The 72,089-nt window shown below is 41.3% G+C and overlaps 1 protein-coding gene across 2 annotated transcripts; it reads right to left on the reverse strand.

Annotated features, from left to right (window-relative positions):
* Positions 1–23,495: 23,495 nt before the first annotated feature.
* Positions 23,496–57,605, reverse strand: NME5 (NME/NM23 family member 5). 2 transcript variants are annotated; one of them, XM_075209797.1, is made up of 6 exons: positions 57,513–57,605; positions 53,812–53,974; positions 50,750–50,955; positions 47,332–47,432; positions 39,029–39,147; positions 23,496–23,724 (listed from the first exon to the last, which is right to left on the reverse strand). In XM_075209797.1, exons 2-6 carry the CDS (start codon positions 53,962–53,964, stop codon positions 23,647–23,649), a joined length of 657 nt encoding a protein of 218 aa, XP_075065898.1. In that variant the 5' UTR covers positions 53,965–53,974; positions 57,513–57,605; the 3' UTR covers positions 23,496–23,646. The 2 variants fall into 2 exon arrangements, with proteins under 2 accessions (XP_075065898.1, XP_075065897.1); XM_075209796.1 differs by lacking the exon at positions 57,513–57,605 and adding an exon at positions 56,616–57,160.
* Between the last annotated feature and the right edge of the window lie 14,484 nt (positions 57,606–72,089).

Genomic DNA, 72,089 nt, shown 5'->3' on the forward strand with positions numbered 1-72,089 from the left:
CTCCTTTTCACCACGGTCGAGAAAGTGAGATCAGAGTGGTGGGCTGAGTGAAAACCCCATTTTGCTGTTATTGTTGTCACTACTCCTCTTCTCTCTCCCTGGGGAGCAGCAACACATCTGTGCGGTGTGCCTGCTTGTGAACAGAGCTGTTTAGCAGTGGCTGCTTCTTTAGACAATGAAAAAGATATCTTCCCAGTGTGAGTGCGACCGCACTGGGCTATGTGCATACTACACGAATGTTTCACCTGCCTACTGGCTATTAGCATCTGCCCCTATAGTGACACAAAGCAGTGCCCGGTTATGAGTATTCAAGCACAGCGTGCAGGGGAAGTGCATGACGTTACTTTCGTCTTTTCATCTCCTTGAATGGTTTTAACTAGGGATGTGCACCGGCGACTTTTGAGGTCTCGTGTTTTGTGTTTTGGATCCGGATTTTCGTTATTTTTGAGGTTCGGATTTGTCTCGCAAAACACTTGACGAAAGGTCTCGGTTCGGATTTAAGGTATTGGATTCGGTTTTTTTTTGAAAAAAACATAAAAAGTTTAAAAATCAAGTTTTTGGGCTTATTTTCACTCCTAGGCTATTATTAACCTCAATAACATTCAATAACAAGCATTTCCACTAATTTACAGTGTATTCTGAACACCTCACAATATAGTTATTAGTCCAAAACGTTGCAACAAGGTATCTTTCTGGACTGCGTAGAGGAGTGGGTCACCACAATATATATTAAAAACCCTGAACTTTTATGAATCGCACCAATAAATGTACCTGGACTGCGTAGAGGAGTGGGTCACCACAATATCTTAAAAACCCTGAACTTTTATGATTCGCACCAATAAATGTACCTGGACTGCGTAGAGGAGTGGGTCACCACAATATCTTAAAAACCCTGAACTTTTCTGATTCGCACCAATAATTGTACCTGGACTGCGTAGAGGAGTGGGTCACCACAATATCTTAAAAACCCTGAACTTTTATGATTCGCACCAATAATTGTACCTGGACTGCGTAGAGGAGTGGGTCACCACAATATCTTAAAAACCCTGAACTTTTCTGATTCGCACCAATAATTGTAGCTGGACTGCGTAGAGGAGTGGGTCACCACAATATCTTAAAAACCCTGAACTTTTATGATTCGCACCAATAATTGTACCTGGACTGCGTAGAGGAGTGGGTCACCACAATATCTTAAAAACCCTGAACTTTTATGATTCGCACCAATAATTGTACCTGGACTGCGTAGAGGAGTGGGTCACCACAATATATTAAAAACCCTGAACTTTTATGATTCGCACCAATAATTGTACCTGGACTGCGTAGAGGAGTGGGTCACCACAATATATTAAAAACCCTGAACTTTTATGATTCACACCAATAATTGTACCTGGACTGCGTAGAGGAGTGGGTCACCACAATATATTAAAAACCCTGAACTTTTATGATTCGCACCAATAATTGTACCTGGACTGCGTAGAGGAGTGGGTCACCACAATATCTTAAAAACCCTGAACTTTTATGATTCGCACCAATAATTGTACCTGGACTGCGTAGAGGAGTGGGTCACCACAATATCTTAAAAACCCTGAACTTTTATGATTCGCACCAATAATTGTACCTGGACTGCGTAGAGGAGTGGGTCACCACAATATCTTAAAAACCCTGAACTTTTATGATTCGCACCAATAAATGTACCTGGACTGCGTAGAGGAGTGGGTCACCACAATATCTATTAAAAACCCTGAACTTTTATGAATCGCACCAATAAATGTACCTGGACTGCGTAGAGGAGTGGGTCACCACAATATATATTAAAAACCCTGAACTTTTATGATTCGCACCAATAAATGTATCTGGACTGCGTAGAGGAGTGGGCACTGGGCACCACAATAAAATATATAAAAAACCTTCAACAGATCTGCATTACACTACACATACGGCTGCTCCTCCATCCTCTCCATCATATACATGTTGGAGTTTTAGCGTGTGACAACCTCTTGTTTTTGATAATGTCAGTGCATTTGGAATATTTTTCAATTTGCCCCACACCACTGAATGTACTTTATCTATGATACGCAATACGCATCTATCTATCTTGACTGCGTAGTGTGGTGGCCCCGGTACACAATTTGGTACCGAGGCCACAATATAATTAAAAAACCCTCCACGTGTCGGAATTCCACCAAACAAGTATCTGGACTGCATAGTGGGGTGGCCCCGGTACCCAATTTGATACCGGGGCCACAATACCTCCTCCAAACATGCTACAGACAATTCGTCATTGAGAGACCCCAGACAGACAGGGTCGAAGTGTTATTGTTTGACTTTGTAAACCCAAAAAAATGTCCCTGTTGCACATAGTCGTGCAATGAAGACTGACTTTTTCATTTAAAGGCACGATCTTTAAAGTGTAGTGTTTGTAAGTCTAAGTCATATTATACTTTTGGTAAAATTGGTTTTTTTTGTTCCTCTTTATGGTAATTAATTAGTAATAGAATTAAAGTAGGAAATAGAATTAAATAGAATTAAAGTAGGAAATAGAGTGGTATAGAGTTGTAGTGTGGTATAGATAGAGTGGTCCACACAATATAATAATAAAACCCTCAACTGGTCTGAATTCCACCAAACAAGTATCTTGACTGCGTAGTGTGGTGGCCCCGGTACACAATTTGGTACCGGGGCCACAATACCTCCTCCAAACATGCTACAGACAATTCGTCATTGAGAGACCCCAGACAGACAGGGTCGAAGTGTTATTGTTTGACTTTGTAAACCCAAAAAAATGTCCCTGTTGCACTTGCACATAGTCGTGCAATGAAGACTGACTTTTTCATTTAAAGGCACGATCTTTAAAGTGTCAGAAAGAGAGAGAAGACACAGGAGAGGAGAGTTGTAGCTGGGGACCTGGGGTGGAAGCTCCCAGGCTCCCCCAGCATTGCCTGGAAGTCTGAGCGTGGTGACTGAGCCAGGGCAAGGAATGTGTGCCCTGGATGAGGGGGAGAACTCCATGCCACTATAGTGAACCCAAGAGAGAGGGGGACACTGCACATGGAAGAGGCCCTGGAGTGAGGGCTGCTACAAGAGGCATGGTAGCTGTAGTGTCAGATCCTGAGGCTGAGAGTACACAGAGTGACGTGTCAGAGCACAGGAGACATTATCCCCGCAGAGGAGGGATGAGCTGCAGTTGAGAGGTATGTTGTTGAAATAGGACATGCACACTTTAACAAACCAATCATTTCAGCGACAGGGCCTACCAAACAACTTTGACTGAAATGATTGGTTTGTTTGGGCCCCCACACCAAAAAAGCTATTCATCTCTCCCTGTACAGACTAAACAGGCTCTACTGAGGCAAGATGTTGTCCTCATCCTCAACCTCTGATTCCTCTCCCCCTACAGTGTCTACTTCCTCCTCATCACACATTATCAATTCGTCCCCGCTGGACTCCACAACCACAGGTCCCTCTGTAGTATCTGGAGGGCAGTGCTGTACTTCATTGAGGAATTGATTATTCATTTTTATAAACATCATTTTTTCAACGTTGTGAGGAAGCAACCTCCTTCGCCGCTCACTGACCAGGTTCCCCGCTGCACTAAAAACTCTTTCCGAGTACACACTGGAGGGGGGACAACTCAGGTAAAATAGAGCCAGTTTGTACAGGGGCTTCCAAACTGCCTTTTTTTCCTGCCAGTAACAATATGGACTGTCTGACATGTCTACTTGGATGGTGTCAGCAAAGTAATCATCCACAATTTTTTCTATTGTGACAGCATCCAAAGCAGCGAGAGTAGACATGTCTGCAATGGTTGGCAGGTCCTTCAGTCCGGACCAGATGTTATCAGCATCCCCGCCAGTGCCTCTTTTGGGAAAACTGAGCTTTTTCCTCGCAGCCATAGATGTGGAAGAAAATGAGGGTGGAGCTGTTGGCATGTCACGGTCCTCTTCAGAGGACAATCTCCTGACCAGCAGGTCTTTGCACCGCTGTAGACTTGTGTCCGCCGGAAACAGAGACACAACATACGCTTTAAACCGAGGATCGAGCACGGTGGCCAGAATGTATTCCTCTGACTTTAAAAGAGTGACCACCCTCGGATCCTGGCAAAGCGTACGAAGGGCTACATCCACAAGAGCTACATGCTTGCTGTAATCGCAATGGCTTACCAGCTCCTCCCTCACTTTCTCCAGCTGCTTCTGCAACAGCCTGATCAGGGGAATGACCTGACTCAAGCTGGCAGTGTCGGAACTGACTTCTCGTGTGGCAAGTTCAAATGGCTGCAGAACCTTGCACAACACGGAAATCAGTCTCCACTGCGCTTGACTCAGGCGCATCCCCACTCCTTTGCCTATGTCGTAGGTGGCTGTGTAGGCCTGAATGGCCTTTTGCTGCTCCTCCATCCTCTGCAGCATATAGAGGGTGGAGTTCCAGCGCGTCATAACCTCTTGTTTGAGGTGATGGCAGGGCAGGTTCAAGCTTTTTTGATGTGCCTCTAGTCTGCGGTAGGCACTGGCTGAATGCCGAAAGTGTCCAGCAATTTTGCGGGCCACCGCAAGCATCTCCTGCACACCCCTGTCACTCTTGAGGTAATGCTGCACCACCAAATTAATGGTGTGGGCAAAACATGGGACGTGCTGGAAATTGCCCATATTTAATGCCCGCACAATGTTACTGGCATTGTCTGACACCACAAATCCCCATGAGAGTCTAAGTGGGGTAAGCCACTGGGAGATAATTTCCCTCATTTTCTCTAATATGTTGTAGGGATGAGCGCGCTCGGATTTCTGAAATCCGAGCCCACCCGAACGTTGCGGATCCGAGTCGGATCCGAGACAGATCCGGGTATTGGCGCCAAATTCAAAAGTGAAACTGAGGCTCTGACTCATAATCCCGTTGTCGGATCTCGCGATACTCGGATCCTATAAATTCCCCGCTAGTCGCCGCCATCTTCACTCGGGCATTGATCAGGGTAGAGGGAGGGTGTGTTAGGTGGTCCTCTGTGCTGTTTAGTTCTGTGCTGTTTAGTTCTGTGCTGTTTAGTTCTGTGCTGTTTAGTTCTGTGCTGTTTAGTTCTGTGCTGTTTAGTGCTGTGCTGTGCTGTGCTGTGCTGTGCTGTTTAGTGCTGTGCTGTGCTGTGCTGTGCTGTGCTGTGTTCTGCAGTATCAGTCCAGTGGTGCTGTGTGCTGTGCTCTGTCCTTCTGAGGTCAGTGGTGCTGCTGGGTCCTGTGCTGTGTCCTGTTCAGTCCAGTGGTGCTGTGTCCTGTGCTCTGTGCTTCTAAGGGCATAGTTATTTCCCCAATATTCCCCTGTGTTTAAAAAAATAAAAAAAGTTTTTTTTATAAAATACCAAAAACTACTTTAATATTTTTTAATTACCACAAAATTTTCACAACCAATCCTGCAGTATAAGCCCATTGGTACTGCAATATTACCAAGTTCACACATTCAGCAGTAAAAGTCCAGTGGTACTGCAATATTACAAAGTTTACACATTCTGCAGTATCAGTCCAGTGGTGCTGTGTCCTGTGCTCTGTCCTGCTGAGTTCCGTAGTGCTGCTGGGTCCTGTGCCGTGTCCTGTTCAGTCCAGTGGTGCTGTGTCCTGTGCTCTGTGCTTCTAAGGGCATAGTTATTTCCCCATTATTCCCAAGTTTGTAAAAAATAAAAAAAAAGTAAAAAAAAATAAAAAATTAAAAAAAAAAAAAAATATATAATAATTATAACCAAATTTGCAAAACCAATCCAGCATTATAAGTCCATTGGTACTGCAATATTACCAAGTTCACACATTCTGCAGTATCAGTCCAGTGGTGCTGTGTCCTGTGCTCTGTCCTGCTGAGTTCCGTAGTGCTGCTGGGTCCTGTGCCGTGTCCTGTTCAGTCCAGTGGTGCTGTGTCCTGTGCTCTGTGCTTCTAAGGGCATAGTTATTTCCCCATTATTCCCAAGTTTGTAAAAAATAAAAAAAAAGTAAAAAAAAAAAAAAAAATTAAAAAAAAAAAAAATATATAATAATTATAACCAATTTTGCAAAACCAATCCAGCATTATAAGTCCATTGGTACTGCAATATTACCAAGTTCACACATTCTGCAGTATCTTGTGCTACATATAATGGAGAACAAAAATTTGGAGGATAAAGTAGGGAAAGATCAAGACCCACTTCCTCCTAATGCTGAAGCTGCTGCCACTAGTCATGACATAGACGATGAAATGCCATCAACGTCGTCTTCCAAGCCCGATGCCCAATCTCGTAGTACCGGGCATGTAAAATCCAAAAAGCCCAAGTTAAGAAAAAGTAGCAAAAAGAGAAACTTAAAATCATCTGAGGAGAAACGTAAAGTTGCCAATATGCCATTTACGACACGGAGTGGCAAGGAACGGCTTAGGCCCTGGCCCGTGTTCATGACTAGTGGTTCAGCTTCACCCACGGATCTTAGCCCTCCTCCTCCTCCCCCCCCTACAAAAAATTGAAGAGAGTTATGCTGTCAGCAACAAAACAGCAAACAACTCTGCCTTCTAAAGAGAAATTATCACAAATCCCCAAGGCGAGTCCAAGGGTGTTGGTGGTTGTCAAGCCTGACCTTCCCATCACTGTACGGGAAGAGGTGGCTCGGGAGGAGGCTATTGATGATGTAGCTGGCGCTGTGGAGGAACTTGATGATGAGGATGGTGATGTGGTTATTGTAAATGAGGCACCAGGGGGGGAAACAGCTGATGTCCATGGGATGAAAAAGCCCATCGTCATGCCTGGTCAGAAGACCAAAAAATGCACCTCTTCGGTCTGGAGTTATTTTTATCCAAATCCAGACAACCAATGTATGGCAATATGTAGCTTATGTAAAGCTCAAATAAGCAGGGGTAAGGATCTTGCCCACCTAGGAACATCCTCCCTTATACGTCACCTGAATAACCTTCATAGTTCAGTGGTTAGTTCAGGAACTGGGGCTAGGACCCTCATCGGTACAGGGACACCTAAATCCCGTGGTCCAGTTGGATACACACCTGCAACACCCTCCTCGTCAACTTCCTCCACAATCTCCATCAGATTCAGTCCTGCAGCCCAAGTCACCAGCCAGACTGAGTCCTCCTCAATACGGGATTCATCCGAGGAATCCTGCAGAGGTACGCCTACTACTGCCACTGCTGCTGTTGCTGCTGTTAGTCGGTCATCTTCCCAGAGGGGAAGTCGTAAGACCGCTAAGTCTTTCACCAAACAATTGACCGTCCAACAGTCGTTTGCCATGACCACCAAATACGATAGTAGTCACCCTATTGCAAAGCGTATAACTGCGGCTGTAACTGCAATGTTGGTGTTAGACGTGCGCCCGGTGTCCGCCATCAGTGGAGTGGGATTTAGAGGGTTGATGGAGGTATTGTGTCCCCGGTACCAAATCCCCTCGAGATTCCACTTCACTAGGCAGGCGATACCAAAAATGTACAGAGAAGTACGATCAAGTGTCCTCAGTGCTCTTAAAAATGCGGTTGTACCCACTGTCCACTTAACCACGGACATGTGGACAAGTGGTTCTGGGCAAACGAAGGACTATATGACTGTGACAGCCCACTGGGTAGATGCATCCCCTTCCGCAGCAACAGCAACAGCTGCATCAGTAGCAGCATCTACAAAATGGCTGCTCATGCAAAGGCAGGCAACATTGTGCATTACAGGCTTTAATAAGAGGCACAACGCTGCCAACATATTAGAGAAAATGAGGGAAATTATCTCCCAGTGGCTTACCCCACTTAGACTCTCATGGGGATTTGTGGTGTCAGACAATGCCAGTAACATTGTGCGGGCATTAAATATGGGCAATTTCCAGCACGTCCCATGTTTTGCCCACACCATTAATTTGGTGGTGCAGCATTACCTGAAGAGTGACAGGGGTGTGCAGGAGATGCTTGCGGTGGCGCGCAAAATTGCTGGACACTTTCGGCATTCAGCCAGTGCCTACCGCAGACTAGAGGCACATCAAAAAAGCTTGAACCTGCCCTGCCATCACCTCAAACAAGAGGTTGTGACGCGCTGGAACTCCACCCTCTATATGCTGCAGAGGATGGAGGAGCAGCAAAAGGCCATTCAGGCCTACACAGCCACCTACGACATAGGCAAAGGAGTGGGGATGCGCCTGAGTCAAGCGCAGTGGAGACTGATTTCCGTGTTGTGCAAGGTTCTGCAGCCATTTGAACTTGCCACACGAGAAGTCAGTTCCGACACTGCCAGCTTGAGTCAGGTCATTCCCCTGATCAGGCTGTTGCAGAAGCAGCTGGAGAAAGTGAGGGAGGAGCTGGTAAGCCATTGCGATTACAGCAAGCATGTAGCTCTTGTGGATGTAGCCCTTCGTACGCTTTGCCAGGATCCGAGGGTGGTCACTCTTTTAAAGTCAGAGGAATACATTCTGGCCACCGTGCTCGATCCTCGGTTTAAAGCGTATGTTGTGTCTCTGTTTCCGGCGGACACAAATCTACAGCGGTGCAAAGACCTGCTGGTCAGGAGATTGTCCTCTGAAGAGGACCGTGACATGCCAACAGCTCCACCCTCATTTTCTTCCACATCTATGGCTGCGAGGAAAAAGCTCAGTTTTCCCAAAAGAGGCACTGGCGGGGATGCTGATAACATCTGGTCCGGACTGAAGGACCTGCCAACCATTGCAGACATGTCTACTCTCGCTGCATTGGATGCTGTCACAATAGAAAAAATTGTGGATGATTACTTTGCTGACACCATCCAAGTAGACATGTCAGACAGTCCATATTGTTACTGGCAGGAAAAAAAGGCAGTTTGGAAGCCCCTGTACAAACTGGCTCTATTTTACCTGAGTTGTCCCCCCTCCAGTGTGTACTCGGAAAGAGTTTTTAGTGCAGCGGGGAACCTGGTCAGTGAGCGGCGAAGGAGGTTGCTTCCTCACAACGTTGAAAAAATGATGTTTATAAAAATGAATAATCAATTCCTCAATGAAGTACAGCACTGCCCTCCAGATACTACAGAGGGACCTGTGGTTGTGGAGTCCAGCGGGGACGAATTGATAATGTGTGATGAGGAGGAAGTACACACTGTAGGGGGAGAGGAATCAGAGGTTGAGGATGAGGACGACATCTTGCCTCAGTAGAGCCTGTTTAGTCTGTACAGGGAGAGATGAATAGCTTTTTTGGTGTGGGGGCCCAAACAAACCAATCATTTCAGTCAAAGTTGTTTGGTAGGCCCTGTCGCTGAAATGATTGGTTTGTTAAAGTGTGCATGTCCTATTTCAACAACAGACCTCTCAACTGCAGCTCATCCCTCCTCTGCGGGGATAATGTCTCCTGTGCTCTGACACGTCACTCTGTGTACTCTCAGCCTCAGGATCTGACGCTACAGCTACCATGCCTCTTGTAGCAGCCCTCACTCCAGGGCCTCTTCCATGTGCAGTGTCCCCCTCTCTCTTGGGTTCACTATAGTGGCATGGAGTTCTCCCCCTCATCCAGGGCACACATTCCTTGCCCTGGCTCAGTCACCACGCTCAGACTTCCAGGCAATGCTGGGGGAGCCTGGGAGCTTCCACCCCAGGTCCCCAGCTACAACTCTCCTCTCCTGTGTCTTCTCTCTCTTTCTGACACTTTAAAGATCGTGCCTTTAAATGAAAAAGTCAGTCTTCATTGCACGACTATGTGCAAGTGCAACAGGGACATTTTTTTGGGTTTACAAAGTCAAACAATAACACTACGACCCTGTCTGTCTGGGGTCTGTCAATGACGAATTGTCTGGAGCATGTTTTGAGGAGGTATTGTGGCCCCGGTATCAAATTGGGTACCGGGGCCACCCCACTATGCAGTCCAGATACTTGTTTGGTGGAATTCCGACACGTGGAGGGTTTTTTAATTATATTGTGGCCTCGGTACCAAATTGTGTACCGGGGCCACCACACTACGCAGTCAAGATACTTGTTTGGTGGAATTCAGACCAGTTGAGGGTTTTATTATTATATTGTGTGGACCACTCTATCTATACCACACTACAACTCTATACCACTCTATTTCCTACATTAATTCTATTTAATTCTATTTCCTACTTTAATTCTATTACTAATTAATTAACATAAAGAGGAACAAAAAAAACCAATTTTACCAAAAGTATAATATGACTTAGACTTACAAACACTACACTTGAAAGATCGTGCCTTTAAATGAAAAAGTAAGTCTTCATTGCACGACTATGTGCAAGTGCAACAGGGACATTTTTTTGGGTTTACAAAGTCAAACAATAACACTACGACCCTGTCTGTCTGGGGTCTGTCAATGACGAATTGTATGGAGCATGTTTTGAGGAGGTATTGTGGCCCCGGTATCAAATTGGGTACCGGGGCCACCCCACTATGCAGTCCAGATACTTGTTTGGTGGAATTCCGACACGTGGAGGGTTTTTTAATTATATTGTGGCCTCGGTACCAAATTGTGTACCGGGGCCACCACACTACGCAGTCAAGATACTTGTTTGGTGGAATTCAGACCAGTTGAGGGTTTTATTATTATATTGTGTGGACAACTCTATCTATACCACACTACAACTCTATACCACTCTATTTCCTACTTTAATTCTATATAATTCTATTTCCTACTTTAATTCTATTACTAATTAATTAACATAAAGAGGAACAAAAAAAACCAATTTTACCAAAAGTATAATATGACTTAGACTTACAAACACTACACTTGAAAGATCGTGCCTTTAAATGAAAAAGTAAGTCTTCATTGCACGACTATGTGCAACAGGGACAGTTTTTTTCTTTACAAAGTCAACTAATAACACTTGGACCCTGTCTGTCTTTAACATACTTAATGGGATCTCAATGACGAATTGTCTGTAGCATGTTTGGAGGAGGTATTGTGGCCCCGGTATCAAGTTGGGTACCGGGGCCACCTCACTACGCAGTCCAGATACTTGTTTGGTGGAATTCTGACACGTGGAGGGTGTATTTATTTTATTGTGGCCCCGGTATCAAGTTGGGTACCGGGGCCACCCCACTACGCAGTCCAGATACTTGTTTGGTGGAATTCTGACACGTGGAGGGTTTTTTAATTATATTGTGGCCTCGGTACCAAATTGTGTACCGGGGCCACCACACTACGCAGTCAAGATAGATAGATGCGTATCATAGATAAAGTACATTCAGTGGTGTGGGGCAAATTGAAAAATATTCAAAATGCACTGACATTATCAAAAACAAGAGGTTGTCACACGCTAAAACTCCAACATGTATATGATGGAGAGGATGGAGGAGCAGCCGTATGTGTAGTGTAATGCAGACCTGTTGAAGGTTTTTTATATATTTTATTGTGGTGCCCAGTGCCCACTCCTCTACGCAGTCCAGGTACATTTATTGGTGCGATTCATAAAAGTTCAGGGTTTTTAATATATTGTGGTGACCCACTCCTCTACGCAGTCCAGGTACAATTATTGGTGCGAATCATAAAAGTTCAGGGTTTTTAATATATTGTGGTGACCCACTCCTCTACGCAGTCCAGGTACATTTATTGGTGCGATTCATAAAAGTTCAGGGTTTTTAATATATTGTGGTGACCCACTCCTCTACGCAGTCCAGGTACATTTATTGGTGCGAATCATAAAAGTTCAGGGTTTTTAATATATCTTGTGGTGACCCACTCCTCTACGCAGTCCAGGTACATTTATTGGTGCGATTCATAAAAGTTCAGGGTTTTTAATATATTGTGGTGACCCACTCCTCTACGCAGTCCAGGTACATTTATTGGTGCGAATCAAACAAGTTGATGGTTTTCTTATTATATATATTGTGGTGACCCACTCCTCTACGCAGTCCAGGTACATTTATTGGTGCGATTCATAAAAGTTCAGGGTTTTTAATATATTGTGGTGACCCACTCCTCTACGCAGTCCAGGTACATTTATTGGTGCGAATCAAACAAGTTGGTGGTTTTCTTATTATATATATTGTGGTGACCCACTCCTCTACGCAGTCCAGGTACATTTATTGGTGCGATTCATAAAAGTTCAGGGTTTTTAATATATTGTGGTGACCCACTCCTCTACGCAGTCCAGGTACATTTATTGGTGCGAATCAAACTAGTTGATGGTTTTCTTATTATATATATTGTGGTGACCCACTCCTCTACGCAGTCCAGGTACATTTATTGGTGCGATTCATAAAAGTTCAGGGTTTTTAATATATTGTGGTGACCCACTCCTCTACGCAGTCCAGGTACAATTATTGGTGCGAATCATAAAAGTTCAGGGTTTTTAAGATATTGTGGTGACCTACTCCTCTACGCAGTCCAGAAAGATACCTTTTTGCAACGTTTTGGACTAATAACTATATTGTGAGGTGTTCAGAATACACTGTAAATTAGTGGAAATGCTTGTTATTGAATGTTATTGAGGTTAATAATAGCCTAGGAGTGAAAATAAGCCCAAAAACTTGATTTTTAAACTTTTAATGTTTTTTTCAAAAAAAATCCGAATCCAATACCTTAAATCCGAACCGAGACCTTTCGTCAAGTGTTTTGCGAGACAAATCCGAACCTCAAAAATAACGAAAATCCGGATCCAAAACACAAAACACGAGACCATCAAAGTCGCCGGTGCACATCCCTAATATGTTGTCAGCGTTGTGCCTCTTATTAAAGCCCTGTAATGCACAATGTTGCCTGCCTTTGCATGAGCAGCCATTTTGTAGATGCTGCTACTGATGCAGCTGTTGCTGTTGCTGCGGAAGGGGATGCATCTACCCAGTGGGCTGTCACAGTCATATAGTCCTTCGTTTGCCCAGAACCACTTGTCCACATGTCCGTGGTTAAGTGGACAGTGGGTACAACCGCATTTTTAAGAGCAACTGAGGACACTTGATCGTACTTCTCTGTACATTTTTGGTATTGCCTGCCTAGTGAAGTGGAATCTCGAGGGGATTTGGTACCGGGGACACAATACCTCCATCAACCCTCTAAATCCCACTCCACTGATGGCGGACACCGGGCGCACGTCTAACACCAACATTGCAGTTACAGCCGCAGTTATACGTTGCAATAGGGTGACTACTATCGTATTTGGTGGTCATGGCAAACGACTGTTGGACGGTCAATTGTTTGGTGAAAGACTTAGCGGTCTTACGACTTCCCCTCTGGGAAGATGACCGACTAACAGCAGCAACAGCAGCAGTGGCAGTAGTAGGCGTACCGCTGCAGGATTCCTCGGATGAATCCCGTATTGAGGAGGACTCAGTCTGGCTGCTGACTTGGGCTGCAGGACTGAATCTGATGGAGATTGTGGAGGAAGTTGACGAGGAGGGTGTTGCTGGTGTGTATCCAACTGGACCACGGGATTTAGGTGTCCCTGTACCGATGAGGGTCCTAGCCCCAGTTCCTGAACTAACCACTGAACTATGAAGGTTATTCAGGTGACGTATAAGGGAGGATGTTCCTAGGTGGGCAAGATCCTTACCCCTGCTTATTTGAGCTTTACATAAGCTACATATTGCCATACATTGGTTGTCTGGATTTGGATAAAAATAACTCCAGACCGAAGAGGTGCATTTTTTGGTCTTCTGACCAGGCATGACGATGGGCTTTTTCATCCCATGGACATCAGCTGTTTCCCCCCCTGGTGCCTCATTTACAATAACCACATCACCATCCTCATCATCAAGTTCCTCCACAGCGCCAGCTACATCATCAATAGCCTCCTCCCGAGCCACCTCTTCCCGTACAGTGATGGGAAGGTCAGGCTTGACAACCACCAACACCCTTGGACTCGCCTTGGGGATTTGTGATAATTTCTCTTTAGAAGGCAGAGTTGTTTGCTGTTTTGTTGCTGACAGCATAACTCTCTTCAATTTTTTGTAGGGGGGGGGAGGAGGAGGAGGGCTAAGATCCGTGGGTGAAGCTGAACCACTAGTCATGAACACGGGCCAGGGCCTAAGCCGTTCCTTGCCACTCCGTGTCGTAAATGGCATATTGGCAACTTTACGTTTCTCCTCAGATGATTTTAAGTTTCTCTTTTTGCTACTTTTTCTTAACTTGGGCTTTTTGGATTTTACATGCCCGGTACTACGAGATTGGGCATCGGGCTTGGAAGACGACGTTGATGGCATTTCATCGTCTATGTCATGACTAGTGGCAGCAGCTTCAGCATTAGGAGGAAGTGGGTCTTGATCTTTCCCTACTTTATCCTCCAAATTTTGGTCTCCATTATATGTAGCACAAGATACTGCAGAATGTGTGAACTTGGTAATATTGCAGTACCAATGGACTTATACTGCTGGATTGGTTTTGCAAATTTGGTTATAATTATTATTTTTTATTTTTTTTTTAAATTTTTTATTTTTTTTTACTTTTTTCTTATTTCTAAAAAACTTGGGAATAGTGGGGAAATAACTATGCCCTTAGAAGCACAGAGCACAGGACACAGCACCACTGGACTGAACAGGACACGGCACAGGACCCAGCAGCACTACGGAACTCAGCAGGACAGAGCACAGGACACAGCACCACTGGACTGATACTGCAGAATGTGTGAACTTGGTAATATTGCAGTACCAATGGACTTATAATGCTGGATTGGTTTTGCAAATTTGGTTATAATTATTATATATTTTTATTTTTTTTAAATTTTTTATTTTTTTTTACTTTTTTTTTATTTTTTAAAAACTTGGGAATAATGGGGAAATAACTATGCCCTTAGAAGCACAGAGCACAGGACACAGCACCACTGGACTGAACAGGACACGGCACAGGACCCAGCAGCACTACGGAACTCAGCAGGACAGAGCACAGGACACAGCACCACTGGACTGATACTGCAGAATGTGTAAACTTTGTAATATTGCAGCACCACTGGACTGATACTGCAGAACACAGCACAGCACAGCACAGCACTAAACAGCACTAAACAGCACAGCACAGCACAGCACTAAACAGCACAGAACTAAACAGCACAGAACTAAACAGCACAGAACTAAACAGCACAGAACTAAACAGCACAGAACTAAACAGCACAGAACTAAACAGCACAGAGGACCACCTAACACACCCTCCCTCTACCCTGATCAATGCCCGAGTGAAGATTGCGGCGACTAGCGGGGAATTTATAGGATCCGAGTATCGCGAGATCCGACAACGGGATTATGAGTCAGAGCCTCAGTTTCACTTTTGAATTTGGCGCCAATACCCGGATCTGTCTCGGATCCGACTCGGATCCGCAACGTTCGGGTGGGCTCGGATTTCATAAATCCGAGTGCGCTCATCCCTAGTTTTAACTAGGTGCCGCCAAAGCAGTTTCACTTCAAAAATATATCTTTAATCAAAATTACACTACATTGCTTGTACATAGAACCACATTGATAGGCATATCTATGAATTATGTTCCCCGAAATATACTCTGGCCAGGAGAAACTTTGCAGGTGGAGAGATGAAACCAGAAATTGCCTCCAACAGTAAGAAATTCCTACACATTTCGTCACAACAGACTTCCTCAGGTGGTTTATGGGACTAATAGCAGTCTTGTTATAGTGAGATGATCAATTGATAAAAAGAGGGGAGGAGCCATAAAAACAAAACATGCATCATAAAAATATAATACTTGCAGGGAGATTATGTAAATTGTAGACTCTATACCATCTAATTTCTACCCCAAATCCAAATATATAATTCAATAATAACAAAGTTTAAACAAAATATATTCACCCTTATAAAATACATAACATAAGAAGGCAAACACCATCTTTGAAGAGAATTTTGCATATACCCATAGATAGGCACCATGTTAAAGAAATCCAGCGCCATGTTATCAAAGTGCCTTATTTGCAAAGTCCAAATATAAAGTTTAGAGAAGTTACATATACCCTTAGAAAATGGGCTCTATCTTTTTGAAGTCCCGCGTCTTATTTGCAAATACTTAATACAACATAAAAATGCAGGTGCCATCTTTGAAGAGTCTAATTTTGCATATATCTTAGGACTGGCACGATCATAAAAAAAAGTCCAGCACCATGTTATCAAAGTTCATAATAGGAAACAGGTGCAATATTTGCAAAACACAAATGGAAAGTGGATATAAGGTCATGGGCTGGAGCTTCCTAGTGATGTAACTTCCGGTCTAATATTGTGATTTCACTTTCTTTTGAAAAGGCTCTATTCACATAATTAAAGAAAGAGTAGTATTGCCAAGTTATTAACAACTAGGTAAAAAACATAACGTGAATATTATATATAAATGAGAAATACTTGTACATATGGCAAAGAACATGGTAAAAGGCAATAAAACCAATAAAAAAAGATTTTATTAAAAATATATATTAAAAAGATTTTGTCAGCGATCCTAAAAAAGGGAATCAAAGACAATAAGAATAGTACAATATTTATTCAATAAACGGAGCAATTTCAAAAGTTTTATTAAAGCCATTTGGCCTGGTTCATCAAGGCATGCTGATTTTGTGGGCATCATACGCAAAATCACTCTGCTCATGTTCAGAACTGGACCATACGGAAATAAATGCAGCAGAGTTCAATTCATCTTTGTAAGCAAAGCATGAAGCCTACGATTTCTAGGAGCCTTGTTGAAGTCGAGATTACGCAGAGCCAATTTACACACGTTTTAAAACAAACGCATGTTTCGCTCAGTATGCGTGTCTTGATGAGTCAGGCTCATTATGTGCAGTAGTGCACAACCTATATATCCAATATATTTTTCTGCGTACTAATTTATTTTGAATGTCACCCTCTCTCTCACTCCCCCTCAGGGTGACATCCTTTATGGCCTTAAAAGTTGATATCAGATCTGCATTATGTTTACTCCTAAAGTGTCTAGATATGGAGTGGATTTCATCTTTTGTTTTTGATGTTCCTTATCTGTTCTTGAAAACTTGGTTTCAAAGTCCTTTGTAATTTAACGGTGATATTTGACAATTCAAGAAATTTTTATAATGCTATTTTATTGGAATAATCTTAAAAAAATCTTATTCAGTGAGCTAGAAAATGTGTAACTGTCGTAGCGAGGACATTTGAAAAAAACTCATTGCAATCTTCTCAAGAAAGATTTTAGCCCGTATCTCCTTATTCTTCAACATACTATGCACTAACGTATCTTTAACACTTTTTGATTTTTTTTAATATAGTATCTGGCTTCTTTGAAAGAATGATGATGAGCATTTAATCCATTAAAAGGATGTTCCAGTGCTTATTGTCACAATCTGCCTCTGTCTGCAGTACATCATCTTCTCTTTGGATGCTGCTTTGACTGTATCAGATCCTGCCTGCAAGGGGTTAAGCCAGGGGTGGCCAACCCGCTACTCTGGAGCCACATGTGGCTCTTTGATCTCTGAAATGTGGCTTCTCATCACGATCATCATAAAACATAATGCAGTTCAGAGAAGATTCAGCTGTTCGAATGACAGCAGCATCAGGTGACCTCCTCTTCACAATGCAGGGAGGTCAGAGTGTCACAGCCAATCACGGAAGGAGGAGAGCATGTAATTTGCTCTCCCTCCTTCCTCTGCACGTGATCCAGAGGCTAAATGTGGGCGTTGTGAGAGGTAAGGGGTATGTGCGATCTGATGGCATGTGAAGTTATAATTGGCATGTATGGGGCATGTTGTGAGGTTGATTAGCATGTATCAGGCACATTGTGAGGCTGTTTGGTATGTATGGGGCATGTTGTGGGGCTGATTGGCATTTATGGGTATGTATAGGGCATGTGCAAAGGCTGTTTGGTATGTATGGGGCATGTGGTGAAGCTGTTTGCGCGGAAATGGGGCATATTGTTTGGGTGATTGGCATTTATGGGGCATGTGGTGGGGCTGGTTGGCATGTATGGGGCATGTGGTGAGGCTGTTTTTCATGTATGAGGCATGTTTTGGAGCTAATTGGCATGTATGGGGCGAGTGGTGAGACTGTTTGGCATGTATAGGGTATGTTGTGGGGCTGTTTGCCATGCATGGGACATTTGGGGATGTCTGATGGGCATTTCTGGGGCATGTGGGTAGATTTGATGGCATGTGGAGAGGTCTGATGATGTACATGTGGGAAGATCTGATGGGCATGTAAAAGGTCTGAAGTGCATGTTGGCCACTTATGTCTTTTCTTTGTAAATCCCCACTTCAACAGTTACCTCCACAGCGACTGTGGATACAGAAGCAGCGTGAGCTCCTGTGGATAGACTGTAAGTACCTTCTGAGCTCTCCTCTGCTGGATACAGCAGAGAGTTAAGCTGTGCTGATTTCATGATTATTATATTTTCCTTTTCACGGTATTGAAATTATTATATTTTCAATATGTGTGCATATACCGTGCATATGTATACGCACACATATATAAAAAGTAAAGTTGTCTCTTTGCGATATCTATAGATATTTTTTGGCTCTTGGTCTCTGACCGATTGGCCACCCCTGGGTTAAGCCCTCATAATTTGTCTTGGATTCTGAACACCTGTGGCTGGCCTTTATAGTCTGCCTTTTCCAGCTGACTGGCACCAGTACATCAATTGTTTGCTGTTCCTGGTCTCACTCTCTGTACTCCTGTGGTCTGTAACTGATTAATCTCCTTGTATGGGACTCCTGCTTAGCTTATCGTTTTGTATCTTTTTTTCTGTGACCCTGACTTTGGCTTTGTTGACTTTACTTCTGTTTGCTACTTGGTACCGTTGTGGAACTACGGGCTTCTGACCCTGGCTTGCTGACTATTCTCCTATGTACTCCTTCCATGGTGTCCCCTGCTACCTCCTGTGGATTATCCAGCGACTGATATAGCCGCTACTGATGCAGCATTCAGTTCCTGCTATATCCAGCTTCTGTTGCAGACAAAACATATGCAAAACCATCAGCTCATGTCATTTATGGTTTTATGAAAAAAACTAACAGGAAAATTGCTCACGGATAAAACCCTACTGACATAAATGCCCCAAGAAAAATGCTTACACCTAGAAACTGAAAAAAAACGATGTACTATAGTTTTAGAAAACTGTTTATTGCTGTAGATATATTGTGATTCGAGATTTACTAAAGTTTCTAAAAAGTGTGAAAGGACCTTTAGGTTCCCCAGCATTAAGTGGTAATAATGATATGTGAAGGAGTTAAAAATGTTGGTATTTGCCTTAAAAATACATTCAGCGTAATCACCAGCTCCAGCCTTGAACTATCTCAAAGACCCCGGATGGAGGCCTAGGGCATGGAATAATGGATGATGACATTAGGAGTACTGGCTCCAGTGAAAGTTGATAAGAATAACCCATAAAAGTGACATGAAGAGAACTAGCTTTGTCAGAAGATTTATATTTACTCAGGAAAATATCAATCATGTGTTTCTATCCTATAACCAGATCAAACACTTTTTCATGTATAAATGTAGCCCACTAATAAATGAGTACAGCTCAGTTCCATCTTGACAGTGGCATGTCTGTGTCTTGATTACTGATCTTCTGGTTAACCAGCATCGTATCTCACTGATATCTGAAGGGACTTGATAAAGGGGAGGTAAAATTACCCTAACAAAAGAAAAAGTGGAGGTGTTATCTATGCAAACCAATCAGATTATTGGTATCATTTATCTATTTTAGAAAATGATAGCTAGAATCTGATTGGTTGCTATGGAAAATACCTCCACTTTTTCCTTTTTAGAAGCTTTAGTAAATCTACACCATGGAGTTTTGGAAAACTGGGTGCAAAAATCATGCCCGTTGCTGTGCCCATTGTATGTTTGTGCCTATTCAAAACCCTTTCAGTTTTGTTTTGCCAGGTTGACTAACTTTGGCTCATTAATAACTCACAGGAGAGTTTGTTTGGCATTTAATATGAACTTTTGCAAGTGGGAAACATCTTGTAAGGTTTTGTATAACAGTGTGGGATGACCCCAGTGAAGCTAGGTACCAGGTACACAAAGAAAGATCTGAAAGATTACCTTAAACCCTATCTATAAACACAAACATGGATCACATGATGAGGCATCCACTATTTTCCATTCCATCTTATGGATAGACCCAGAGACACCACTGGAATTACATAGAGTATTATAAGATCCTGGAGACCTGTCAATGATTCTCCAGGAGACATCACCACTTAATCATAAAGGAAGAGATGATAATAAAAACTAAACCACAACCCAAAATTATTCAAGGACACATAACTACAAATATTTGAGGACCTCTTCTGGAACACATTATAACACCAGAGCATTTAAAACGTTTCCTAGGAGCCCTAAAAGATACAGAGGCTACACATATTATATTAACTCTGTTTGGTAATTTCCACTTTTTCTCACATGATATACCAGAACTGTAGCAACTGACAGATAAAATGCTTTGTAATGTCAAAAGAAACAACAAGTTAATGACAAATAAAAAGCCCCTTTAGTTGAAATTATAGTTGTCCAGTGCCGTAACTAGACATTTTAGTGCCCTGGGTGAGACAGGGCTCCGGCGCCCCCCATCTAAATGGGAGTGACATTTGCCGAGCCGGTGTGGCCAACCTAATGTGGGGGTGTGGTGGGCACTTTACTGAAAGAATTCTGTTATACATATTTACAAATGCACAATAAGCCAAATGCATGATTATATATATATATATATATATATATATATATATAGATAAATATATAATTATATAAATCTATATAATATAGTTAATAATATATAGATATAATATATTTGTACTTATATGTACCATACCTTATACTAAATGCCTAGCTCACTATTTCTTTAGCTATGTTGTAACAGTATACCTACAACAGGCTTGTGGACTATAGGAGGGCTACCTAAACTATTCTTCCTTGTAAAAAACATCTCCCTCTCAGTCTTATTGATACATACATTATAATTTAACTACCAAAATCCTCAATTTGCTTATTTGAAACGGGACGTGGCCTGCTTTCCAACAGCTGCCGAGTGTTAAACAGCGGTACAAGACAGGGAACATGAAGTGCAGGACATTGGCGCACAGACAGCCCTGGCGCCTCTGTGCCCGGACTAAAAGGATGTAACCGTCAACTTGAATGGATAGACGTGAAAGGCTACAGCGCTAACCAATCAGAACGCGCCTATCACACAGCTGAATGCGATCACCTCAGTGAGTTAGCTTAGAGCCTAGGTTCCAAAACTGCGTGCCGCAGCTCCCAGGGATGCCGCTGCGCTGTCACAGGGGTGTCGTGGCCAGGAACAAGAAAAATTTTTTTTTTTACCATACCGGCGGTGCCCGGGACCCAGCAATCTCCTCCCTCCTCGCTTCTCACTGAATGCCGGGTGTGACGTCATCACGCCCGACATATTCAGTGAGAAGCGGCAGGAGAGGATGCTGGGTCCCGGGCGCTGCTGGATTGGTAAGTTTTTATTTTTTTTTCATTTTCTTCCTGTCCACGGTGGGATACAGAGGGGGCAGAGCATGGGGGCACAGTATGGATGCAGAGGGGGCAGAGCGAGGGGGCACAGCGCGGATGCAGAGGGGGCAGAAAGGATACAGAGGGGGCAGAGCGAGGGGGCACAGCGTGGATGCAGAGGGGGCAGAAAGGATGCAGAAGGGGCACAGCAGAAATGCAGAGGGGGCAGAAAGGATGCAGAGGGGCAGAGCGAAGGGGCACAGCGCAGATGCAGAGGGGGCAGAAAGGATGCAGAGGGGGCAGAGCGCAGATGCAGAGGGGGCAGAAAGGATACAGAGCGGACAGAGCGAGGGGGCAGAGCGCGGATGCAGAGGGGGCAGAAAGGATGCAGAGCGCGGATGCAGTGGGGCACAGAGTGTGTGGATGCAGAGGGGCACAGAGTGTGTGGATGCAGAAGGGCACAGAGTGTGTGGATACAGAGGGGCACAGAGTGTGCGGATGCAGAGGTGGCACAGAGTGTGTGGATGCAGGGGGCACAGTGTGTATTAGCTGTAAATTATTCTTTGACAGAAATTTAATTGAAAAAAATATATATAAAAATATTCTTTTCCCTTGGATTTATGTGTATTATTTTTGCATACAACTAAATAAGTATCTCTGTCCTGACCTAAATACTTATTATGTTTTTTTGACTACTTATTATACGGGACTGCTCGATAATTATTTTGGAGGGGTGCCTTGAAAAAATTAGGGAGACTCTAAGGGTGCCACGAACTGCAAAAGTTTGGGAACTACTGGCTTAGAGTAATGTTCTTTACTTAATGATCAGGGTCAAAAAGTTGTATCCGGGAGGTTACAACTCATTCCCAGCATCAGAAGCACTGGAATGCATGTGCGTTCCACCGAAAGCAGGTAGTTCGGCATTTGGAACGCAAACTTGCGTTCTAAATGCCGAACTTCCTGCACATGCGTTCCACTGCTTCTGATGCTGGGAATGAGTTGATGCTTGTGGGGGAAGCTGGCGATATAGCTGGCGAGATTAGAGTTGTAGTTCACGTGTGAGGAGTGATTGAGCCTGGGCATAGAGGCAGGTATCGGGCAGCTGCATCCCCCTAGGCTTGCGCCCTGGGCGACGGCATCACCCGCACCTGCCTAGTTACAGCTCTGCAGGTTAATAGGAACTTCATATATAAAATAATTAATAATGCTAAGCATTACTATTCTTTATATACAATCTGTTGGTATACTCTTCGCTATTAGTTAGCAAAGAAACAAACTACAGAGACACACTATAGAAAGAAGTCACAGGTCAATTACAGAATAACCTGATATGTGACAGCTCCGCCTCTGCACTGTGCTGAGATCTGTATACCCTGTTACGTGGCAGTCAGGTCAGTGATAAAACGAAAGACTGTGAGCTTAAACTGCATAATAAAGGGAAACTTGGAAATCTCATGGTGCCTCGTTCCGGGGGGCACTGACCTTTACCATCTCTCTCTTTCTCTCTCTCCATGTACACACAACTGGTAACCAGGAAGAGACATGGAGAAAGCTGTCAATTTAACATAATAACTCCTGTAAATTTACAGACTTCTATGGTCTCCTTACAGACACCATATTTGTAGCGTTGCATTACGAGTCTCGTTGATCCTTTAAATTTGTGAAAATGAATTTGCGAAAAGAACTGGAAACAAACGATTAGTTAACAGTTCAATCTCTTGTGCGAAGATTGGTGTGTTCGTAGTTTAGACAAGAAGCTCTCTTGAGAATTCTGTGACGGAAAGTCCTATTTGCCAATCAGAGGTCTGCACAGCGCCATCTACAGGAGGAAGATGGGAATTAACGGGCCAGCTCTGAGCGGGAAATTGTAAGGATGGAGCGGGAAGAGGAGACTGTGGAGTTCCGCAAGGCGAGTAGAGGCAGTAATCGGGCGGCTGCTCCCCCCTGGGCTTGCGCCCTGGGCAACGGCACCGCCTGCACCTGCCTAGTTACGGCTCAGTAGCTGTCAGTCTATTTGGACAAGTCTCTACTAGACAAAGTTTGCAAACTAGGGTAGGTCATCATTTTAGAGCCATATTGACTAGGAAAGCAGAGAAGAACAAAAACAACCACCAAAGGATTATTGTTTCTTAGCATTCACAATGCAAATGTGGATTCCTTTACATATATGTGTCCTGAACATGCATAACAATGAGAAAAGGATGTGATAAAGTTTTATTACACAAATAGGTACACTGGATACTTAAAAGAGAGGCTATAAGCCCAAATGGGATAGAACACTCAATTTGTGTCATCAAATTATGTATTATGTTAGTATGGTTTTCCTTCTATTGCACAATGATTATTTTTCATTTATTCTTGTATAATGATTCCATCATGAACGTCAGGTCTATTAGGGTTATGCTGCAGAAGCCAGTCAGCAAGCCAGATCTGAAAACAAAAATACACAAAGTCATTAGTGAATTTGTTGCAATCATTTCAAGAGTGTAACTTGTTATTGCATGCAATTAAGGTCTGGTAAAATATCAGCATGTACAATTATTTAATTCTCTCCAATTCACATTTATGCTCCTTTCGGGCCTATCATTTTACTCATCTCTTTTGCACTCCATTCATATCCCCCCTTTACCACCTCTGATGATTCAATCCCTCCTACTCTAATCTTTAAACCCTCTTAATAAGATGTGTACAATACAATGTTATTGTTCCATTGTTATAGATGTATTTCTATAAAATATTCTTATAAAATGTAAACTCTCATGAGCAGAGCCATCTTTCCTCTAGTCTTCTCACTCCCCCCACCTTATTCACCAGTGCCTCACCTCTTGCAGTTCTCTAATTCTCAAATTCACCTCTTTGCTTTTTTTTTCCACCCTTTGCATTATACGCAAGGAGGTAGTGTAGGTGTCCTATTGTGTCCTGGCTACACCTTCAGTGTTATGCCCACTGAACCCTCCCTCTCCGTCTCCTCCTTTGAAGTTCACTCCATCTGCCTCTTCTCCCCTCTCCACCTCTGTCACTGGTGGTTGAGGAATATGATAAGCTTGTCTAAAGAGGTGGGTTTTTAGAGAAAGATTGAAGGTTTGAAAACTAGAGGAAAGTCTTATTGTGTGAGGGAGTGGCTCAGCAGAGGAAGAACAGTTTGCAGGGAAAATCAATCTAGCCGCTGCGTGCAAAATAGATTCAAGGCTGATTTTGGGAAGACCAGTAAGGAGGGAATTGCAATAGTCGATGAGGGAGATGATGAGTGCATGAATTAAGGTTTTTTCTTGTGTGTATGTATGTAACATGATTTAGATAAAGAGTCGATGTGGGGAACAAAGGATAGTTGTGAGTCAAGGATCACACCTAGGCAGCGAGCTTAAGGGGTGGGATTTATGGTCATGTTTTGAATAGAAATAGAAATGTCAGGCAGGAAGCTTCTGTTTTTGGGTGGGAATATTATTAATTCAGTTTTTGAAAGATTGAGTTTGAGTTGGCAAGAAAACATCCAAGATGAAATGGCAGAAAGACAGTCACTATCGCAAGATAACAAAGATGGTGAGAGATCAGGAGAGGATAGATATATTTTTGTATCATCCGTATAGAGATGATATTGAAATCCAAAGGAGCTTGGTAGTTTTCCAAGTGGTATAGATAGAGAATAGCAGAGTGTCACGAACACGTTCCCAGCTGCTGTGACTTTGAGGTTTTTGCTATCACACACGATTCCAGTCTCTTTCTACCTATCACACAGGTTATAGACCTACTGCGCTCTCACACCCCTATACACTTCAGGTTTGCCACCACCTATTGAATATGGGCAATAGGACCCCAATATACTGTACCACACTGGCACAAAAGGCTTCTAGCTACCACAGGCTAACAAGGCCCACACCAGCGAACAAAGGGTTGACTCTTTACACCTCCAGACTGTTACACAAATGTATGCAATCACACACTAAGCTAGTTAATCCAATGTATCAACAAATCACACACTGGCATTCAAAGGGTTATCTTGGTCAAGCTATATTCTTTTTAACAGGCTAATTGATTCGTTAGAGTATCAAGGACACCACATATTAAATTACAGATTTAATATACAAAAGTACAGGGCATTCAGATATAAAAAAAACAATTAATAAAAGTAATAAATTGATATAACATACACCAGCAAAACAGTTTAAAATAAAAAGGATTAGAGTCAGAGTATAACTTACATTGAAGTGGTATATTCTGAGCCAAGGGAAATTGGCTTGAAGATGGACAGCTTATCAATCAATGATTTCCCAAAAGACTTACAATTTTCTGTACCTGGTCTCAGCCTTTTAAAGACATTTCCGGGGCGTGGTTTGGACGCCATCGGCAGCGGACGCGTGACTAGTAGGCTCCGAGGAAACCGTGCCAAAACCCCTTTTATATCGGGACTCATGTGACCCAAAACTCTTCCTAGAGCTCCCCTCTGCGTGCCTATATACAAGGGTGCCAACTGTATACCCGGAGCGTGACCAGCGAGGCAGTAACTGTCGGCGGGAGGTGAGAGGCCTGTTGCACATCAGACCCTGCTGTGTTACATGGCGCCCGGCCGCGGTCCTGTCCTTCCCCTACAGTGAATAATAGAGCAGCACTAACCTGCTGGCATCAGCCACATCCCGGCAGTGTGATCGGCCAAGTCTGGGGGTCGGGGAGAGCTGCGGGGACTGAGTCAGCAGCGGAGACACAGGGGGAGCTGAGGAGGAGGGAGACGAGTAACTGTGTGCAGCAGTGAATGCACAGGAGGATATCTGTCTGCTCCACTGCCATCAGGGCTGCTGGCTGGCCGGCTGAGGTACTGTGCCCGTGTTTCCCCACAAATGACAGGCACTAGCAGGCTGGAGAGGCTTCCTGTAACTACAACACTAACACTTTATTGCCGTTTACAATCCACTCCAGTTTCTATCTAGACGGAGGCAAATATAAGGTTACACTGCCACCTGCTGGCTGCTTAAAATAAAGAAAGGGAAAAAAAAAAAAAGGAAGAATTTAACTCTTGATTGTAATAATCTACTGGAGTCTATTCATTTAGTGAAGTGCACTTCTCTGTTACACCACGCAGCTGGTCTGCTCAGCACCTAGTAGCTCTACAAGACAAGGTGTTAAGTCCTGACTCCATCTGTAAGTGGCCGCTTCCACAAGTCTTTTACACCTTTGAACTATGCCTAAGTTGTCTATGCCTATGGCGTGATCACAGGGAGTCCCTCTACCCATGTCGCCCTAAATATTAATCCCTGACCCAACCATCTTCAATGTCAACCGACCAGAGCTAACGCTACCTTATCAACATATCACTAATCGTACTACGTGCTCCTGTGTAACAGGTGTTTTGGATAGCTTTCTATCTTATTTTCAGCTCCTCTTGATTGACGCCGGAATGGCTCCGAAAAAAAATACGAAAAGTGCCACGTCTGCTTCTCCAGTTCAATTCTTCAAACCACAGGTTACCACTCCGGATGCAGGTACCCCTAAGAGGCTGGAGACACCCAAGACCAAGGCCTCCTCCGCCACACCAGCTTCTCAGATGGCTACCCATCAGATGGTCTCCACTGACAACTCGGATTCTGACGGTCCTATCACGATCAAGACCATGCAGAACATGTTCTCCATGTTTAAATCTGAAATATTATCAGAAATGAGATCGTCGATCAGGGAGATACAGCGGGAGGTAGCGGAGTTAGGCGGTCGTACTGGCCAAATTGAAGATATACTGGAAGAGCTGACGGCCTCGCATAATAATCTAATAACGGAGAATGCAACCTTGAAAGCAGAAGTGAGCACATTTCGGGACAAATTTGCGGATATGGAGGATAGATCCAGAAGGAATAACATCAAGATACGGGGTATTCCAGATTCAGTTACCTCAGCTGAGCTACTCCCCTACGTAACGGATCTTTTCCGCAAACTATTGCCTGGAGCGACTGAACAGGACTTGATGATTGACCGCATACATAGGCTTCCTAGACCAAGATCAGTGTCGGATGACCTACCTAAAGATACACTTATGAGAATCCACTTCTTCCAAACTAAAGAACGTATACTGAGAGCGGCTAGATCAGAGGATAACGCTGAATCCCTCCAGAATCTTCAGATATTTCAAGACTTTTCTATGGCTACGATATCTAAACGGAGATCCTTTCAAGCAATCACCAAAGCACTAAGAGACCAAGACATCATATACAGATGGGGATTTTCTGTCAAGTTAATCATCAGGAGGAATAACTCTACCCACGTTATTGCATCAGTTGAGGAAGGTATAACGTTACTGAAAACCTGGAGTGTCCCTGTTCAGGACGTTGTATCCGCTCCTAGGTCCCGTGTGAGACAAGACTGGTCAAATTGAGTATTGTAGTGGGCTTGAATGGCCCTGATATTTTTCCATCTGATTAAATACTTATGGAAGTCCTATACCACCACGGTCTTTGAGACACGGATCCAGCGGCTATTCAAACTAGTTCTAAAGTTTCCGGGGGGCGACCCACCAGTGGTTGTCTGGAGTCCTCTGAGCACCCACGTTCAAAAGTATCTTGTTGTTTTCATTAACTTATGTTATAACCAGGTGTGCCTTTTATCTGGACACGTTACTTACTGCAGGTGCTGGAGGTCGCAGGAAGATGCCGTGTTTCACCTCCGGATGCAAAAGAGTCGGACACTTATTTATCTATAGGATACGTTTAACGGTTAAGGTACTATTATTGTATTGTGTTAATGTTTTACGGTTATGTTGTTATGAGATATGTGGAATTTGATCTTTATATCTTTGCACTCTAGTTATATTCTCTCTGATATGGTTGAATTTTAGATTCTTTAAGTATGCAGGGATTTGTTGGGGTGACAGGGATGAGGTGAGTCAAAATTGGCCTGACCCGCCCCAAGTTACTTATTTTGCTGGTTTTGCTTCCCTACCAGCAAATACTCTAACCCAATGTTTTGGGTTATTTCAGTTTTTTCCCCCTTTTTTTTCCCTATGTTTCCCGTTCCCACCGTTATTTCCCCCTCAATTGGGAACACCCCATTACATACTAAGGTCGTCACATCTAATACTCTTGTTTTGGGTACCGATGTCTCACATGAGGCCCATTCTTCCTACTCTAATATACAATGTTACAGGACACCCCGCTTTAAGAATGTCCACAGGGCAATAGATTACTTAAAGTATAATATGATAGACACACTTATTATTCTAAATGGTTAAATTTCTTACGCAAAATGTTAGAGGTTTGAATTCTCCAAATAAAAGGAGACTAGCCCTAACTTCATTTCACAAGCTGCATGCCGACATAGTATCCCTGCAGGAAACACATTTTAGGGCCGCAGCTCCCCCCATTTTTCGAGATAACCATTATCCGACTTGTTTCACGGCAAACGGCCCATTAAAACGTAATGGAGTAGCCTTGCTATTTAGCAGTAGAGTTACTTATGTGAATAAGACTACCATAGCAGATAAAGCGGGTAGATACTTGATCCTAGTCGGTCTATTAGAAAACAAACCAGTGACCCTGGTTTCACTTTATGCTCCAAACTCACGCCAGATTCCTTTTTTAAGAAGAGTCTTCCGGGAAATAGAGAAACACAAAGAGGGTAAATTGATCGTCATGGGAGACTTTAATATTGTGGCAGACCCTAGGCTAGATAGGTCCTCCCCATCTCCATCTTCTCCTTATAATTCTACTCTTCCCGCTATACCAGGACCCTCATTAGCTTTTTCTAAGCTGTTAACAGAGTTCGACCTGTATGATGTCTGGAGAATCTCGGAACCGAGTGGCAGGGACTACACGTATTTTTCCTCTGTCCATAATTCCTACTCCCGTATAGACCTTATCTTAACTGATAAGTGGACACTACAGGCCACTAAACAAATTAAAATTCTACCAATATCTTGGTCTGACCATGCCCCAGTGTTATGGACGTGGCATAGGGAGCGACCGTACGAAGCTCCTAGGCCCTGGCGCATGCCAACATATCTATTGACACTTCTGGAAGCTAAATTAGACCTCAAGAACGCTCTCCACCAATACTGTCAAAATAATGCCCCGGAGGACACTAATATTTTTAATTTTTGGTGTGCTCTGAAAGCAGTTTTGAGAGGAGTGGCGATTCAGACAGGTGCCCGGTTAAAAAGAGCTAATGCACACCGCCAAACTGAGCTAGAATTAAAATTACAAACCCTAGAATCTCAAAATAAGGAGCGCCCTTGTACTGAACTAAAGAATGAACTGACACAGGTCCGAGGTCAACTCCAGAAACTGTTGATGGCCAAAACACAACAAGCTTTGACTAAACTTAGGCAAAAATTCTATGTTGCAGGGAACAGAGCGGGGAAGCTTTTGGCTAGAAAGTGTAGGGGTCAATGAGCCAAACATAGAATTAAACATCTAGTGAACGAAAGTGGACAAAAAGTATCTAACCCTAAAAGTATAGCTAATATGTTTGCTCAGTACTATGCTAAACTATATAATTTGAAAGAGGATAGCTTATTGCATCAACCGTCTCCGGCAGACATAGATGGCTTCTTAAGTAGTCTACATATCCCCAAAGTAGATCCAGAGACCGCAGAATCCCTATCTGCCCCCTGGTCACAAGCTGAAATACAAACAATTATTAAAAACCTACCAAGAGACAAAGCCCCTGGCCCTGACGGTTATATCAATGGCTTTTATGTTATGTTCCAGGAAGATCTCCTCCCAATACTAGAGCAACTATTTAACGCAGGAACATCACATGGGTCATTTCCCTCTGAAATGTTAGAATCTCGAATCGTCGCTATACCCAAGCCGGGGAAGGACCCAGCATCGTGTCTCAATTATAGGCCAATCGCCCTTCTGAATTCTGATATCAAAATATATGCTAAACTGATAGCAAATAGGCTTAACGGACTTCTCCCGAATTTAATCCATCCAGACCAGGTGGGATTTGTTCAGGGGCGGCAGGCCTCGGATAATACGAGAAGAGTGCTTAATATTATAGAATGGTTCTCAGAGGCCCGGTCTGAGCTGTTAGTCCTCTCCCTTGATGCCGAGAAGGCATTTGATAGACTACATTGGGGCTACATGGAGGGGGTCCTTCTCCGGTTTGGATTCCATGGCGACTTCTTGAGGGCTATTTTGGCCTTATATTCCCACCCATCGGCTAGAGTGTTTAGTAACGGATTCCTGTCGGATAGATTCACGATCACAAACGGAACTCGACAGGGTTGTCCCTTATCCCCGTTGATATTTGTCTTGGCAATGGAACCTCTTGCCATATCCATTAGATCCTCACATCTGTTTCCTGGTGCCACTGTTAAAAATACCTTGCATAAAATATGTCTATTTGCCGATGATGTTTTGCTTTTTGTAACTGACCCGGGGACTTCGCTGCCGACCCTTCATAATATTTTAGACACATATAGCCGAGCTTCATATTATAAGCTAAACTCCACTAAATCAGAAGCCCTTCCAATAAATATTCCCCATGAGAAGGTGCAACTCCTTAAAACATCTTTTCATTACTCATGGAAGATGTCGGCACTGAAATATTTGGGTATTCAAATCACTTCCTCACTGGAAAATACGATTAATCTTAATTTTTCATCTCTAACCCTCCGACTTTCAACTTTAAGTAAATCCTGGGTCTGCAGCGAGGTCTCCTGGTTGGGAAGGATCGCAGCCTTCAAGATGATGTTGCTCCCAAAAATGATGTATTTATTCCGTACTATTCCTGTTTGTATCCCCAAATCTTTATTGGATAAACTGCATTCAGTTATGATATTATATGTCTGGAAGCACAAACCCCCACGAATAGCCAGTTCTCGGATGTATTTGCCTAAACAACAGGGAGGTTTGGCGTTGCCAGACTTGTACAGATACCATGCGGCTTGCTTACTTTCTCAGCTTCGTGACTGGTCCCTCCCGATGCACCAAAAACCATGGGTAGACCTGGAGAAAGCTCTTAACCCGCATTTCCCATTGGCAGATTTGATCTGGGTTCCAAAAAATTGGCGCCCTGTAAATGCCCAATTACCAAAGACAACTAGGGACTCCCTGTTGGTGTGGGACAAAATGTTAAAGGCCAATTCTATGACTCTGGTCCCGACCAAAAATATCTCCTTAGCTGCAGTGGCTAAATTAATTCCTAATTTAAATCTCAGCCTATGGGTATCAAACGGAATAACCTCATTCTCTCAATTACTAGACGATCAGAGTTTACTATCTTTTACACAAATAAAGGAAAAATTTCACCTCCCTTCTCAGGAATTTTATAAATACCTGCAGCTCAGACACTGGTTTAATTCCCTTCCCAGACTAGGTCTACCTATTACATCACCACCGCCCTTGTTGTTCACTAAATTAACAAAAGGAGATAATAGAGCCAGTATTATCTTCTGGTACCGCTATACCCTCCCCTCTACATCAGAAAATAAAACCAAAATACAACTGCAGTGGGAATCTGACCTTCAACTAGATTTGGAAAGTGAAGATTGGGAAGCCATTTTCACAACCTCGTTCCGAATGTCCAAACGTATGAATCACACAGAAATTATGATAAAATTAATTAATAGATTGTATCTTACCCCAACTAGACTTCATAAAATGTGGCCTTCCCAGTCTAAACTTTGCTGGCGGCAATGCAATATACCGGGGGATTTGATGCATATATTCTGGAATTGTCCCCATATACAGTCGTTCTGGGTACAAATCTTCCAGCTAGCCAATAAGGTTACTAGACAAAATCTCTCTCCTACCCCGGAGGTTGCGTTACTGCAGCATTACCCCCCCCCCAGTTTCCATCATATGCTAAATATGTCTTTAGTCATATTCTGATTGCCGCAAGAGCGTCCTTAGCTCAAGGTTGGAAGTCACCACAGATACCCTTGATATCGAAAGTAGTGGCCAAGGTGCAATTCAGCTTTGAAATGGAGACAGAGGGGATGCCCTACTCCACTGCCACCTCGTCCCCGATAATGAAGTGGTTCAGCTGGCATGTGTATGTTACGGACGGAGAGGGAGCGCGTCCAGACCGAATAGACTCTGATTTACTACCTGCATCTCCTACACTTAGCGAAGTTCCCCAATGTCCCTATTAGTAGTTCCATGGTGACCATTCGACCAGTGTAACTTTCACGAATTGGAAGGGATCCTATTAGGTTCCCTCCCCCATGTGTTCAATATGGTTTAACAGCAGAATTGTTTAATGTGTTCCCCCCACTATGTACCCCTTCAATCCTTCCCCTTTTTATTTTGTGTCCTTTCCTTACCCCCCATCCCTTTCTTCTTTCTGTACCCCATAATTTTTGAAAAATTAATAATAAAAATACTATTGAAGTTAAAGACATTTCCACACCTCTTCCTACCCCCAGGGGTTGTGGCCTGTGACACTGTTTTCAATCACCATATGCATGTTGTCTGATTTACTAATCCATTCTACTATGTGACCTAACTTTTCTGTGGAGCGCCACACAGATCCAATTTCATTATTAATAAATCCCCTATGAACTTGTACATTTTTTTTATATCAAACACGCCCAGATACAGTGTAATCGTACAGCTTATACTCATTTTCTTAACTTCTCTGTGGGGCAGAATTCTGAATTTGACATATGAGCTGTCCTTCATCATGCTATGGAGAAATATGTGGTGGATCACTACTTTTATTGATTTTAAGTGGAATATTTCAAAACTGAATTCTATTTGTCTATATAAAGTATAGCTGTAAAGTATAGCCAAGTTAGCAGATGGGCTCTGTGATCCAGACACCATGCTGAGCATTTCCTAAAAGTCTATTCAGGTGTCAAACTCCATCCCAGGCCAGAATATACCTCACAGCAGGGGCTTTTTGAAGCTGCCACAGGTGACACTCCTATCTTCTCACGCTGGAACATACAACAGACTTTCTGTCTTCCCATTTTACACTTTAACAGCTAAATTTATCAATGGATTCATTTGATATAACATATTTATACTGGAGTTATGATTTAACCCTTATTCCCCACAATTATGTGATGGGTTAACCCTTATAAATAACTGTAAGTTCTCTATATTCACGACACAGAGGACCTAGGACTGAGCCTTGTGGTAGTCCAACTGATAAGGAGGAGCAGAGGTGGATCCAGAGAAATTAACACTGAAAGAGCGATTAGATAGGTAAGACAGTGCCTTCAAGAGCTAAGGATTGTGGCGTTTGTATGAGGAGAGAGTGGTCAACAGTGTCAAATGAAGCAGAGAGATCCAGGAGAATTAGAAGAGAGTAATGGCCTTCAATTTTTGCTGTGATGAAATCATTGACAACCATAGTCAGCGCAGTCTCTGTGGAGTGTTGAGAGCGAAAGCCTGACTGAAGAGAATCCAGTAGGTTGTTTCCTGTAAGAAAGTGTGTGAGGCGAGTGTAGGCAATTCTCTCAAGAAGCTTGAAGGGGCATGAGAGCTGATAGATTGGGTGGTAATTTGAGAAAGAATTTTGTTTTTTCAAAATAGGAGTAATCACTGCATGCTTGAATAGTGATGGAAAGATACCAGTAGAGAGAGACATATTACAGAGCACAGGAGACAGGGACCTACCAATTTGTGAGGGTATGGGGGCAAGAGGACAGGAGATAGAGTAGTTGTGGGATCAAATGAAGAGAGAGTGTCAGAGGGTGCTACGAAGGAATTGAGCTAATTGCTTGTCGAGGGAGAAGATACCATTTCAAGTCTGATCTTATCAATTTTGTCCTTGAAATAGGAAACAAGATCCTAGGCACTGATGGTAGTCAGAGGGTTTGGGGTGGGGGTTAATAGAGATTTAACTGTGTTAAAAAGGCGTTTGGGGTTAGAAGCCTGAGCATAGATGAGAGATTGGAAGTATGTTTGTTTTGTAGTGTCCAGAGCATTTCTATAGCAGTGGTAGATAGCAGTATATGTGATGAAATGTGTTTTCCTGCACTCTATGTGAGTCCCCATAGCATTACTCACACTCATATGTGCTACTTATGTGTTTTACCTCAGCTATTTGTTACTTGCTTCTGTACCCGGTGTATATACACTGTTATGTAACTTGTGTTCTGTATTCTATGTTATTGTGATGAAACGGGGTGCTGAGAACTTTGTATTCATCACTCGTTTCTCACAGTTTAATATACGGTTTAATCCTTGGCCCAGTCTAAGTATATACACCAGAGCATCGGTGTATTATGTGTATTATTTCATGTTATTAGGTACATTTTGCCCTTGCTATTACCTGCGATATTGTATGTAGTATAAATATAAAGAATATTGCAATACTGTGTGAAAATAACAGAACAGCAGCAGTCATTTTGTTTGTGTTAGCTAATGTAATTACCATTTGTCTCAAATGTCTATTGTATGAGGTGCAGCTGAGATTTGGTTTGTAATCAGAACGATGTCTGAGTTAACTAGTTGGCAGCCCATGTTAATTAGCTTGGTCAACAGGTAATCTGAGAGGTAATGAGGTTAGAACTTCTAAATGATATGCACTGTGCCTCCACAGTAATATATTGGATGAAATAGCATGGGGAAATGTATCAATATGTATCACTATAAATGTAATTGTATCAAAAGGTATCACAGACTTATATTGTGTAACACTGCTGATATAATGTGTCAAAAGTCTTATTGTTTCATGTAAGCGTGCAGTGTCATTCCTTGATGTACTATTGTAACCCCATGTGTAGTGTATCCAGCCAAAACAGCTAATTGAGTCAAGCCATTCTATTGTATAATCAAGATAACAGGGACAGTATGTCTAGCAGCTTAATTGTTGACTGGGAGACCCCTTCTGTAAGGGGGAGGTTTGAGACATTTGACCCTACTTCCCGTGTATACAGCAAATAATATAGGAAAAAGAGAATGCCTGGGGAGCTATTCTAGTTTGGAGGATCCTGGTGTACAAGACATCAGCGAAAAGGACTCTGGGCCAGGCATCGTGGTGCAGCTGGAGGAAACCCTACCAGGACAGGGTCGGTGTGAGCCAGTATCCCAGGCTGGGGGACACCCTAACTGTTTTGCTAAATCAGTAGTGGTAATATTGAGGGATGATAAGACCCTAAAAGAGACAGAGATTATTACTTTGGAGTGCTGACTGCAAGAGGCTGCTGGAGGGTACATGCTACCACTTACCCTGTTACTTGTGAACGTCTTGTGGTGTTGTGCTATCATAATAAAGTCTTATTTTGGATATATTCTGGTCTACCCGAGTGAGTTGAATCCCACAGAGGGTAACTGCCATCCCAGCTAAGGATGGTATCCTCACAGTTATACTCTACTTCACCAGTGTACAGTGCGGAAGATTTTTGTAGAGCATTGCAAATAAACAATGATAATAGTGATATGTGAAATTATTATTATTTGGGCTCTCTGCCCATTGACTCCATTGCCTTTGCACCTCTTTTGATGGCTCTAAACCTGTTGCCCACTAATGGACACAGGATTCAGACTGCGCTGAATATACCCCTTACACCCCAGTAGCTGTGTTGAGAGTTGTATTGTACTGTTATACCATGTACTTTCTTGTTGTTTTCCCTCTGTATGTGCGCTGCGGACCTCATGTGGCACCCTATAAATAAAGGTTAATAATAAATAATAATAATTTATATAACAACCTCCTGGCTTCAAAGGACAAGTGGAACTCATTCTCTACGTGAAATCCAAAACTGCAAAGGGAGAGCCCCACATGCTCTGCTGTCAAGTCAAACACACAGTCAATATTATAAAGGGAGAAAGAAACCCCACAGATGACAATCCACCATTATGGGCGTTTTTGCTTCAGTGCTACAGATGGAGAGCTCATGCATTTCCATATCATGACATCATAAAGAGCACTGGTAATGCCAGGGTTAGGGAAAACTTATTTTAGAGCCTATCCCATGCATGTAAAAAGTAAGGCGCACCTTAATTTGAAAGAGGAATATCCACTTTTTCAAATGAGAAAGCAATGACAATCCCTCTTTTTCTACTGTTTCTGCCTCTATTTCACAACCACCTGGAAACTATGGAGCATTGCAGGTTTGGGTTTCTCATTTGATGTGATAGGAACTAGTAAATAATTAAAAAAGGCATTATCATTTTGAAGTGCAGGTTTCATTATGAAAACCTATGTGTAGAATCCTTTTTGCTGTTTGGAAAGGTGGATGGATGCCAAAGGAAAAACCACAAGTATTTATTGCTGGGGTTTAGATAAAAAAAATATACAATATGCATTTAGTTCACCTTGTGCAATTTCAATTTGAAAAACAAACATTTGTAAATTTTGGGTACATTTTCAAGAGGTATAAGCAAACTTATGGTATTTCTTGAAAATTCAAAGTCTTCTGGAAAAGAAAAAACAATTCTATAACTTGTGTGTGTAGTGCATAAGCACATTACTGATATTGATGTTCAAATGTGAGCAGCCCAAAAAGTGCCAAAATAGTCTCAGCACTTGGGCAAGAAAATGGCGAGTGCTAGGCCTCAGAGGCCTGGAGGCTAAAAACTGAGAGACAGTTTTTGGGATTGTAAAATCTGTAGTGTTGGTTGCTGACCGACAGAGGGTAAAAGGGTTCTGGTACTGCGTGTTACGGTATATTGGAGGTTTCTGTTGCACAGTGCTTGTGGAGATGTGGGTGTTGTATGCATATATCGCAAAGTTAAGGGGAGTATGCGGTCTGTACATACAAGGGTGATTTTGAGGAAGCGACATTTACCATCCCACACACCCCATTTAATGATCCCTTCCCTGGGCCTTTCCAACCCCTTTCCCCCCCTCATAATACTCCTTACCATGGTTCTTATCATCGCCATCCAACATAACGTGATTTTAATTATTTTACCTAATAGGTCCAGTTTTTCCATCTTTTTCCTGCCTCTTTAACCTGCCACACAAACTCAAATGATACCATATGTGTACACAGCATTTGCTATTTACATTCTTGGCTATCATTATATCAATTTCTATTTTATTTGAATCAATCCATTACACATTGTTCCCAGCTCCACACACCATCATTTTTTGCTTCTCTCCTACCCCTCTTTTTACTAACTCCTACCATTTCCACACACATCAGTTTTTATTTCCCATATAATGCACACAACGATCCCACCACCCTATTGATTCTTCATAACCAGGCTCTTTTAGTTGTATCCCCAGCCGTAGTGTATATGTATCGTTTATTCCACCTAGCACATAGCAAGCAGCACAACTGCTGCCTACCCTGGCCGTCTCCCTTTTCATTTATAAGAGGTTCTAATTTACCAGTTTATCCCAGCATCACATCTTTAATCACAAATGCTTTCTCCTACCTCTGCCTCCCTCCTACTCCTGTCCAATTGCAATCTTAGAATCCAGCTCCCTCCAGTCATTCCTATTGGCCATTCTTCCTTTAGTATGCTTACTTGCCCGCCACCTAGCTCCTCTGCTCCGCCTCTCTTTGCCTACTGCGCATGCAGAGTTTGAAAAATCGTTTGTTGTGCTTACGAGCCGGACTTATGTCTGACTCTGCATGAGAACCTGAATCTCTCAAAGCTTAACAATAACAAATACTTACATTTATAAACAGAGAATACAAAATAGTATAATTCCATTTAAACAGATGTCTGATTTTATTTTCTAAACCGTGCTGGAGAAATAACACTGATCGCCTGCTATTTGTAACAAGAAACGGTTAACGTCCACCTTATTGTGCTGGCGCTTAGATTTCAAAGAAACTTTGCTGAGATAATAAGTGAATTGTATAATTTTAATATTAGGAATGATTGTTCAATTCCAGTATTTGAAAATCATATGCATAAGAATATCAGAAGTCTCACACCCTGTAAATTGTGGTGTTTATGAATTGGTTATACTACTTCGAATGTAAGAGATTCATTACATGATTTATATTATATAGGAACAAAAAAGTAGAAACAGAACTGGTATAGTGCACTAAATCTTCGTTATTTGTCACTTGGCAAAAGTCGTTAGAAATAAAGGTTAAGTTTTAACATTCTATAGGGGCTCTAATAATTAAAATAATTATATAAAAACAGCGAAATATAAATGAATAAATATGAATAGTGTCAAAAGGGAAATAAATAATGTGAAAATAAAAAAAGACTGTGTGTAGTTTATTATTATCCTATATTCAATTACTCGTAGCACTTGTGGTGAATCATAGCACTTGTGGTAAATCAATCTGAGAAAGTTGATATCAATTGCAATTAAGGAGTCAAAAGTATTTTCGTGTTAAAGCTCCATTCGGAATAAAAAGTTTATCTATATGCGGTTGTGGGATAATCAGTTGATTCTCAGGATATAGAGCTGTAAAATATCTATGCCCCCCTGTGATTTAGCTGATAGGATGAACTGTCCGCTATAGTATATGTGGTTTCCTACACACTATTCGTGGCAGGGAGTGAATTGCTATCTGCCTATAAATATCTAATTCTCTGGGTTATGACATACGCAACTAGAACGCTCTCAGTTATCCCACGCTGTTTGCGCATCGTGCTCTAGTCGAGATTATAAAGGGAGGAAAAACACACAGCTTAAACGCCAACACACGTTTTGCTGTGCTAAGCTTTTTCAAGACAAAACATGATTTATTATACATAAGATAAAAAATACAATGTTAACAGTAAGGGTAACAGCATGAGTAGTCAGGTTATCTTGTAGAATGTATTTTTTTCTTTTAACCAAAAGATCAAGTTGTATTTTTATTCATACAGAAAACTAATGCATATCATATTTGAAGTAAAACAAGCAGACAACTGTAGTTTACATGAATGTAACTTACATATGGATCAGCTGGTTTCTGCTTGCAAAGTTCTGTGAGTCCAGCAAGTAGCGTTGGATTAACAAAGAGGTTTATGTAATCCTTAGCAGTGTCTCCAACAGGCACAGGTTCAATGGTTACTGAAAAATTAAACAAAACATTACGGAAAAACAAAACAATAAATAAACCTTAATACTCACACAAACACACTGGGGCTCATTTAGAGGTAGAGGCATGTGCATGCAGAACGCATGTACAGTATACACAGAGTTCAAAAACAGAAGCATTTGCTCCAGGCATAATAAGTGTGTATACCATACTTGCCAACTCTCCCGGAATGTCCGGGGGATTCCCACATTTTGCGAAAGTCTCACGGACTCTCGGGAGAGTGTGGCAATCTCCCGGATCTGCCCACTTCCTAGTGAAGTGGGCAGAATTAGGTTCCAAACACCGCGATTCCCGGTGAATTGCGTCATTTGGCCCCGCCCCCAACTGTCAAATGACGCGTTTGCGTCATTACGTCACGGGCGGGTCCAAAATGATGCACATTTTGGAGCCCCGCCCCCCATCACGCCCACCTTCCCCGGCAGACTCCCGGAAAACAACTTTCTTAAGTTGGTAAGTATGGTGTACACTTATGTCCCACAATAGTGTGGAGAAAGCGCAGAGGGCGTAGAGATAAGGGTCAGCAGTGTTATTAGTAAATGCTTAAAAATATTCTAACCTATCTGTACAAAATATAATAATGTAAAGTGTCATATAAACAAGAAAGGCAGTATTATTAATAAATGTGAAATACGCATTTTCAACAAAATGTAATTAAGAATCTACAAATGTAAATAAATACAAACAGTGATCAAAGTGGAAATTTAGATGGGGCGGTATGGACATGGCAGAATGGAAAATGTAAGTTGATAGAATTTGATAGCTTTACAATGAAGGCAGTGGGAGAAGTAGAAATATGCAAACCACCGTATACCAGCTCTGTTCGACCAGTGAATACAAACACAAATACAAAAGACAAACTAAATTAAACACAAACATATGTTGCTTTCCCTTAAAAAATCAAACATGAATATTCTTTTCTGCAGTAGTACAAATGGAAATGATAGGTGATGAAAATAGACAGCCATAAATTGATATAATATAACTGCCACACCAACAATTTATGTACTATCTGCTGGAAGGGTCAATATGCAATCAGGCAGTCAGAAGCGTCTAGATAGTGCTGCTGAAATAATAATTATTAAATAATGTTGAACCAGCCCTCCAATACCCTAAAAGAGATATATCTTCTAAAAGGCGTATTCACAGATGCGTCCACTTCTTATTGTGTCGCAAATAAGTAAACCAACCCTTACTGTACCCCCATTCCACCTCAGCAGGTGTAAGGAGATACAAATTATCAATGAGCAAAAAACTATATCCGGGGGGCATAGCTTGGAGGCCAAACAGAAAAGATGTGTTAAAGTGGGCTCTCCAGGTAAGCTTACAAATCTATCTACGTTGGGGATTCAACTCCACAAAATTCATTGAATGTTATACATTCAGAATTCCACCAACTCTGGCAATCAATCGTTCCCTATACTGGTTCGAAAGACTGCTGCAACTTGGGCCTAGTCCACCATTAGGTCACATTGCACACTGGGAGAAGAAACTCTTCTGCTGACATAAAGATGCCTCAATATACCCACAGTATTCCTTCAATATCACCATCTAAAACAAGGACCTTGACTGTACCTGAAAACGTTCATAACTCGGCTTGATCATCCCCTCCACTCTGCACATTCTTTCTGAATTTGCACCGTCTGATGCAGAGGTGCAACAGTGCTTATTACTTCTGGCTGCATTACTCATCAATACCATTAGAGGGCATCAAAGGACTATTAATACTTTCTACATTCTTCTACTAGCTACTAACCAAGAAAAAATAAAAATGCTTTTAAATCCTACCACCTGAGAAGTGTTAGCCAACTACACAAAATATGAGAAACTTCCTGTGATGGACAACCACAGGGATATGAAAATATGCATCCTGAAGATCTATGGATAAGAGAAAGTCCCCTTCGCTTATGGACATTTACAGACTCCATATGGAAATGCCTTGTTGATCCTTTTCAAATCCAGGATTATGCAAAAGGACCCGGATGTTTTTCTGGCCAGGAAAATTCTGGAATTAAAATCTTGGCCTTCTTGACCTGCTGGAGCAAGATAAATTGCATGAGACTGTATCAATGTTTGCAGACGATCTTGTAGGGCTACTAATTCTGGAAATGGAAATGGAATTTTGGACTGAATTGGGATAGCAATGAAATTCTATTTTGCACTCTTAGGATATTTGGCACCCTATGCTCTGTGATGGGAGTCTGACCATGTGTCTGTGTAATGTGCGATTCTGCCCCCTACTGGTATTACTGGGGACTGATTCTGGTAATAGTCAATGCTGAGTTATCTGATTTGAACTTCCCAGTGTGTTTTAAAAGAAACAAAAAGGATTGCCTAGCAGAGGTTTACATATTATGTTTTCCATAATGTTTCCCTGGCTTATAGCTCCTCACATCTCTAAAATGATGGCATGATGATAGATGAGAATTTACAGATGAAGTCATCTATATTGGAATATTCTACAGTTTTTGGTATTCTAGTGAGGTCATGAATAATAGTGCCCTGATTATTTTTAATTGTCAATTCATACTGAGGATGGAGACCCCATGGATAGGTAGATGGAAAGTTGTTTTAAGAAGTCTCATGTTTCTTCTGAGATTGCACTGGAGTGGCTATGGCATCAGTGGTGAGAACACTTTTTTGATTATGAGGTGAAACATTTTAGACAAATGTCCAAGAGAAAGCAAGTAGACAACCTATGTTGAAAAGCACAGAGATTATATTCTTCTGTGAAGCATCTCTGGAGGCAAATGTTCTCTCAGCCAGGACAATGGCCTCTACAGCAGTGGCTAGAAGAGCACTTTGGCTGCACTCAATCATAAAATAGCCTGACAAATCTTCTATTTGAAGGAGTCCTGTTTTTTGGAGATAAATTGGATACAGTTATACAAAAATCCTTTGGGCTAGGATGAACCGTTTGCCACCAGATAGATGGTCTAAATACCCTTCTTTGGCTAATCAGTCAAAGAAAACATGGATGTTAGCCTTAAAGTAAAAACTGATCATAGCACAGGTTGAAAACTGCTAAAGAAATATTTTGACAATTAAAAATAATCAGGGAACTATTATTCATGACCCCCCTAAAATAATATTTGACCAAAAACTGTCCAATAGTCCAATATAGATGACTACATCTATAAATTCCTTCCTATCATCATTCAATGTACCCAGGTTGTCCAGATCTACAGTGATCATACTAAGAATTTGGCACTGCTGTCAAGGGTCAAAAATTTGGCAAAAAAACCAGGACCTGACGGTTTCTCATCGATCTATTATAAAACACTCCAACAGATCCTACTCCCACATCTATGAGGTCATTTTTGAGATATTTAAAGGAAAAATCTTATCATCTTCCCTCCTCTTAAGAGTCACCACCTCCCCTCAAATCTCCCTAATTATCAATAACACACAATTTATTCAGTCTCCCAAGCCCACTGCATTAATGTCACACTTGTTTTATTCCTCACATACGGAATCTCTACCAGTCCTGTTGCCTCCTCCTTAGGAATATTGATAAAATATGCTCTTTTCTTACTTGTTACCAAAACTTATTCTCTCATCATCTCCTGTCTTGACTAATGCAAACTCCTGTTATCTGGCATTCCCCTCACCCATCTATCCCCACTTAAATAAATCTTAAACACTGTAGCTAGACTGATGTTCCTCTCTATTAGAGCTTACCCTACTCTAATCTATATTGCACCCTCACAACTGTCCCAATCTCCATTCTGAGCCACACTGATTAATCTCGTTTCAGCTGTGGCCTCCTCCTAGTATGGTTGCAACTTCACTGTTAAAATGAATACTCTTCCCTGGATCGTGAACTAAGATTATTTGGATGAACAAGCCCTCTAGGGGTCACTACATGCCTACTTTATGCTCTCTGGTGTCTTGCTATTCCTGACTTTACTCTGGTATACTTGCCTCTCATATTCCAAATGTGGCCAAATCTTCTAAAGCTAAACATTGGAAAGGTTCATGACCACCTTCCAGCATGTTAAGAAGAAAATTTGGTTTACTGTCTCTATGGAGAAAATTACTTACAACTACAGGGAAAGGCAGACAAATTTGACAGCATAGTTTGCTTCACCCAACACTATTACCCCGTAACTATATGAAGCTATTTCAATAGCACCCATACTTGACGATCTCACGGTATTGTACTGCATACACCTTTCACAGATCAATAAAAAATGTATTTTGTCCTTCGTATAACAATATTGCAGGTATATTGTGTACATTTCTTTTAGTATTTCTCCAGACTCCAGAAATGCCTGGTTATGTCACACTTTCATCCAGTATCCACAGTGACCAACAAACTGATTGTTTTAAACACAATCAGAGCATCCGGGCAGCACACTGTCCCTACCTGTCACTGCTGAACGGACCTGCACATAGTATGCAGCCGCCGGCAGCCTCAGATGTAAAAAAGGGGGTGGGGCCTAAATCGCCCCCCCTAAATCGCCCCGGGTAGAAGAATTCTCTAGATCCGCCCCTGCCTATGGGAAGAAGCAAACGGATCCTTCAAGATTTGAAGACTATTTGCGCTGAAGAATGGGGCAAAATCACACCTGAGCAATGCATGTGACTAGTTTCTCCATAAAGGAGGTGTCTTGAAGCTGTCATTACCAACAAAGTCCTTTGTACAAAGTATTAAATAAATTTCAGGAAGCTTGTTCAATATTTGGTGTAAATGTCATTACAATGGCCACATTAAATATATATTTACTGCGAAGAATGTGGAGGTGTTCAATACTTATTTTAACCGCTGTATGTATGTGTATATATATATATATATATATATATATATATATATATATATATATATATATATATATATATATATATCTATAATATAAATGTCTAGTGGCGTGTGTAAGTCTGTCTGTGTGTGGAAAAAATAAAACCAAGCTGCAGCGCCACCTGCTGGGCGGAGTTATACACTGACCTACTAAATTCTTAGTGTGTGTGGAAAAAAAAATTCAGAAAGGGCTGAAATTTGGTATACTAAGATGTTTTTAATTTGTTAATTGTTAAAAGTGTTTATAGAGATTTAAAAAAAAAATATATATATTTCTTGAGAAGTGACAGTTGGGAGTGATTGGTGGTTGCCGGGGGTGACAGTGGGAAGTGGTTGGTGGTTGAGGCCTGGGCTATGGCCCAAATGCATGACAAGAACCTTTTTAACACCTTAAGTAGCTTGATTTGACTAGAATGCATGAGTATCATGCACGGGTTAACATATATATATATATACACACATACATACATACATATATATATATATATATATATATATATATATATATATATATATATATATATACACACACACACACACACACACACACACACACACAAATACACAGAATCCATATGGTGCTGTTAAAGTTACAAATATTTTACAGATTCGATTGATGAACAATAGGATCCTTAACAATAGTAATTGGTTATATGACTATCTAGTGTGTCATATATGTAGTAATGTTATTTAGTTATAGTGACATTGAATATGCTATCAATCTGTACATGTGTTTACATAATACTGATACAGGCTTCTCTGGTGTAGAGATTCAACACCAAAGAAGGCTGTTAGAGACAAATGTATGACCATATAAAGACAAGATCTTACTAGGTGTGACACAATCTCATCAACATATTCCAACTGTCAGCCCACACAACTCTGCACCAGCTAAATGGACACCTGTGTAGATAACCATTTTAACTCTCCAATCAAGCACTGTGTATTAATGATGTTTTCATTTTGGTCTAATGTTAACTCTTTGTTTAATTTATGTACGAATTGTTAGCTTTATTTGTGTCATGTGTATAAATGTATACACTGCCTGTTGGACAGCAGAGCTATTCAGGATTAAAAGGCTTATACAAACTGACAGTGTGCGTGTGGGATTCCCTTTCTGTCGGTGGAGCCCACTTCTGTGCAATAAACCTCACTTCACCTTTTTAATACAATGACTGAATAATTAATTATTCTACTGTAAGAATACACACACATTGTAATATATATATATATATATATATATATATATATATATATATATATATATATATTTTCATTCATTCAGTGGTCAGAGTGGGGGTGTATATGGTGGTATGCCATAACACCACTTCACACACACACACACACATTATATGTACACACACACACACACACATATATATATATTAAAAAGTAATGAAAGAGACCAGACACTTATGAAAAAGTAGACTAGCATAAGATTATAATTAGTACATCTCAGATTGGTCTTATGACTCAGAAATTGCAATATGCCTGTCCATTATTTTAATTACAATAGCAAAAATAATCAGATCTGGCAAGACAGCTGACTGGACCTTACATCACTAGGCCCTACTAATGTGAAGAAGACATGACACAATGAGACTTCCACTACATGTTCCTAACATTTGTGACCATACTGCAGTAAAGACAAAGAACAGTATAGGTTCCAGTATAAAGAAAACCCACAGGTAGTGTGGTACTAGATCAATAAGGTGCAGTCTGTGCACAAGTATTTTTGCGTGTGTTGTAGAATTGCAAATAGTGCTAAAGTGTCTTAAAGAGATGACTAGCATTTTTTGAAAAAGTTGTAAAAAAAAAAAAAAAAAGAAAGAAAAGCAAATAGCGATACAACAAACACTAGAGGTAATTGAGAAATAAAGCACGGAAAACGGTATGGTGAAAACAACAAGTTAATAGGCATAATTCAAATGAAGGTATAAGTACTTAGGATAGTTCGTAAAACTGAGCTAATGAGCATGAGTATATATTCTTATCAAGAACATTTCAAATGAGTGGGTATTTTTTTTTCTTGCCCAAGCATTGTTGAGAGTTTACTCAGTTTATACTGCTGTGTTACCATATTACAAGTGCATATGATTTCTAGGATACTGTTAAAAGAAGCATGTGGTAAGCAAGCAGCGTGTTTCGAAACACTAATGTGCAGGATAAGATGGACAGATACATTATGGTGCATTTACAAACATTATATGTAGGCAATAATTTGCACTAAATTATTTCAACCAATCAGCAGTTACCTTTTATCTATCACCTAAAAGTAAGACAATGTAAGAAGATGTCAGATTGGTTGTTACAGTTCAGTGTTCTCCCCAGAAAATGTTGCCAGCTGGGTGGCATTAAGTAGCTAGGTGTGGGCAGTGTAATAGACCGCAATAATAATAATAATAATAATAATAAAGAAAAATGTGTTGGAGGTTATAGCCCCCACTATATTATTCATAAAGACTCCTGAGGTAATTGCTTGCTTGCTGGCTGGTCTGGACACACTTATTTTTCTTTAAAAGTATTTTATTTTTTCATACCAGGCACCTGAACCTCTGTCTGCCTGGTCGGACTAGTGGCCAGTGGTCTAACATACATGGCTGCCTGATGTGCTCACACAGTGCTTATTATCATAGGATAAACAATGGTTTGTTCTACTATAATAGGACTCCTTCTGACTCCAAGAGCCAGGTGACAGACGGGTGGAGCATCCGGGAAATTGTTCCTGGGGAGAACACTGTGGTTTATTGCAAAAGTGCACCCAAAGGAAATGTTAGTAAATGAGATCTATTGTGTATTTTCCACTATTCAGTCAAATGACTATTTAAACATTCAGTAACACTTAATTATTATTTAGGACTTTACTTCTTCACTAGAGTTTGTTCTCTTTCATGTATGTGTATTTTTGGGCAGACTTTTCAAAAATTGTATTATTGTTCCAAAATTGCAGCAAACTAGTATGGAACACACTGAAAGAAGCAATTTGAATTCCTTATAGTGTCCAGTTTCGTAAACATATATTGTTTTTATGAATTAAAGCTGCTGTCTGTGAAAACTGTACATGTGAACATCATTTTACAGCGATATATACCCATGATGAAAATTATCATTCATTTTAATTGTGCCATTTGAAGTGGTTCTTGAACAGCTCTTGGTGTATTGATTGTCTTATTGTGTAAAAAGGAAAGGAAAAAAAAAGTTAAAAGCATCCCAATGTTACTCAGGTTAGCAGCTGAAGATCTATCAGAAGTCTTCACTGCTGAATGGACAGAACTATTAGACGATGTTAGAAATGGAATTAAATTGTAATTTTAAATAAAACAGCAACTGTCTAATTTCACATGTACATGATAGTTACCATGAGGAAACATAAATCGAATTTCACGTTCAGCTGATGTAAAGCAGTAACTCCCATGTACTGCATTTCGGAGGTCATCAGTTCCATAGATAGCCCTTAAGCTGAAACAAAGAAATTTAGGTCAGTACTATTTGTAAATGCATGATTGTAAGTCATGTTCAATCAATGCAATTTTCATCACTTCTAAGACATTCTTGAAAAATATAACAGAATTTTGGGGGGGCGGGGTGGATTTAATGCCAGTTAATTTGATCATTACCTTCCAAAGCTGATGGAGGAAGCTACAGCCACCGATAGAGAGGGGAAGGGTGGAGCATACAAACTAGAGGAGGGGAAGTAGGATGAGAGGGGATGACTGGGATGGAGAAGAAGTGTGTAGGACAGGAGATCGGGGGAGGTCACAACTAGTAATGAAGGCAATAGTGCCAATCCTACAAAGCCCCTGCTACATCTTCAAATCTCAAGACCCACTCGGAACAAGATTTTTTATTTTTTAAAATAATTTAAAAAGACAAAATGCTGGCCTCAGATGGTGGGCCCCTTGCTCAATCCAGGCCCCGTACACTGGTACCTCCCATACCTCCTAATAGTGGTCCTGATTGTGTATACAATTGTTAAGTGCGTATTGTCGCTAACCAATAACGATTGTCGAACCTCGATTTGTGTCTCCAACGCACAAAGATTTATTCACAAAAAGTAGTATAATATATTCAAGCGAAGTGATAATAAGTACAGCTGTTACTTATCGCAGGCGCTCTGGCTCCAGTGTGCAGTCATTCAATCCTGAAGTCTGGGGACAAGATGTCTGCACACTAGATGTGAAGCTGCTGCTTATATGCACACAGAAATACAGTAATACAATGGAGATGGTATAGCTTGCTTCTATTGGTACAGGTTTCAGGAAGGTCCAAGGGGTTGTCAATCATTGGCTAGTTCATCCTAAAGAATCCAAAGGAGGGGGTCATCTCTCCAGGGGGTATGCTTTGCTCTTCCCGCCAAGATTCCTTAGTCTTAAGTAGTTCATAATTCCCTACCATTCATAACTTGTGTATGCACTCTGCGATTCCTTCGCAGAGTGAACCAAACAGTAGCAAATGTTAAGAGGTTTATTATGATACCACACATGATATGATTCCTTCAACCTGTTCCATATATTTCACTAATGTGCATAGAACTTATATTATAACACATAAATACTACTATATTTCGACATAACTGACTATGTGTTGCAACTACCATTAATGTGTACTATTTTACAAGTATGCGTGTTTGTGCGAATGTATGGTAAAAGACCAAATACTGTTGCTGCCACGTGTTGCAGCTGCGTACGCCCTTTTACGCTGTAGCGTGCCCTTTTACGCCGTAGAGTACCGTACGCATCTTTTCAGACAAAGACAACCAAGTTTGCTCGATTTTAATTGAAATGACTTTATCCAATTTGCTGACTTCGACACCTTGTAGTCACATTCATATTGTTACCCCTATTTCAGACTTAATAACATGATTTTTTGTGGCTGTTAATTTAATATTTTAGAAAGGATTTACCTGTAAATATAACTTATCTGTTTTCCTGTGAAATATTGTTAAGTGTGCCTCAAGTGAAAGTGTATTGAGCTGTGCATTTTATAAAGTAGGCGCTTCCTCTTCTCTCCAATACTAAAAAAAATACATTGTTGTCTTAAGCTTGAAGGTACCTCAGCAAACTTTTTCTAGTTCATAAATTAAAATAACTTTATAAATGTTTAACTTTTAATTAATAGTCTTCCACCATACTTTAACAATGGCAATGTCAGCATTACCTGATAAGTCTTTCATATTACAAGCTCAGGATATGAGTTTATCTCTTTTGGTCCCTAATGGTCAATTTCAATGTACAGCTATAGTTTTAGACATTTATTAAAAAACATGTTATTTAAACTACAATTTTAGAATAACTGACAATGTACACATCATAATAGCAAAAATATTACGAATGTAAAATAAGTAAATCAAATAAATAAACAAAGTAAAATGCATTACTCATTAGTATTAATTTATACTTATGGCATTATAAATTATTGTATAATAATTAATCAGATTGGGAATGTGGGGAAGTCTAATGGTATGTGATAAAATCTAGTTGCAAATGGGGAGGTCTGATTTGCATGTGGAGAGGTCTGATGGGCAGATAAGGAACGTGTGGGCAGGTCTGATGGGCAGATAAGGAACGTGTGGGCAGGTTTGATGGGCAGATAAGGAACGTGTGGGCAGGTTTGATGGGCAGATAAGGAACGTGTGGGGAGGTCTGATGGGCAGGTAAGGAACGTGTGGGGAGGTCTGATGGGCAGGTAAGGAACGTGTGGGGAGGTCTGATGGGCAGGTAAGGAACGTGTGGGGAGGTCTGATGGGCAGGTAAGGAACGTGTGGGGAGGTCTGATGGGCAGGTAAGGAACGTGTGGGGACGTCTGATGGGCAGGTAAGGAACGTGTGGGGACGTCTGATGGGCAGGTAAGGAACGTGTGGGGACGTCTGATGGGCAGGTAAGGAACGTGTGGGGACGTCTGATGGGCAGGTAAGGAATGTGTGGGGACGTCTGATGGGCAGGTAAGGAACATGTGGGCAGATCTGTTGGGCAGGTAAGGAACATGTGGGGACGTCTGATGGGCATGTGGAGAGGTCTTCTAAACATGTGGGAATATCTGACGAGCATTTCTGGGGCATGTGGGTAGATTTGATGACATGTGGAGAGGTCTGATGACATGTGGAGAGGTCTGATGACATGTGGGGAGGTTGATGGGCACGTGGGGAGATCTTATAGGATTGTGAATACGTCAGAACGGCATGTTGAAAGGTCTGCGGGATTGCTGATGCAGTAGCAACATGAGCTACTACGAAGAGATTATTAGTAGCCCTTTAAACCCTCCACCGTTTGATACAGCAGCGAGGTAAGACCTGTGCAGAGCTGTGCTGATTTGATGATTATTCTGAATATCTTGGCAGTGTTGGATATTTTTTTTTGCTTAGCAAGATATTGTAAATTATGTTATATTTTCAGTGTAGGAGTGTATAGTATGTATGCACGTGTTTATACTGGGTATATGTATGGGCACACACATATAAAAAGTAAAGTTGGCTCTTTGCGGTACCTATAGATAGTTTTTGACTCTTGGGGGTAAATGTATCAAGCTGTGGGTTTGAAAAGTGGAGATGTTGCCTATAGCAGCCAATCAGATTCTCGTTATCATTTATTTAGTACATTCTACAGAATGACACCAAGAATCTGATTGGTTGCTATAGGCAACATCTCCACTTTTCAAATCTGCCAGAAACTCGCAGCTTGATGCATGTACCCCTTGGTCTCTGACTAGTTGGCCACCCCTGAGCTAGATGATTGTTAATTATGTCCTGATATGTAAATATATATTAAAAATATTCTTACCTATCAGGATGAGTTTCTTTAGCTTTCAAACTATTTGATGGACCCATTAGTTCTCTCCATGCGATAATAGCATTATGCCTTGTCAGTTCCAAGGCAATTATAGGTCCAGAACTCATGTAGGCAGTCAAGCTAGGAAAAAACATTTTTCCATATTGCTCTGAGTAGAAGTCACTGCATTGTTCTGGGCTTAGATGGACTTTTCTTTTCTGTCAATTTAAAATGAAACATGAAATAAAAAATATTAGACTATATTTTGTCTGTTTAGATACAAATGTATTCTATGAATGGAATATTACATGACACAATGCACAGAATTTTTTTTCTCAATAAACCCAGTTCCAAATGTTCTGAAAAAAATAAAGCAGTGACATATTCTTGAAATTGAGAGTCCAGTATGTAGTGCATGGTTCATTTCCCTCCCCCAGTTCCTCATTTAGACACACCAGTTCAGAAACAGAGACCATTCTTTATTGTGTCTGCTGGTATCTTTATAATACAAACATAATTTATGGCAGTAACCATTACAGACCCATGATGGGATGTGTATAGTGACCACATTTGTGTTCAGGAGGCAGATTTTACAGTTCCTTTGGAATACCAGGGCTTCAGAAGTAATAAGTTCTTACTATAAGGTATAATAATTTTGTTAAGTTAGTTCAGGTGTAACAAACCACCAGCAACTGACCGTCTACTGAGTGGCTTAAAAAGGACTGTCGTGATGCCAGAAAAAAATATACCTGTCTTTGAGATGATTGCTGTTACATAATAAATTTAACGCTGACCATAAAAATAAGTACAGTAAAGCTTTATCTGAAATGCTGGAATCAGAAGGATTAAGAAATGGGTTTAAAAAAGGCTTGATGGTTAGGTTGAATGGTGTTTGTGGTTGGGTGGGGAGGCACTTTCCGCATTAAACTAAAATAACCTAATACTGTCCTTAATTTGTCATACTATCCTACAAACATGGTGGAACTGGTGGGCAAGTTTCTCACAGCAGGCACTGGGACACATAGCAAAACTGAATGAACAAGCTGAATGTATGAAATATGGTACACAAAGGTATGTTTAATGTCAAATTCTCCCTGACACTCTTATTTGTGCTATTTGAGGACACTCCGCCTTTCAGTGGGTTTTGCCTTCATTACCGTATTCACATCAAGACACTGCCCTGTCACATGCAGCCCTGTTCTCCACAACACGATCACACAAAGGGACAGTTCATTGCCTCTTAAAAGATCAGCTCATTCATTCCTTTGAAACACTTTGGAGGTCATTTATGATGAGGTACAGCACAAAACCCTTTTTGGTGGTGCTGTGCACGTTTGGTTCCACCAAAGTGCATGTTTTTTTTTTGCTTGTCAGTAGCAGAGCCATATGTCAGCAGTCGCAGCGGCCACAGGCACCGCTGTGACTCACTATGCCCTGCTCGTGACGTCACTGCCGTCTCCATGACGACCGGGATGTCACTTCCGGTTCCTGCGTCCCGGTTGCCTAGGCAACAACCGGGATGCATCAAGCTCCCTGCCGCCGCACCCAGCTAGCTGTCAAACAGCCGGGCACGCGCACGCAGGGCTGTTCAAGTTCAGCCTAATAAGGCTGATTAGGTTGCAGCTGGGCACTCTGCTTTGTCACTGGCAGCAGTGCCAGCAATTTATTATACTAAACCTGGGAGCACTTGCAGTGCTCTGTCCTTGGCACTATTTAGGGCAGTGAGGACTGAGCCTCACTGCCAGTTATATAGCGTTCCGTCCCAGTACTGCTGCCTGCTCCTGTGTTTTATTGGTGTTGTTAACCTTGGATTGCTTTCTACGTGTATGACCTCTGCCTGTTCCTGGATTCTGAACCATTGCCTGTGACCCTGACATTTTACCTGTATCCGGATTCTGAACCATTGCCTGTGACCCTCACCTTCTGCCTGTACCCGGACTCTGAACCATTGCCTGTGATCCTGACCCTGCTGGTACCTGCCATCTCCACCGGTGCTCTGTCCAGTCTGCAGATCTCTGGCCTGTCTCCACTTCGTGTATTACCTCTTGTACCTGTGCGCCACCATGTGAGCATAAACTTGTACTACACTGAGCATAAGTTCTGGGGGCATCCGAGTACCTGTGAGCATAACCAGTCTCTACGGGAAAGGCAGCTGCTAAAGATGAAGACCTCTTCTACTAAAGTTCTATAGGTTTATGCCGCACTGGGTGCCAGTACACCGTAACTTAAATTTTAGCGCCTGGGGCAAGGAGCAAAACTGCCGCACCCTAGACCTCAATTTTAACCAAATGAAGCTAAAATATTCATAAACTGAGCCCCCTGGACGGTCGACCCATTTGCACAGCCCTAGTTACGGCCCTGGAGAGCAGTTTGAACCAGCCAATTAAACGAGTTGGGTAGAGAGATGGCATTCATTGCTAAAAACTGAGAAGGTGCACTGATGTGCCTAGTTTTAAGGAGCAGAGAACAAATGAAGTAATTGAAATGAGATAAAAGAGTGGGGAAGCTTATTATTTTGGCCTTTCCTTACTGTGTAAAAGAGTGCACAATTATTTCCCTCCTCCACAAAAACACAAATTTTGGCGTCAAAGTCCATTTCTAGGTGCACTCACACAATGTTCAAAAAAAAATCTTCAAAACACACAAAAGTGTCCAAATATATCCTCACTCTTATGATTAATTTAAGATATAACTGAGGCTAAACTTAGTAAGATTTGAGAAGGTCCGTTTTGGCAGACAGAGTATGCTGCCCGGCCACTCCGATTGTGGTTAAAACAGAATCAGAGAGGCTGGGCAAGATTCTCTGTCTGTCAAAACGGACCTGCAGATAGTGTGCTGTCGCTAAGGGGGGAGATTGAACCGATCGCTGCCCCCCCCCCCCCCTTTTTTTTCGATTTGCCACTGCCATTGGTTCCAGTCTGCCTCTTACTTCCGTAAATGACTTCCATAAATTTATTTAGTTTTTTGAGAGATAGGCAATGTTCTATAGAAGTAGACCTACATCTTTCATGTTGAGTTAAATAGAAATGTTGTTGCTGTCCAGTTAGTTGACATGTAATAGTTTGTAACACTACCTGAATAATGAAGAATCCACTTCTGCGAATAATATCTTCAATTTCTTCTGCTTTATGAGGGACATCTGGCTTGATAAGAGCTAGTGTTCTTTCAACATAAATCCTAGGGGCTACCATAGACTGAACCAAGACTTGCTGCTGCTTTGCACTCATTTTCCTTGAGCTAGAAATATTACAAATGGTAGAGTTTAGCATGATAATCACAGCAGGGGATAAATTTATCAAGCTGCGGGTTTGAAAAAGTGGAGATGTCGCCTATAGCAACCAGATTCTAGCTATCAGATTGGTTGCTATAGGCAAGACTCCACTTTTCAAACCCGCAAACAGATTCTAGCTCTATAAATTTACCCCCAAATATGCCAGTATTGTAGCCTTAAGGTACTTTATATTTCATCTGTTTCGGCATAACAAATTCTGTCAGTAGCTCTCTGCATGAAGTCCCTAAGAATTGGGAGACAATTACACGTTTATCAGCAGTAATTCAGGCAAACGCATGATTCAGTGAACTCCTTTGTGACCAGTGGTCATTTATACCTTTGTACACAGGACGTATTGGGGGTATATTTACTATACTGAGGGTTTGAAAAAGTGAAGATGTTGCCTATAACAACCAATCAGATTCTAGTTATCATTTGTTTAGCACATTCTTCAAAATGACAGCTAGAATCTGATTGGTTCTCCACGTTTTCAAACCCGCAGTTTAGCAAATATACCCCATTGTGTCAGTTAAAACCTGAAGAATCTTTGAAACACTTTGTGTATCCTACACTAGATAGGCAAAGACAGAAAGATAAATACTTGTTTCAATGATTCTACCTAGGGTAACTTAGACTTGATTAGAGAAATCTTACAAAGTTACTCCAAAAGGTAATCAGCTAATTCTCTTAAATATGTATGTTTTATGAAAATTGTGATGCAGTTATTGGATCTAAAAATAAAGGTCACTAGTTTTTCACAATTGTAAGTTTTAAAAAAAAAACTGGCTTCCTGTCTCAGGTCTTTGCAATCTTTGGTAGAATGTAGCTTGAAGTTATAAAAGCAGAAGGATTTTTTGCGATAATAAGGAAAATACTAAAAAGGACTGAAAATTCATTATGAATTTATGAATGTAAGCTCATTTGTGCAGGGAAATTGTATGCAATCTGTTTGTCTTATGAACCCCTCAATGTACAGCGTTGCATAATATGTCAGCACTTTAGAAATAAAAAGATAGTTATGGAAATACAAAATTTAAGGCAAAATATGCCAAACGGATAAAAAAACAAAAACATTGTCTAAAAACATTTTTCAAGTACATAAATATCAACAAAACTGAGAATATTGGGCCACTAAAAGATAAAGTAGGAAATGTAATTGTAGAAGATAAAGCTGATCTTTAAATATGTTTACTTTTATGCAGACCATTAAATTTCACATGTCTAATACAGAGGTGCATTGAACCTAAATAACATTAAGACAGATAAAGCACTGGACCCAGATAGCATATACATGTTCTAAAAGAGTCATGTTCAGTAACAGATAGGACACTATTTCTTGTATTTATGGACTGCTATGTAATCTGGTTAGTGCCACAAGATTGATTATGATTGGTGAAAAGCAGATGTGGTACCAATTTTTAACAAGGGAACAAAACCAGAATCAAGAAATTATAGAGTAAGTTATATTAAGGGATTCTGCAAAATATTGTAGAAAATAATTTGATAACACCATATCAGCATGGCTTCCTGACGGACTAGTTTTGCCTAACAAATTTCAATAATATTTTGTAAGGGTGTAAGTTTCAAACTGGATTGTGGCAGGACAATTGATATGATATATTTGGAACTTGCAAAAGTGTTTGAAAACTGTTCCACATAACAGTCTAGTACATAATATGCAAGTACTAGGTATTGGGGCATATTTAACAATAAACACATTTTCACATTTCCACAATAACCACTGTCATTTTCATTCCTTATAGCGGCGGTTCCCAAACTGTGCAATTTTTTCATCAATAGGTACTGCAGAATGTGGAACTTCCCTCTCAGATCTTTATTTCTCCAATTTCACTACTTAAATCAAGTTTGCCAGTTTCCCCAACAATATTTTTACTGCACATTATATATACCATTTGGGATTTTTCGAAGATCCCTCTACCGCAACACTCTCCCCATAAGTTTCAATGGCTAATGTCATCTTGACAAATTCCATAAATCTTTGATTTTTGGAACGTGGTAAATTACGCTAAATAGCAGATCCCACAGAAACCTATGGGTACTGCTTTTGTATACGATAACAATGGGACAGCAACAGATATCCCCAACATTTGCTACAATCCTTTAGTTATAAATAGCTGGGATCGTTAATATTGCGGTTGTCCCAAAAATAATCAGAAGCTTCTTAAACAGACCCCTTAAAATTATGTACATGGGGCGAAAACTGGTGGAAAGATAGAAGATGAAGTGTAATTATAAATGGATTATTATCAGATTGTATTAAAGTTATTAGTGGTGTACTATAGGAATCAGTATTGACCCATCCTTTGTAATCTTTTTATTACTAACCCTGTAAATGGCCGAAATTGTAAGTGGTCCATATTTGAGGATGACACAGTACTATGTACTGGTATTAATAGAGCAAAATAGTAGCTTGTTACAGGAGCATTACGCAAAATGGCAAACTGTGTAATAGGTGCAGTTCAATGGCCACATTTTTAAATTTGGAACAGTTCTTACAAATTAGAGAAGGTTATCAATAATGTTACTTTAGAGCTCATCCATTCAATAAACACAAAAGACATGCAAACCAATAAGAAGAATACGTACAGCAGGTTCCTAGCTTGCTGTATGATAGAAGAACCACCTGGAAGATACTCGTCCCTTGTCCCGCATCAGGTGTTTGTTAGTACCATCGTTGCTAGGGAACCGCCGCATCACGTACGGTGTCCTCTATGGCACAAATCTGTAACCTCACAAGTCGCGATCGATATATGTTTTGGTTTAAAAGGACGGGCCAGCTCCACAAGTGGTGAGGTTGAATCAACAAGCACGTACGATCTCTTCAAGGTGGTTGATATTCCAGAAAAAAGGGTCCCTGAGTGGTAGATTTAATTATGACGTTTCAGAAGGTTGGTGTAACTTATATGACGTGTGCTTTTCTCCTTCTGTATAGCGTCCCAACGAGCTGAACATTTAACCCAAAATGCATCTTCTGTTTCTAATTTACTGACCGCTATGGACCAATGGTTGCAGCAGCTCCCATATCACTAGCTGCAACTAACACCGATACAATCTGCTTCCCCTGTACAGTACATCCAGTAGCGTGCTCCAGCCAGCTTGCTCTCTCATACTGCACATGCGCTGTCTGCTACGTCGCGCGTTTGCAAGCACCTTAGTGGTGCAATAAATTATCTACCAAATACTTTCATAAATGTATCCCAAACAAAATGTATTTCCGTAGCAGATGTGCAGCATTACTCTGTCGGGGGTGAGTATGTACGACCAAGTACCTTGATTCGTCCTCGTGGATAAGATACAAAACAGTTGTTCCATTCTCCAGCCCAGCCGCATGTGTCCTGGGCCGGTGCTAGGGTTCTCGACGCCCTAGGCAAAATTTCAAGATACCGCCCCCTTCCTCGCGAACACACCAAATACCTTCCTCACAGACCCTTACCTACTCGACTGTGTGCATTTGTGTTTAAAAAAAATAAAAATTAGCCTTACGTTCTCCAGCGGTCCAGATGCCGTGATGTTTGATGCAGAACACTGTCCAGACTCCACTGCAGACACAGGATTTCTAGAGGGGAGGTATCCAGGTGTTAGATTTCAGGACACCTGTATCACACCACTGCACCCCCCCTCTGAATCACACCACTGGACCCCCTCTGCGTCACTTGCAAACTATGGTGTAGAAATTGTACCCCATAGATTGCAAGTCAAATATATGAGGTGCCAATAAAATAATTATTTTATCCACCATAGTGTTTAAATCAAATATATAGCATGAAGTGCCAAATAATAGTAATTTTTCCACCGCATAGTTTGCAAATCAAATATAGAGTATGACGTGGCAAATAGTCATTTTTATACCATTGAAAAATTACTATTTGCCACCTCATGCTTTATATTTATTTGTCAAGCTATGTGGGAGAAAAATGATTATTTTGCACTTTATGCTCTATCCTCTATCTTAGATTTAAAAACTATGGTGGATAAAATAATTATTTTATTGGCACGTCATACTCTATTTTTGACTTGCATCAAGTCAAATATAGATCATGAGGTGCAATAAAATAGTTATTTTATCCACCATAGTTTTTAAATCTAAGATAGAGCATAAAGTTCAAAATAATAATGAAATCCCACCCCCATTTTTTTTTCCCTCCACACTTTATAATTTTACCTTTGGGTATCCCTTTTTTTAAAAAAAAAAAAAAAAATTAATACTACAAAAAAAAATTAAATTAAATATACTCACCGTTTTTGAGGCTGGCCAGCAGATGCAGGGAGGCTCTCCTTTAATGGCTCAGCAGAGCAGTGATTGCTGGGAGGGGAGGGGAGGAGAGGGGGGCGTTGGGTAGGAACTTTATTCACACTGTCTGTCACAGACAGTGTGAACCTGAAGACAGGCGCCGCCGGACAGACTATCACATGATCACTGACTAACATCAGTGATCATGTGTGAGATGCGCCGGGCAGCATGAAGAGGACGGTTAAAATCTAGTCAGCGGCGCCCTGCAGGTCCCGGCGCCCTAGGCAACTGCCTAAGGTTGCCTAATGGGAGCGCCGGGCCTGCATGTGTCACATACCTATGACAATCAACAAATTATTTCCAATAATAAAACAAGCTGTTCATGTTATTATTGGTTTGTAGGGGAAATGTGGTAATAATGAAGTTTAGATTCCTAAGTTAATCAAAACCATAGAGAACATTCATTTTTGGACATTGTTTTAGGAATTAAGGGCCTGATGTAGAGTTGGACGCAATATTCAGCAAAACCACAGTTGTAAACTGCATGTAATAAAGACAGTTCACGTCAGGGCCGGACTGGGACTAAAAATCAGCCCTGGCATTTAAAACACATAGGCCCACCTGCTGTGGGCTCCATGTGCGATATTGTTGTACACTGAAGTGGTGTTGCTGGTGCAGTCCAACATGTTAAGCAGCAGCACAAACTTGTATATCACACTTTGTCTTCTGCCCACCCTGGTCAATTCCCTTGTTGTGCAAATCAGTTTGCTTGAATTACAAAAGCATACTGTTCCAACTGTGCGAAAACATAAAACGACAACAGAAAACCCAGGACCTGATTAAGGGTTTCGGTCACCGTAGGCAAATACACCAACAGCGCCTCCCTACCCCCCCCAATGTATAGGAATACTCCTAAATATAAATATTCAGAAAAATTCTCAAGCATTCAAATTTAGATTGATTGCGCCGTTATCTCTTACCTGTTCTTGCTCTTCTCTCTCGCTGCTTTGTTGTCTTCTCCCTGGCTTCTGGAAATCTGGGGTCCTGTATTGAAAATGCAAAAATTTTACTATATTGCAAAATGTTAACAAACCTAGAATGATTAGGCTCTTTAACTAAAAAAAACACTCCATTATGGACAGATAAAATTCCCCCATTGTACAGTCATATATAAGTAATATCTGAACATTTGTGGTCAATAAAATATTTACCTCTACCAGCCCCATCTCTTATTCTAGTGATAGCTGAGACCAGAGAGCAGCCATGTAACTGCCATGCAAAAAATATATCATGCCCCCCAAAGCTGCTCTATTTTTTAAATACCACGCAAGACATTTCATTAACCCTGTAGGCATTTTCAGCCCCTCTTCCCCCCCCCCCTGCAGACATTTTCAGTCCCTCTTCCCCCCTGCAGACATTTTCAGCCCCTCTCCCCTCCCCTTGCAGACATTTTCAGATTTTCAGCCCCTCCTCCCCCCCTGCAGACATTTTCAACCCCTCTTCCCTCCCCATGCAGACATTTTCAGCCCCTCTTCCCCCCCCCCCCTCCCGCAGACATTTTCGGGTCCTCTTCCCCCCCTGCACACATTTTTCGGTCCTCCACCCCCCCTGCACACATTTTTTGGTCCTTTTCCCCACACCTGCACACATTTTTGGGTCCTCTCCCCCCTGCACACATTTTTGGGTCCTCTTCCCCCCACCCCTGCACACATTTTTGGGTCCTTTTCCCCCCACACCTGCACACATTTTTGGGTCCTTTTCCCCACACCTGCACACATTTTTGGGTCCTCTCCCCCCCCTGCATTCATTTTTGGGTCCTTTTCCCCACACCTGCACACATTTTTGGGTCCTCTCACCCCTGCATACATTTTTGGGTCCTCTCCCCCCCCCCTGCATTCATTTTTGGGTCCTTTTCCCAACACCTGCACACATTTTTGGGTCCTCTCACCCCTGCATACATTTTTGGGTCCTCTCCCCCCCCCCCCTGCATTCTTTTTTGGGTCCTTTTCCCCACACCTGCACACATTTTTGGGTCCTCTCACCCCTGCATACATTTTTGGGTCCTCTTCCACCCCACCCCTGCACACATTTTTGGGTCCTTTTCCCCACACCTGCACACATTTTTGGGTCCTGTTCCCCACACCTGCACACATTTTTGGGTCCTCTTCTCCCTCCTTCCCCCCGCACACATTTTGGGGTCCTCTTCTCCCCCCCCCCCCCTGCACACATTGTCGGGTCCTCTTCTTCTCCCCCCCAGCACCATTTTCCCTGAGAAAATAAAAAATACACTTACCTCAGCAGCCTCCGGGAATCCACTGTGCGCCCTCTACAGCCAGTCCTACGCGGCCGCGCGATGTGACGCACGCACGCCCGCAAAGTGGATTCCCGGAGTCTGCTTATGGTAAGTGTATTTTTTTTTATTACAGCGCGGGAGCCGGGCCAGCCCGGCTCCACCAGGGCTAAAAATAATAATTTAATATAATTTAATAGGGGGATCGCAGGGCGCCAGACCGGCCCACACTGCCATCGGCCCTTCTGGCATTTACCAGAAGTGCCAGATGGCCAGTCCAGCCCTGGTTCACGTATTAAGTAAAATTGAACGCATCCGAATATGCACCAAAGTCTGCATCAAACATACCGTGTTCATGTCATCAGCATTAGTGCATATTATGAACCTGCCCTCTGGCACCTGCAAAAGCTAGTATGCATCTACCAAATGTCCCATCACTCACGTTCACATCTTTTGAAGTACATGCTATTTGCATTTTTAATTCATTCTCTATACGTGTTGCAGTGATCTATCGTCCCCCTGGAGCACACCAACAATTTATTGAGGATTTCTCTGCATGGCTCCCTCACTTCTTATCTTCAGACATCCCCACCCTCATCGTGGGTGATTTCAACATCCCCATTGATAACCCACCTTCCAAAGCTGCTTCCAAACTACTCTCTCTAACCTCCTCACTTGACCTCTCCCAGTGGATTGAATCATCTACTCATCAGGATGGCCACTGCCTTGATCTTGTTTTTCTCTAGACTATGCTCAGTTTCTAATTTTCTTAACACACCCTTCCCCCTCTATATATATATATATAGACTAATAATAAACCAAATACTATCTGCTCCTGAATTACAGTGTAACAGAACCAATATAAAATTATATAAATAACTAAATGTTGTAATGCGAGTGTGTGCGTATTTTACAGTGCGAACGCACCACGCCACGTGTTACGTGGCGTACAGATCGCATTTGCATGGCTAAACAATATTAAACCAATATACTTTCGTTCATCCAATTATACGACTTCAACAGTCCACCCTTTGATAGTATAATAAACTATCACCTTAAAGATGTTATATGCAGGATCTCAGTACCACGTTTTATTGTTATGTAATACAAATCCCCCTTGGTGTATGACCACGCTGTGTAGATCTAAACAAGTTATCATTAGAGAGAGTCTTAATCCTCTAAACGATTTCTTCTTTTACTATAAACCGTACACTTCTGGAGCTTGGAGATAACCTTTTGCATGCCCTTCAAGGGTGCAATAAAACACTTAATACATTATTTGGAAAGGTACAATAGAACATGTATCAGCTATACAGAATTCTCTACTACAGTTCTTCAAGTTTAACAGGTTCTTCTGTCCAACGCATGTCTTTAAGCTCAGAATACATTTAAACACTTCATGTTCATCAATAGCATCATCCTATGTCTATCAATAATGTCATATGCAATCTCCTTCAGCTTGCGTTAATATACGCACTTCTAATAATGTCATCAGTTCTTTTCATCAACACTTGTGGGCGGGCTATTGTCTGTTCGTTCTTCCCAGTCTCCCAATACTCAGATTTAACAGTGATCGGCTTGCAAAGCATTGGGAGACTTCAGACTAAGGGACCTAGGTGTCGTACTTTTTCCCCTAGTGACCTCCCACCTATAGTTCGGGTACCTCAAGAATATTTAGTGGAAAGAGAACTAATCCTACTTGATATAATCACTGAGGCACGTGTGAGCACGCCCAACACTTTGTTTGGTCTAAAAGCTTACACTCCCAAGAATGATAATCATTCTCAAGGATGCCTGCTCAAGTCCGAATATTACTGGACTGGCATCGCTGGGTGTATCTCTTTTTTATCTATGGGGTCGCTGCACTTACGGACGTAATGCTACTCAGACAATAGCCCCTCGCACTTTCTCCAAGCTCCAGGGTTTCCAAATCTTCCTTTACCCATGAATTAAATAGAGTAATTGGCTGGACTGATTATGCTACTAACTTCTTCCTCCCCAATACCTCCTTATCATTACCTGAACCAGTCTCTGTCACCTGCTAATAATCAAAAGAATTAACCGCCCTGAGAAGAGAATGAAATGAGAGAACACAAAACAGGAAAAACTACAACTTCATGCTGGACAACAGTCTTAGCCTTTGGCTCAGGTGCTACTAACTGCATTTGAGGCCTTCCAGAACCGACTCATGAGTGCCCTTGGACCCTTCTCTGAGTGTTGGCCCCTCTGCAGTGGGTGGAATGGGCACCAGTGTGTCTCTGCTACCCTTGAAGCCGTGATGCTGGTAGCCTACACCTGGTACCTGTCTGTCAAATAACCTAAGCTTAAGAAATTTCTGCTCCACAACTTACTCTCCCGATCCAACATCCTGACAGTTAGTGTGACTTTTCAGGAAACAGTGTTTTGGACGTTCTTGGTTGCGGTCTCACTATTTACCTTCTCTCAAGATCTAACCTAGCCTCCCAGTTACAATCTCATCTCACGAGGGGTCAAGAACATTTCAAAAACTGACAGGTTAGGAGTCTGCCCAGGAGTGATCTTTTGGTAGCGGGAAAGGACTAGTGGCCGAAGCTATCAGTCACTTCAATCAAGTTCCAACTCTTAGGGCTAGATTTACTAAGCTGCGGGTTTGAAAAAGTGGGGATGTTGCCTATAGCAACCAATCAGATTCTAGCTATCATTTTGTAGAAGGTACTAAATAAATGAAAGCTAGAATCTGATTGGTTGCTATAGGCAACATCCCCACTTTTTCAAACCCGCAGCTTAGTAAATCTAGCCCTTAATCTATTCAATTCGTTCTACCGAGAACCACTACTTTATGTTCACACTGGTTTATGGCTAACTGAAAGTATGTGATTTGTTACCACTACTCATACATTATACCTCTATTATCAATAACATGAATACCCCTATCATCTATTATAACTCTAGGACTATCACATTGAATAACAAAAGCTTTGAGTATGACACAGTAATACATTAGACACATTTCAATACACCTTTACCCAGACATTTTTCATTGGTACACCTGTGTATACTTGAGGATCCTGCATGGTGGTAATTGGATGATGTGTATTTGTTTTACCTGGAGGAAAACCCATCAGCAGAAGGGATATGGGATGGCTCTATTGGTCTACCTTGTCCATCTCTCCAGAGTCCACCAGACTCCTCACCACATCTCTTCACCTTCCAGACAGTTTATTCCTCAGGTAACACAAATCTTTATATATTAACCAATATGTGTATGCGTGCATGTGTCTGTGTGTCTGTGTGTGTGTGTGTGTGTGTGTGTGTGTGTTCACATTTTAAAACTAAAACAATACAATGAAAAGCAAAACAAAACATAGATTTGTTAACTGTCACATAAAACCCTGCTGTCTATTTGACAGCTATGTTCGCCCTGGTGTGACAGCCATGTATGGTCGTGTGTGTAAGTGTGGACCTTACTAGCAGCTACTTCAGTTTGTAACTGTGTCACTGTATAAAGTCCTCTAGTGTCCTAATCATGTGCTGATATTGCTATAAAACGATTTCTCACCTCAACATCGCCCCCTAGACTAGAAAAATGCTGAAGACCAATATATATCAATCGATTTTCCCTCTGCCAACTCACATGTCATTCTCAGTACCTCACATTCAGCTACTTGACTAAGTGGGAAAGGCAAAGGGGTCTATTTCTATAACACTTTCTTCAAATATAGCAGTATCCAGTACATGCCTGTCTAACAGTGAAAAAAATATAAAACATGAAAATTCTACATTTTCTAGGGTTTCACATTATGTCGTATCTTGTGGTAAAAATCCTACTCCAATGTTCTATACAGAGATGCATATCTGTATGCCTAACCTCCAGCAATCTCCTATCCACCCTTTGTGCCTCCATATAAAGGCACATTTTTGTACAGGAGGCACGAATCATAAAACAAAAAAAAACACAAAACAGATATGCAATCTATAAAACATGAATCGTATTTCCACAACAGAACCTTTCTGCTTAAAATCAGCAGTTTCTATACACATGAAAACAAAACCCCTGACTGTTTCTGTAACTTATGTCAATCTAGTGTGTGTATCTCTGAATTTGTCTTATGTAAAAAAATAAAAATATGTTTTAGCCCCATTGTTGAGACTGTGTCTGATTTTATCTCTACCAGAGCAGAGAGAGAGAGAGAGAGAGAGAGAGAGAGGTACTAGTGTTTGTGTAAAGAATGAGAAATAGGAAAGCAATGAATGATGGGAATATAAAGATTTGAATACAAACATACATGCAGAAAGGGAGATTTATTTTTTTACAACAAAATGACAGCTGGATTGGACTCTGACTCTATGGGGAAATGGCTGTATTCATTTAGCTATGATCCCTCCCAAGAATGACTAGGGGGTCTTAACCGTGCAATCCAGTGTCGTCCGTCATTTGTTCATTAAGAACTCGGTATCTCCTTGACTACATACCTTTTCAACGGACTTTCCTAACTTATAATAGAGAAATGTAAAATTTAACTGTTGATGACTCATCTGAGATACCTAAACGATATTTTGGAGCAAAGTATGTATATACTTCATTGTTGGATAATGATTCTCAGCCAAACAAATTATCATGAGACACTGCAGCCTAAAACAAAGAGTGTTCCATTTGTCTAGTGTTAATTAGTCTTTCAATAGTAATTCTTCTATTTCTCTATCTCCCCCCTTTTAAACACTACGTCTATACTTCTTTTGTCTACCTTTATCTGTGAAGAAAAGACAAGATAGTTATCTTTAAACAATAAACAAACCAAACATTCTCATTCTTTACCATCGGCCAGCGATTTAGGAAAACAAACATTTGACAACATAAAACAAACAAACAAAATCAACAAAGATTACTTTTTAAATAAGTTTCTTTCTACATTTTGCACATTAATACTTACCACAGATTAACTTTACTTTGTCTAGTTGTAGGATTACAGGTCTGACCTGAACTCTAGAGTTGATTATTGCTTTCACCCGCAGCATTTGCTGCTATAACGTGTGCGGGCAGGTGTGAGTTTTCTAGTCTATGTGAATTCCTTCTTGGATGATATCTTATGTGACCCACCCCTATGTGTATTGTCACTTTCCTTTTTACAATCTCTCCTAATGTGTCCTTCTTCTCTGCAATTGTAACATCTCACTATTCTGGGTTTCCTGTTATGTGGGTTGTATGCTGGTGGTCGTGTGTGCAGTCCCTCTAGTGCTGGGATACTTACCATCATTACCCTATTACTTAGTGTCTCTTTCTGTTTATTTTTATCATGTCCTATAGCTGACTCCCTGAGAACACTTACAGTACTTCCTCTCCTGTATGGTAATGAAGTTTGCACCCTTCTTTTCAAGTTTTCCCTGCGTCCATCCATTAGAACGTTAACAGCAACCTCTCTGTAATCTACATTATCTTTTATGTCTGATACCCCAGTATATTTGACCATCTCCATCAGAGCCCTGCAAAAATAGTCTGTTGCATTTTCACTATCCTCTTGCCTTATAGTAAAAACTTTACTCCAGTCCACCATCACTGGAAAATATATGGCCAACCATGTGATTATTTGTCTAATATTGTCCTGATTATCATCCTCGGTTAAGGATTCATCCTCCTCCAACATACAATCCTTAATGAACTTTTGTATATCAGTATTGAGAGGAAGACAGGTTTTCAATAATACTCGCCAATCGTTATTAGTTGGCTCATACATATTACCATAATATCTAATAAACTGCTGACATTTGGTCAAATCTTTCCTAGATCAGGGAAATCAGACAAAATTGAAAATGTTTCAGATCTAGTGCATGTATCATGCTTTGCTACATGTTTTAAGGGAACGTCACCATCTCTGTCCGCTTTCCCATTGGGAGCTGTTGTAGTGCAGACAGGATGTAAGTCTACCAAATGACTATGTTCTGAACTAGTTGCTGAAATTGCTGCTGCAGTAAAATGGATGTCTCCCCCTGTGTTAACCTTTACATTATTCTCACCACTTTCAGCCGCTGCCCCTGCTGGTGGGACCGTCCCTCTTCTTTGTCCTGAAACATTACTTTTAACATTACTTAAAACAACATACAGGTTACTAGTTACAGTTTTCACATTTTTGGTATTGGCTGTACTTCCCGCCCCGACCGAATTTGTCGGGGGTGTGTTTGCGCTCAGTTCGCCACGCTTAGCAACACACACTTCCGGAATGCTTGTTTCCGGTACGCTTACTTCCGCTGAACATTCGCTGCTCTGCCACGTGTTACCTTCCATTTGCCACGATTTTAAACAATGATTATGTGCATTCCTCACTTTCGTTGACTTAATCAACCGCACTTTATCTTTTACGGTATTTAGTACCTCTGCATTAAAACTTCCTATTGTTGGAAAAGGCCTATCACAATCTTGATTATGTTAAAGAAGCATTACGCCATTTAAATGATTCTGTTTTTTATCGTATTCTTAAGAGCGATCCTACTAATTATTCCAAGAACAATTGAGAATATTCCTGGAAAGTGCGGTAATTGAGGGTGTTATAACGAGAGATGAATTTGTTTTTGTTTCCTAAACATCCAGTAACCCCTATCTTGCCCAAGATCCATAAGTCCCTCACTCTCCCACCAGGGAGACCTATAATCTCTGGTTTGGGATCACTGATATCCAATTTGTCTTTCTATGTAGACCACTATCTCCAAAAATATGTGGTTGCTCAGAGATCCTATATCAGAGACACCATGCACATTCTTCAAATAACTAAAAATATTAAGTGGAGATCAGGCCTGGTATTCTTAACTTTAGATGTCCAGGCCCTGTATACTCACATCCCACATAAAGAAAGACTAAAAGCTATCGATGATGTATTGAGAATGGATGATAAATCTGTTGCTGGACATAATGATTTTTTACTTAGCGCCATTGAATTCATCTTGACGCATAATTATTTTCACATTTTTACTTTTTTATCCCTATATTTAATCAGGAGACGCATCAGATCCAATAAACATTAATCCAAAATCTCCTCCCATTCAGTAGTCAATTCGGAATTATCATGCATTGAAGATTTTTTAATAATTCTTAACCCTCTAGGTATAACCTTCATATCAATATATTTTTGTAAAAATATAGCATCCAACCAATGTCTTACTTCACTTTTAAGAAGAGTTTCTAGTTTCAGAAACTCATTATTCATATTAATGTTGATTTTGGTCTTTGGACCAACACTATCAGATTCAATGGAGTCTATTGAGTCTAAAGTAGAAAGGAATAGGTCACGTCTTGATTGTCTATCTTTGCAACAGTTTAAGTCTGCCATCGTAACTATCAAATACAGTATAAAATGAACTCTAAAGCAGCCTGGTTACTAACACAAATGATAAACAAAATACAAACTCAGAAAAAAACCTGGCGCTGTAATGAACTTCACACCATGAAGGTAGGTGCCACCCGCATCTGTAATACCAAATCCTATAGGATTAGGAAAATTGTTACCGATAATTTCAGGATTTTACAACAGGATAATATTTTATGTTATTGTATAAGAGATAAACCCAAAATTATTTTTAAAAAGAATTATAATCTGAAGAGTTTGTTGGCACCCAGTTTCTTCAAACCACAACCATCTGGACCCATTGAAGAGAGTACTTGGATCCCTTCGCGACCAAATGGTTGCTATAGTTGCAATAAAAATACTTGCCTTACATGTAAACATATCCGTAATGGGGCAAAAGAGGTTAAATCAACTTCTAATGGGAAGGTATATAACATTCCACAATTTATCAACTGTAAGACGCCGTATGTCGTCTATGCATTGGAGTGCCAATGTGGCCTCCAATATGTAGGCAGAATAACACGCCCTTTGAAGACGAGATTTAGAGAACATTGCATTAACATCAATAAAGGACTCCTTACACATGGAGTCTCAAGACATTTTTTTGAAAAGCATAAGAGTGAGGCTTCAAGTGTCACATTAATAGGGCTGGAAAAGTTTGATACCACTCCTAGGGGGGGACAGATACTCCAACCTTTGTAGAGGTGAAGCGATGTGGATCTTTAAGTTACAAACTTTATATCCAGAGGTGTAATTAGATTGGGGATCATGATGGTTTGGGTTATGTGCCATTATAGTGGCCCCAGTGTTTTGGGATTTAGGTTTCTTCCTTATATTCAATAGTCTTTCTATGTTATTTTTATTATTTATATATAATCATTTTTATATTTTTCATATATTCATTAGAATTTGTCTGTTTTTATTTATTTATGTGGATACACGTTAGCTTGGAAAGTTTAAAAAGTTCTCAGTGATATATGTTTATGCTTTTATTGAACACTGGTTTTTCCATTATCCCATGAATGGAGAAATACTGCCATTAAGAATATTAGGCCTATGGTGTGATTGAATCAATGGAGAGATGCTGCCACTAAGAATATTAGGCAAATGGTGTGATTGAATTAATTAAGCCCATGGAGGGAGGGCTATTTAAAGATCCATGACTGGACAGTTGATACTGAGGCTTGAGAAAGTCCACACTGTAGTGGACGAAACGCGTTGCCTATTGGAAGTTACAGTCTTCTGCCGGAGATTGTTGTGAATATTTCTACCATTCATCAATATAGAAGTGATCCAGTCCACACATTGATGTCAACATGGCATCTACGGACACATCAGGAACACATATGCGGTAGAATTGTTTCTCCCGGAGCTCTTACAGGTGCGCACCTGTCTTTTTTCAACACTGGAATCTATGCGCTGACACGCCATCAGCAACAGCACAGAGGAGACCTAGTCAGGACTTAGTACTTTATCGGTGGACTTCACGGGGATCTGAGTAAGTGTGTTCCATCTACGCTAACCCCTACATCATCGTCCAGTTCCACAAACATTTCTCCATTTTCTTTATTGGCGTTATCTCATTGCTTAGTGTCCAGCTGGCCATTTGTTTCCACACAGGATCTTTTTTGGATTGGCATGCATATCCATACACCTATATTATAGGACAAGGCAGCAACCTCCATCATTCATTTTTATTGTATTATGCCTTACCATTGGACATTTGCATTTCAGTTCATATGTGATTTTGATATTCACTTTGGAGTTACCATTTTACATTGTATTTAACATTATTAAATTGTTCAATTCTATTTCATTTTGACTTTATCTGGTTCATGTATTGGTTGATATTATATCAACCATCACACATCTAGGTGGAGTTCCTCCCAGCGCTGTATACACTGTAGCATCTCATTTCACCTCTAACTAAAATCTGTAATCTCTCACTCTCTACTGGCATCTTTCCATCACTATACAAGCACGCAGTGATTACTCCTATTCTAAAAAAAACAAGATTCCGACCCAAACTCTCTCTCAAATTACCGTCCCATCTCTCAGCTCCCATGCCCCTCCAAGCTTCTAGAGAGACTTGCCTACACTTGCCTCACACGCTTCCTTTATGCAAACAACCTGTTGGTTCCTCTTCAGTCTGGCTTTCGTTCTCAACACTTCCCAGAGACTGCGTTGACTAAGGTTGTCAATGATCTAACCACTGCTAAAATTAAACGCCATTACTCTCTCCTAATTCTCCTGGATCTCTCGGCAGCATTTGACACCGTTGACCACTCTCTTCTCATACAAACGCTGCAATCCCTAGGTCTTCAAAACACTGTTCTCATATCCTGGTTCACTATCCTGGTTCTCATCCTACCTTTCTAATCACTCTTTCACTGTTAATTTCTATGGGGACACCTCTGCTCCGCTTCCTTTATCAGTTGGAGTACCGCAAGGCTCAGTGCTAGGTCCTCTGCTGTTCTCTATCTATACCGCTTCTCTTGGAAATCTAATAAGTTCCTTTGGGTTTCAGTATCATCTCTATGCGGATGATACCCAAATTTATCTATTCTCTCCTGATCTTTCGACATCTGTGTTGTCCCGTGTAACTGACTGTCTTTCTGCCATTTCATCTTGGATGTCCTCTCGCCAACTCAAACTTAATCTTTCTAAAACAGAGTTAATAATATTGCCACCCACCAACAAGAGCATACCTGACATTTCTATCTCTGTTGATAACATGACCATAAATCCCACCTCACAAGCTTGCTGCCTAGGTGTAATCCTTGACTCACACCTATCCTTTGTTCCCCACATTGACTCTATATCTAAATCATGTTACATACATCTAGAAAACATTTCCAGAATTTGCACAAATCTCATGCAAGACACTGCAAAAACCTTAATTCATGCACTTATCATCTCTCGCATTGACTATTGCAATTCCCTCTTTACTGGTGTTCCTCAAAACAGTCTCAAACCCCTACAATCTATTTTGCATGCTGCGGCCAGATTGATTTTCCTTGCAAATCGTTATTCCTCTGTTGAATCACTCTGTATGTCTCTACACTGGTTGCCTGTTTTCTACCGAATCCAATATAAAATACTTTTACTAACCTACAAGGCCATCAACAAAGCTGCACCAACATAGATCTCCTCTCTTGTCTCAAAATATCTCCCAACTCGGCAACTCCGTTCTGCACAAGATCTGCGTCTCTCATCCACCCTCATTACATCTTCCCATTCCCAGTTACAGGGACTTTTTTCTGGCTGCACCCACACTGTGGAATTCTCTCCCTCGCACAGTAATACTCTCCTCTGGTCTACAAACTTTCAAGCGTTCTCTGAAAATCCACCTCTTCAGACAAGCTTAAAATATTCCTCAATCACCCTCTTAACCTTACTACATTACCTTATTACCACCCGTTACACAATTTCACACAAGACAACTACCCCCTGACCAACATTGTTGTGTGACAGGATCATTTAGCTTATGAGTCACTTTTACCTTTGCAGTCTGGCTGGGCCGAAATGCAAAATGTAGACTTATCCTTAGCCTCATGTTTCAAACTCCCATTGTCCTGTTATGAGCGTTTTGTCGCTATCCAATAACGATTGTCGAATCTCGATTTGTGTTTCTAACGCACAAATATTTATTCTCAAAAAGTAGCAGAATAATCAAGCGAAATAATAGTAAGTACAGCTGTTACTTATCGCAGGCGCTCTGGATCCAGTGAACAATCTTTCAGTCCTGAAGTCTGTGGTCAAGGTGACTGAACACTAGATGAGAGCTACTGCTTATATGCAAACAGAGATACAGTGAAACAATGCAGATGGTATAGCTTGCTTCTATTGGTCCAGGCATCAGGAGGGTCCAGGGGGTTACACATCATAGGCTGATTCAATCTAAGGAATCCAAAGGTGGGGGTCTCTCCAGGGGATGAGCTCTGTTCTTCCCGCCAAACTACTCTGCTCTTCCCGCCACACTCCAATTACAATCAGTCCATTAGCATTTGACAGTTAATATCATATTAAAGGTTTATTCCCTAACATCAATAACTAGAGTATGCAATGTGCGATCTCTTCGCCGAATGCACCGAACAGCTGCTGATGTAAAGGGGATAAATATGATATTAGACATGACACATTTCTTTTAACCTGAACCATATGTATCACTAATATGCATATAACTTATAATATTACACATAAACACTACTATATTTCAACATAAA

Source organism: Mixophyes fleayi, chromosome 4 (assembly GCF_038048845.1).
Source record: "Mixophyes fleayi isolate aMixFle1 chromosome 4, aMixFle1.hap1, whole genome shotgun sequence".
NCBI lineage: Eukaryota > Metazoa > Chordata > Amphibia > Anura > Limnodynastidae > Mixophyes > Mixophyes fleayi.

Coding starts and splice junctions, on each gene's coding strand:
- NME5 (XM_075209797.1), bottom strand. CDS start 53,964: ATGAGTGCAAAGCAGCAGCAAGTCTTGGTTCAGTCTATGGTAGCCCCT. Junction 50,956..53,811: donor GTGGATTCTTCATTATTCAG/GTAGTGTTACAA, acceptor TTAAATTGACAG/AAAAGAAAAGTCCATCTAAG. Junction 47,433..50,749: donor AAAGAAACTCATCCTGATAG/GTAAGAATATTT, acceptor TCTTTGTTTCAG/CTTAAGGGCTATCTATGGAA.